The sequence below is a fragment of the Hemitrygon akajei genome, chromosome 4 (genome assembly GCF_048418815.1).
Source record: "Hemitrygon akajei chromosome 4, sHemAka1.3, whole genome shotgun sequence".
NCBI lineage: Eukaryota > Metazoa > Chordata > Chondrichthyes > Myliobatiformes > Dasyatidae > Hemitrygon > Hemitrygon akajei.
This window is the reverse complement of record NC_133127.1, coordinates 182394741-182466829: the sequence shown is the minus strand read 5'-3', so window position 1 is coordinate 182466829 and position 72089 is coordinate 182394741. Positions and strand designations below refer to the sequence as shown.

General features: G+C 42.8%; 1 long non-coding RNA gene across 1 annotated transcript; it reads right to left on the bottom strand.

Moving 5' to 3' along the window:
- Nucleotides 1-33093: 33093 nt before the first annotated feature.
- Nucleotides 33094-66473, bottom strand: LOC140727023 (uncharacterized). Its single transcript, XR_012098776.1, has 6 exons — nucleotides 66376-66473; nucleotides 63966-64170; nucleotides 42944-43041; nucleotides 40666-40766; nucleotides 33864-34052; nucleotides 33094-33658 (listed from the first exon to the last, which is right to left on the bottom strand). It is a non-coding gene; the product is annotated as an uncharacterized lncRNA (long non-coding RNA).
- Between the last annotated feature and the right edge of the window lie 5616 nt (nucleotides 66474-72089).

The window sequence follows — 72089 nt, the reverse complement described above, 5'->3', positions numbered from 1 at the left end:
CATCTTCTTCAAAGAACATTACTAGGTGTTCTGTGGGGACTTTAATGAACCAGTGAATACACAAGTACAGAAATTTCATGGATATTACAGAGGTGTTCATGGCAAGATGTTGATTCTAGGAAATTGGCAGCAGAGTAGAACAATGCACCCAGAAATTTGTGTCAATTTGCATTTCACAGAGAATCTCTTCCCCACCACCGGCTGCCAGATGACCTGTTCATTATTTATGACATCTGCATTCAGGTACAATTATTCTTTCGGTTTCCTCTTGCTTTCCTTCAAGGTTATCGTATTACTTTAGTAAACAGTATTGAAAAATCTTCCACTAATACCGGTCACCTGTGCAGAACTTAGTATAGGCTTATGTAATAATAACTCTTTCATCTTTCTATGTTTAAATTGTTACATCATTCTCTGGAATTAGCTTTTGCTGAACATTTTCATCCCTCTCAATTAAACACAAATTTCACCTTGTGTCTGTTGATTTACCTAATTAATCTATGATGTTTTAATTTGTCTTCCCCACCACTTCTATCCCGTGATCTTCCAGTTAATTTTATCTAGTGAATAAGCTCCAACATTGGCACTTGCCTCCCCACCATCGAGCATCTTCAAATGATGATACCTCAAGAAAGCAGCAACCATCCAGAACATGTGATACTACCATCAGGGAGGAGGTACAGGAGCCTAAAGACCTTCACTCAATGCTTTTGGAACAGATTCTTTTTCTCCACCGTCACTTTTCAAAATGGATCATGAATTCCTAAACACTACCACAATATTTTGCTCTCTTTTTGCACTATTTATTACTATCTTTTATATTTCTTCTTGTAACTTACATTAATATTTATTAATATACTTATATTAATATTTTTTGTATTAAGTTCAAGTTTAATTGTCATTCAACCCGTGAGTACAGCCGAATGAAACTGCATTACTCTGGGGCCAAGTTGCAAAGACACGCAGCACAAGACACGTACAGCACATATACGATAGCAAGCATGTATTAGATATCAGTAAAGTACAGTCACACGATAACAATAGTCCAAGTTCCTGAGTGCTTGACTGTTGCAGCAGTGTGCAGTCGAACACAATACAGTTTGTCCTCTGCCGAGTGAACACTCGGGTCAGCACCAACTCCAGTTTGGATGCCATGCCACACCGCGTCTGTTGGAGAGCGCCAACTCCGACGCCTCTCTCCTGGGCGGCTGTAAACAGGCAACACTCCAACTTGAGCCCCAGTCCTTGCTACAACCATAGCCATGCAGATTCCTCACTGTCCGCCAATAAATCAGTGAATCAGACTTGCAGCATTCCACACCGACAATATCCAACAGGGCCTTGTGATCACAAGAGAAGTGACTCAGACAATTGCTCACGGTTAGGCTGCACGCCAACCACATCCGACTCCTCTGAGACCTCTCCAAGGCATATGATCCACACCAAATCCAGCTCCTTCTGTTTCTCCAACAATAAGCAACTTGCTGATGGGGTAGACCTGCAGTACTTTAAGTTATTAATGTCCAGCAGGGTCTTGTGATCATAAAAAGTATGTTTAACAAAGTTAGTAACATTTTTGGTTGACCCCGTAGAAACTGCTGCGATTGAACACATCACCATCTTACACTGTACTGCTGCCACAAGAAAACAACAGATCTAATGTCATATGTCAATGATAATAAATCTGATTCCAATTCCAAAGCCAGTAGAGATTAATTTAAACAACACACACAAAATGCTGGTGGAACACAGCAGGCCAGGCAGCATCTATAAGGAGAAGCACTGTCGACGTTTCGGGCCGAGACCCTTCATCAGGACTAACTGACAGGACAGATAGTAAGAGATTTGAAAGTAGTGGGGGGAGGGGGAAATGCAAAATGATAGGAGAAGACCGGAGTGGGTGGGATGAAGCTAAGAGCTGGAAAGGTGATTGGCAAAAGTGATACAGAGCTGGAGAAGGGAAAGGATCATGGGACGGGAGGCCTCGGGAGAAAGAAAGGGCGGGGGGGGGGAGCACCAGAGGGAGATGGAGAACAGGCAGAGTGATAGGCAGAGAGAGAGAAAAGAATAAACAACTAAATATGTCAGGGATGGGAAAAGAAGGGGAGGAGGGGCATTAACAGAAGTTAGAGAAGTCAATGTTCATGCCATCAGGTTGGAGACTAACCAGCCGGTATATAAGGTGTTGTTCCTCCAACCTGAGTGTGGCTTCATCTTGATAGTAGAGGAGGCCATAGATAGACATATCAGAATGGGAATGGGACGTGGAATTAAAATGTGTGAGATTAATTTATATGATTAAGATGCTTTCTGCCAAACAGCTAATTTTTTGATATTCATTCGGTGACTGGCAATGTCAGTGTTTAACATCCATTTCTGTTTGCCACTGAATTGAATGATGATTTGGAGATCAACCAGGTTGCCTTAACCTGGCTAATGGTGAAAGATTTTGTTTGCGATCAACCAGATCAACTTCCTGGGATCTGTCCATCCCCTGCCATTACTTGCATATTTTTTATTCCAGGATTTATTGGAATTTATTGGCTGGAATTACTTGTTTCCAACTACCAAAGTTGAATTTCAACTCATAATTCTGTATCATTAATCCAATCCTCTAGACTTTTAGGCTTGCAATGAAACTACTGTCATCTAAAAACTGGGGAGCGGTGGTAGTGTAGTGGTTAGCACAATGCTTTGCAGCACCGACGAACTGGGTTCAATTCCCATCACTGCCTGTAAGAGGTTTGTATGTTCTCCCTGTGACTGTGTGGGTTTCCTCTGGATGCTTCGGTTTCCTCCCACAGTCCAAAGACAGACCAGTTAGTAGGTTAATTGGCCCTTGTAAATAGTCCTAGGTTTAAATTGCCGGGTGGCATGGCTCAAAGGTCCAGAAAGGTCTATTCCTTGCTGTATCTCAATAATAATAATAATAATAATAATAATAATAATAATAATAATAATAATAAAATTTTGACAAATTTCTATCGATGCAGTGGAGAGTATCCTGGCTGGTTTAATCTCATTCTGGCATTGAAATACTTAAGAACAAAATAGCCCATGTAGGACCTCGTCAAAGGCTTTGCTAAAGTCTATGTGGACAGTATCCACTGTGTTGCCTCATCAAATTTCCTGGTAACTTCCTCGAAAACTCGGTATGATTGGTTAGACACAACCTACTGTGCACAAAGTCATGTTGACTATCCCTAATCAGTCCCAGTCTATACAAATACTTAGATATTTATTTCCTTAGAATACCTTCCAATAACCTTTCCACTACTGATATCAGACTAACCGGCCCATAATTTCCCAGCTTATTCTTAGAGTCTTGCTTAAACAAAGGAACAACATTAGCTATCCTTCAATTCTCAGACACTTCATCCGTGGCTGAGGATGTTTTAAATATCTCCGCTGGGGGCCCTGCAATTTCTGCATTAGCTTCTCACAGGGTCCGGGGGAACACCTTATCAGGCCCTGGGGATTTAACTACTCTAATGTGCCTGAAAATAGCAAACATCTCCTCCTTTGTAATCCGTACAGAGGTCTCCATGACACCACTGCTGCATGTCCTCACTTCTGTAGACACTGCGTCCATCTCCCTAAGCAACAAATCCATTTTGGATCTCCCCCATCTCTTTCATCTCCATGCATGGATTACCACTCTGATCTTCCAAAGGACCAATTTTGTCCTTTGCAGTCCTTTTGCTCTTAACATATCTGTAGAAGCCCTAAGCAATCTCCTTCACCTTATCCGATAGAGCAACCTCATGCCTTCTTTTAGCCCTCTTGATTTCCTTCTTAAGTGTTCTTTTGCTAACCACTACGCTACTGCTATGTATCAGTGTAATTTAGTTATTCTTCTGTGTTTTGACTATCTCCAGATTATTTGACGTAAATGATAAAGTCTTGAGAGAGGTATACAAGGTGATAAAAGGCATGGATAACCAGAGACTTTACCTAGGAGTCATAATTTTTGATTGGAGGGAAACATATGGGGGGGTGGTAGATATTCTCACACAGAGAGCGGTAGGTGCATGGAAAGCCCTGACAGGGGTGGTGATAGAAGCAGATATTTTACAGCAAGGGTTCCCAACCTTTTTAATGCCATTGGCCAACACCACTAAGCAAGGGGTCTGTGGACCCAAAGTTGGGACCCCCTGCTCTAGAGGCACTTAGGAAAACATTAGTTAGGCAGATGGATGACAGAAAAATGGAGGGCAATGTAGAACATAGAACATAGAATAGTACAGCACATTACAGGCCCTTCAGCCCACAATGTTGTACTGACCCTCAAACCCTGCCTCACATATAACCCCCCACCTTAAATTCCTCCATATACCTGTCTAGTAGTCTCTTAAACTTCACTAGTGTGTCTGCCTCCACCACTGACTCAGGCAGTGCATTCCACACACCAACCACTGTCTGAGTGAAAAACCTTCCTCTAATATCCCCCTTGAACTTCCTTCCCCTTAACTTAAAGCCGTGTCCTCTTGTACTGAACAGTGGTGCCCTGGGGAAGAGGCGCTGGCTGTCCACTCTGTCTATTCCTCTTAATATCTTGTACACCTCTATCATGTCTCCTCTCATCCTCCTTCTCTCCAAAGAGTAAAGCCCTAGCTCCCTTAATCTCTGAGCATAATCCATACCCTCTAAACCAGGCAGCATCCTGGTAAATCTCCTCTGTACCCTTTCCAATGCTTCCACATCCTTCCTATAGTGAGGCAACCAGAACTAGACACAATACTCCAAGTGTGGCCTAACTAGAGTTTTATAGAGCTGCATCATTACATCGCGTCTCTTAAACTCTATCCCTCAACTTATGAAAGCTAACACCCCATAAGCTTTCTTAACTACCCTATCTACCTGTGAGGCAACTTTCAGGGATCTGTGGACATGTACCCCCCCCCCCCCCCAGATCCCTCTGCTCCTCCACACTACCAAGTATCCTGCCATTTACTTTGTACTCTGCCTTGGAATTTGTCCTTCCAAAGTGTACCACCTCACACTTCTCCGGGTGAAACTCCATCTGCCACTGCTAAGCCCACTTCTGCATCCTATCAATGTCTCTCTGCAATCTTCGACAATCCTCTACACTATCTACAACACCACCAACCTTTGTGTCCTCTTCAAACTTGCCAACCCACCCTTCTACCCCCACATCCAGGTTGTTAATAAAAATCATGAAAAGTAGAGGTCCCAGAACAGATCCTTGTGGGACACCACTAGTCACAACCCTCCAATCTGAATGTACTCCCTCCACCATGACCCTCTGCATTTTGCAGGCAAGCCAATTCTGAATCCACCTGGCCAAACTTCCCTGGATCCCATGCCTTCTGACTTTCTGAATAAGCCTACCATGTGGAACCTTGTCAAATGCCTTACTAAAATCCATGTAGATCACATCCACTGCACTACCCTCATCTATATGCCTGGTCACCTCCTCAAAGAACTCTATCAGGCTTGTTAGGCATGATCTGCCCTTCACAAAGCCATGCTGACTGTCCCTGATCAGACCATGATTCTCTAAATGCCCATAGATCCTATCTCTAAGAATCTTTTCCAACAGCTTTCCCACCACAGACGTAAGGCTCACTGGTCTATAATTACCCAGACTATCCCTACTACCTTTTATGAACAAGGGGACAACATTTGCCTCCCTCCAATCCTCTGGTACCATTCCTGTGGACAATGAGGACATAAAGATCCTAGCCAGAGGCTCAGCAATCTCTTCCCTCACCTCGTGGAGCAGCCTGGGGAATATTCCGTCAGGCCCCGGGGACCTATCCGTCCTAATGTATTTTAACAACTCCAAAACCTCCTCTCCCTTAATATCAACATGCTCCAGAACATCAACCTCACTCATGTTAGTGTAGGAGAGAAGATTTAGATTGATCCCAGAGTAGTTTAAAAGTTTGGCACGATATTGTGGGCCAAAGGGCCTGAACTATGCTGCAGCATTCTACGTCCAATGTTCTGTTTTCTACTTTCCATTCAAAATTCATATTCACCAGAAGTGGGAATGTCGGTACGCGCAGTGCGAGTGCCTGCACTGTTGATGATTCTATACAAGACAGAACACAGGCCAGCGGCACCTAAAGGGGGACAATACTCACACTTCCACGTGTCCTAGATAAATGAGAGCCGTCATCGCAGAGGCAGAGGAGGGGAGGAGCAAGAGAAAAGAACTGAAGCAAACAGCAGAAACTGGCGGTGCCTACACCACTGGGCCGGGGTGTCTCCCAAACAGAGTGGGAAAATCTGTTAGCACAGAGGGTACAACTGGAGATCAATCCGTCAACACTTAAAAACCCCAGTGAGATGACAAAGCAAGTTCCAGGCACTGACTGATGATATTTAGCTTCTAATGTAGTCTTCACTTCCATTGTATTTCTCTATTTTCCTGTAAGTGCCTGCAACAAATTGAATCCCAAGGTAGTATGTGGTGCCGTGCACATATTTTGATAACAAATTTGTTTTTACTTTAGTAGATCCAAGTGTGTTTAAGGGGTAGAAAATTAGTGTAAAAATGACTGAAGAAAAAATTCCATGTATCATAAATCACTGCCTGAGACTACAGCCCTCTGCATCCAATTAGGTACTTGCAGATGTGCCGTAACTGAAGAGTTTGAGGAAGTACAATAAATAATTAAAAATAATGGAAGTGATTTAAAAAAAGAAAAGAAAATCACCAACATTCTTTCTCACTTTACATGAAATCAATAAAATACACTTTGATAATAAGCCGGAGCAGATACAAAATGCTGGAAGAATTCAGCAAGTCAGGCAGCATCTATGGAAATGAATAAACAGCCAACTTTTTAGGGCCAAGACCCTTCACCAATACATTTCCATAGATGCTGTCTGGCCAGCTGAGTTCCTCCAGCATTTTGTACATGTTGCTCTGCATTTCCAGCATCTGCAGAATTACTTGGATTTATGACTTTGATAATAAATCTACTTTGACTTTGATTTTGATAAGGAAACATTACACTTTCTTCATGATCATTCCCCTCACCTGCCTTTGCTGTGCTAGCCTTTGTTGACACTCGGATCTAAAAATGGCCATCATGGTCCTTTATCAAGTACCCTGTGACAAGTGATAATGTATTCTTTTTATGTAGATTTTGTTTCTGGTGTATTCCTTGCTAAATCATGCAGTTTTATTCCTGGTGCTTTCTGCAAGATTGGAGACAATGACTGGAGAGTTAGAATCATTGACTCACAGAACACTACAGTACAGAGGCAGACCCTTCGGTCCATCTAGTCCATTCTTGCCACACTCTGCCATGAGGATCCTGATTTCTACCGTGTAATCCAAAACCAAGCGTGAACTTTGACATGAGTATGGTATCCGATCTGCTGCCCCCCCCCCCCCTTCAATTCCTGGATCATCAAAATCCCAGTGCATCTCAGTAGTGAATTCTTCATATTTATTGCCAATGGTAGTTTTATTGTCCCAGTTAGTGGCAGACCAAGTCAGAGTTTTTCAAGGACATTTTCAACCTCTTACTGCTACAGGCAAACAATTGAAAAGGCAACAATTATACCAGTCCCTGAGAAGAATAATGGGGGCTGCCTTAATGACTGTCACCCAGTAGCACTCACGTCAACAGTGATGAAATGCTTTAAGAGGTTGGTTATGACTAGTCTGAACTCCTGCCTCAGCAAGCACCTGGACCCATTGTACTTTGCCTATCATCACAATAGGCCAATGGCAGATGCAATCTCCATGGCTCTTCACACAGCTTTAGACCACCTAGACAACACAAACACCTATGTCAGGATGCTGTTCATTGACTATAGCTCACCATTTAATACCATCATTCCCACAATCCTAATTGAGAAGTTGCAGAACCTAGGCCTCTGCACCTCCCTCTGTAATTGGATCCTTGACTTCCTAACAGGAAGACCACAGTCTGTGCGGATTGGTGATAACACCTCCTCTTTGCTGATGATCCACACTGGCGCACCTCAAAGGTGTGTGCTTAGCCCACTGCTCTACTCTCTGTATACACATGACTGTGTGGCTAGGCATAGCTCAAACACCATCTACAAATTTGCAGATGCTACAACCATTCTTGGTAGAATGTCAGGTGGTGATTCGAGGGCGTACAGGAGTGAGATATGCCAACTAGTGGACTGGTGCTGTAGCAACAACCTGGCACTCAATGTCAGTAAGATGAAAGAGCTGATTGTGGACTTCAGGAAGGGTGAGACAAAGGAACACATACTAATCCCTATAGAGGGATCAGAAGTAGAGAGAGCAGCTTCAAGTTCCTGGGTATCAAGATCTCTGAGGATCTAACCTGGTACCAGTATAATTATGTAGTCATAAAGAAGACAAGATAACGGTTATACTTTATTAGGAGTTTGAAGAGATTTGGCATGTCAATAAGTATGCTCAAAAACTTCTATAGTTGCACCTTGGAGAGCATTCTGACAACTGCATCACTGTCTGGTATGGAAGGGCTACTGCACAGGACCGAAAGTAGCTGCAGAAGGTTGTAAATCTAGTCAGCTCTATCTTGGGCACTAGCCTACAAAGAATTCAGGACAGCTTTAGGAAGCAGTGTCTCAGAAAGGCAGCATCCACTATTAAAGACCTCCAGCACCCAGGGCATGCCCTGTTCTCACTGTTACCATCAGGTAGGAGGTACAGAAGCCTGAAGGCACACACTCAGTGATTCAGGAACTGCTTCTTCCTCTCTGCCATCCGATTCCTAAATAGACTTTGAAGCTTTGGACACCACCTCACTTTTTTAATATACAGTATTTCTCTTCTTGTACATTTTTTAATAATCTATTCAATATACGTAATTGATTTACTTGTTTATTTATGTTTTATTTTATTTATTATTTTTTCTCTCTGCTAGATTATGTATTGCATTGAACTATTGCTGCTAAGTTAACAAATTTCACGTCACATGTTGGTGATAATAAACCCGATTCTCAGCTCACCCAGTCAGGAGTGAGATGACAAAGGCAATTGTGGCCCATAGAATAGAGAGATGGCTGGAGCTCAACTTACAAGATGCATGGTGACAGGAAGCTACAGCATCAGACTGGGAATCCACTAAAGCATCTGGGCACCAGGATTCAAGGCTCTGAGGGAGAAGGCTGACTGGTGTGGGGGTTGCTGTATTGGAACTGAGAGTTGGCTGAGAGTGGCAACAGATAGCATTGATTTCCTGCTGCTTCGGGATCCTGTGCTCCTATCAACGGATGACTTCCTTTAGGTGAGCGTACTCTGCTGGGTCAATCGTTGGCTCACTCATCCTGTCAGGAAATGTAGAGGGGACTTGAACTGAATGCAGAGCAGTGGAAATAGTTTAACAGTGAGTGAATACTTTAATAATAAATTGCAAAATAATAAGCCATGAGGGGCCACAAAACAAGAGAGAAAAGGTACATAACACGACAAGGCTACAAGTTAGCTGAAGGCTGGGAGCAACTGGTTGAGCTGCCAGGATTGATGAATGTATGAAAGGCAATGGAAAAGAGTTGGGTTTAAATAGGTTGCAGGTGACGAGTGGCAGGAGACTTCTGTTGGCTAGGTGGAAACTGAGACGTGGCTGCCTGTGCAGGCCAGACATTGTCATCTTCCTACTCAATTTCCTGTCTCTCAAACACTTTATGGATGCAAAGTCAAAGTCAAAGTAATTTGAAGTATGTTTTTGTTACCATATATCACCTTGAAATGTATTTTCATGCAGGCATTTACAAGAAAATAAAGGCGTACAATTGAATTTATGAAAAAATGCTCATAAATAAAGACTGACAAATAACCATTGTCCAAAAGAAGACAAATTGTGCAAATAAAAAATAAAAATTGTAGTGTCCTTGAGAGTCTTTCCAAGAGATTCTACAGATGCTGGAAGTCCAGAGTAACACATCCAAAATACTGTAGGAATTCAGCAAGTCAGGAAAGAAATAAAGAGTCAAAATTTCGAGTCAAGACCCTTCATCAGGACTGAAAAGGAATGGGGGAAGAAGTTGAAAGGGTGGGAGAGGGAAGGAGTAGAAGCTAAAAGGTGAAAGGTGAATCCAAGAAAGGGGGAAAGCAGTTGGGTAGGGAAGGGGGATGTGGTAAGATGATGAGAGATGATTTTTAGAAGGACTAGAGAAGAAAAAAATTGATAGGACAGGAGAGTGGACCATAAGAGAAAGGGAAAGAGGAAGGGTACCAGAGGGAGCTGAGCTGCAGGTGAGAAGAGAAGGGGTAAGAGGGGAGCAAAAATGGGAGGAGTGGGTGATAGATGAAGCCAGGTGAGGAGGAAAGTAGGTGGGTGGAGAATGGGGTGGGGTGGAGAAAGGTAAAGAGCAAAAAAAGGTAACAAGTAAAGTAACAGATATAAATTACTTGGCTGTTTTCACACTGCTTTTTATGCAGTTTTATAAAAAAAATTCTGCTGTGGAGAAATTGGTTGTTGTGTACTCTTAATTACCACAATCAACTGGACAGCATTGTTCTGTATATTATCATGTAGTCCCTCCAAATTCTCCACACCCCGTCCCCTTCTCTACAACCCCTCCACACACCGTCCCCTTCTCTATAACCCCTCCACACACCGTCCCCTTCTCTACAACCCTTCCACACCCCGTCCCCTTCTCTACAACCCCTACACACCCCATCCCCTTCCCTACAACCCCTCCACACCCTGTCCCCTTCTCTACAACCCCTACACACCCCATCCCCTTCCCTACAACCCCTCCACACCCTGTCCCCTTCTCTACAACCCCTCCACACCCTGTCCCCTTCCCTACAACCCCTCCACACACCGTCCCCTTCTCTACAACCCCTACACACACCGTCCCCATCTGTGCAACTTAATAACACAGCACATTTACCGTTGTATCTGTCTACACAGATGTTGCCTGATCTGTTGATAATCCCAGTCCGGACAAAGGGTCTTGGTTCAAAACATCAACTCTTGATTCTTTTCCATTGATGCTGCCTGACCTGCTGAGTTCCTACAGTATATTGTATGTATTAGTCTGGATTTCCAGCATCTGCAGAATTTCTTGTGTTGATAATCCCAACTTTTTGTGTTTCCACTTCAGATTTCCAACATCTACCATTTTTTGTTTTTCATTTACAGCAGTGATATTTGTCTGACCATGCTAACGAGTAATTTCTGATTATAAGTGCATATAATTCAAGTCCCTGAAAGGCTCCCTTCTAATGAGAGACAATGTTGTGTATTTAATATTTCAGTAGTATTTGAGCAATATTGTAAAAATATAGTTTGATTAAGCATTCTTGTTCATTTAAATAATTCTTCTCAGGTTATAGGTCTAAATACGTGAATTGCTTATGTCATCACACTACCACGTGATACGTGCACACCTCACTTAAAGTAAACACGAAATGACACTCACATTTCAGACTCCTGTGTCTTCCTTTGAATTAGTTTAATGTTCTGAAGTTATAAAACATAAAAGACAGCATATCCATTTCCAGGCACACTCCAGCAAGGTATTAAACTAATTCTGTCTACTTCTGCTTAGCACGCATTGTCCACTCACTAGATGAACAGAGGCAATGACTATATGACAACGCCTCCAAGTTCCCCTTTAAGCTGCACCCCCATCCTGACCTGGACTGCAATCATTTACTAGATCACAGTACTAGGTTACAGTACTGGAGTTCTTACCATATGGAGCATAGAAAAATAGAGGGCTATGGAGATATACCAGCTGGTTGAGTGGTGTCGCAGCAACAACCTCGCGTACAATGTCAGTAAGACCAAAGTGCTGATTGTGAACTTCAGAAAGGGTAAGGTGAAGGAACGTGAACCAGTCCTGATAGAGGGATCAGAAGTGGAGTGAGCAATTTCAAGTTCCTGAGTGTCAATATCTCTACGGATCTAACCTGGTCCCAACATACTGATGCAGTTATGAAGAAGGCAAGACAACAGCTACATTTCATTAGGAGTTTGAGAAGATTTGGTCTGTCACCCAAAACACTCAAAAACTTCTGCAGATGTATTGTGGAGAGCATTCCAACAGGCTGCATTGCTGTCTGGTATGGTGGGTGGGGGAGGGGTGCTACTGCACAGGATCAACAGAAGGTACAGGAAGTTGTAAAATTAGTCAGCTCCATCTTGGGTTCTAGCCTCCATAGTGTCCAAGACAGCTTCAAGGAGTGGTACTTCAGAAAGGCGGTGTCCATTATTAAGGGCCCACCATCACCCAGGACATGCCCTCTTCTCATCGTTACCATCAGGAAGGAGGTACTGTAGCCTGAAAGCACACACTCAGCGATTCAAGAACAGCTTCTTCCCCTCCGCCATCCGATTCCTAAATAGACATTGAACCCTTGAGCCCTACCTCACTTTTTTATTATTTCTCTTTTTGCACTATATACTTACAGTAATTGATTTTTTTCTCTATATTTATCATGTATTGCATTGCAAGTTTGCAAATTTCATGACCTGTGCTGGTGATATTAAACCTGATTCTGACTCTAATTCTGAACTTCACTTGCCCCATCATTGAAATGTTCCCACAACCAAAGGACTCTCTTTCAAGGACTCTTTATCTCATGTTTTCAATATTTATTGTTTATTTATTTTTGATTATTATTTCTTCTTTTTGTATTTGCAGCTTATTATCTTCTGCACTCGAGTTGAACACCCTAGTTGGGCAGTCTCCCATTGGTTAATTGAATAATTGGTTATTATTCTATAAATTCATTGAGTATGCACACAAGAAAATGAATCTCAGAGGTGTATATGATGACATATATGTACTTTGGTAGTAAAATCTACTTTGAACTTTGAACTTCCATTGGGTAAAAAAGATGGAAAACACGCACCACTAGGCACAAGGACAATTTCTGTCCTGCTGTTATAAGAACCTTAGACAGAGCTCTTGTAAAATAAAGATGAACTCTTTATCTTACAGCTGGAGTGTAAAAAAAAAGCTTTATCACTGTATCTCAGTGCATGTGACAATAATAAACTGATTTCCAGAGGAAAGCCTGCAAGCAGGTCTTCAGTAAGAAATGAGGAATTCAACTGAAAACTTGACTTTGGCCATGTACCCAACTAGAACTGCAGCTACCATCCGCCATCTTGTACTCCGTCCCCTCCCCCGCCTTCTTATTCTGGCTTCTTCTCTTTCCAGTCCTGATGAAGGGTCTCGGCCTGAAACATTAATTGCTCATTCCTCCCCATAGACGCTGACTGACTTACTGAGTTCCTCCAGCATCTCATGTGTGTTGAACAGAAAAGTTAGCCTTCATTACAGGAAGGATGCAATAGGGAAATCTTGTATGGCTGAGTTCACTTCTGGCTACACATTTGGTCTTCTTATTTGAGAAGGGAAATACTTATGTTCAAGGTAGTTCAGAGAAGGTACTCAAGGCTGATTCTGAGAAGACTGTTGACCACATTAAGCTAAGCTCACTGGAATTTACAAGAACATCATGTGATCATTAAATCATCTAATCGGGTGAGGTGGAGAGGGGGCTGATGAAGGTGCCGTGAGGGTGTTTTCCAACCTTGCAGAGGAATCTAAAAATCTGGGCATAGTTTCAGGAAAAGGTGTTGCCTTTTAAGACAGATATTAGGAGTATTTCTGTGTTCAGCTGGTTATAATCAAAGATCTCACCCACCCCAGGTATTGCCTTTTCTCCCCTCTTCCACTGGGCAAAAGACACAAAACCCTGGAAGCTGGTACCACTGGGTTCAAGGACAACTTCTATCCTGCTGTTGTAAGACAATTAGATAGTCCCCACATAAAATAAGTTGGCCTCTTGACCTCAAAGTCATTCCGATTTGTACCTTATTGTTTACATCTAGTGCACTTTCTCTAAGTTGCTATACTTTATTCTGCGTTGCTATTGTTTTACCTCAGTCTATTTCAATGTACTGGGTCATGATTTGCTCTGTACGAACAGCTTTGAACACAAGCTTCTCATGTGACAAAAAAATAAACCAATCTCAATAAACCAATTCCTATTCCATACTTTGAAGTCTTGCGCCAAAGGATTAGTGAGGCTGAATCATTGAAAAAAAAAATCGAAGATAGAGAGCCACAGGTATTTGGAATATAGGGGCGGAAGGCATGATGAGATTCAATGCGGAATATGGAAGTGAGACCAACAGAAGATCGACCATGATCTTACTGAAAGTGGCGCTGGCTCAAATGGCAACTTGGCTTTCTCCAGTTCCCTTTCTTTCATCTATTCATATATTTTGTTACAACAGCAAAAGAAGCCATTTGGTCCATTGAGAGTATCCCAGTTCAAAAGAATCCTCATCACTCTCATAAGCCCCATTTATGGCCCTGCAACCTAGTCTCTTTCCCATGCCCAAGCACACTCCCTGATTCTCCTGGCATCAGTGTACACTAACAGCCATTAACATTATGTCTTTGGGATGTGGAAAGAATCCAGACCATTCAGGGCAAACCCCTGCAGTTACAGGGAGAACCTGGAAGGTCCACATAAGCAATGCCAAAAGTCAGGACAGAACGTGAGTGGTTGGAACCACTTCCGCTGGGATAGCCTAATGCTGCATTCTTGCTTCCTGTCATTGGCTTCTGTTCTCTCCTTGGATCTCCATCGTTTGTTTTTATACCTTAGAAGGAGAAATGCCAAATCGATGATTACTTGGAGTATATATAGGCAGTTGCAGGCAAATGTCACTTGTCCACTGAGAATGATCGAGACTCTGCAACTTCATTTCATTTGTAGCACTGAACAGGAGAAGAATTTCATCCCATTCTCCTCAGACCATGAGACCATAAGATATAGGAGCATAATTAGGCCAGCTGGCCCATTGAGAGTGCTCTTTTATTCGATCATGGCTGACTTATTTACAATCAAATTCTTGCCTTCTTTTACCATAACCTTTGATGCCTCCACTAATCAAGAACACATCAACCTCCACTTTAAATATTCCCAATGATTTGGTCTCCACAACTGCCTGTGGCAATGAATTCCAGATTCACTACCCTATAGCTCAATAAATTCTTCATCATCTCAGTTCTTAAGGGATGTCCCGGTTTTCTGAGGCTGTGCCCTCTGCTCCTACACTCCCTGACTATAGGTAACATCTTCTCAATATTCACTCTACCTACTTCTTTCAATATTTGATAGGTTTCAATGAGATCCCTCTTCATTCTTTTAAACTCCAATGAGTTTATACATTAACCCCTTCATTCTGAGATAATTCTCCTGAACCTCCTTTGTACCCACTTCAGTGTCAGCACATGCTTTCTTAGATATGGGGCCCAAAACTCCAAATATGGTCTGACCAATATTCAAAGTTCAAAGTAAAATTTATTATCAGAGTACATACATTTCACCACATACAACCCTGAGATTCTTTTTCCTGTGGGCATATTTAGCAAATCTATAGAACAGGAACTATAAACAGAATCAATGAACAAACTGTGCAAATATGAATAAATAGCAATAAATAACGAGTGTTATGTACCCCGTAACTGGGTGTCAGACCAGCAAAGACATAAGTATCCATTGGAGTCTGGTGGTACCAAAACTAAAGGTGTTTATTAGTAAACTACACAATACAGTATCAAAAATGCAAATATACATACAAAACAAGTTAGCAGTAATAAACCTAAAAGTGTAGGAACAATAATAAGCAAGCTCTATTGATGTCTAGGGGTAAATGAATTGTCATTGAAAAGTATAAAGTTCAGTCCAGTTCATACATGCTGAGGTAGTTATGGTTGTAGGGGGAGGGGGAGGGGGAGAAAATGAGATGTAACAGCTGCAGCAGGCAAACCTTCTATTGCTTTCTGATTCCGTCGTATCGTTGTGGTCATTCAGTTATGACCCCTCTGTTCTTTAGCTAGACCGTTCTTCTGTGGTGGACTTGTCACTCTGGCATGAGTGGACACACACACACGTCCCCACCAGCCCTGCCGTAACACTGTGAGCTTTACTGACTGATCTCCTGATTCGGTCTCCGAAACCCCCACCTTTCCTGTGGGTTCACAACACTCAGTCAGTGTCCACTGGTGTGTCTGAAGGATGTCTCTCCAGACCTGTCTTTTATCCCCACTCACGGGGTCTCAGCTATCCATCAACTCTGAATGACCGTGTCCATCAAATCAGGCCACTCCTGCTATCTTCTGAGGAATGTTAACGAGCAAAGCACAGTCCTTGTAGTGAAAGGTAAATAATCCAGGAAGAGTCAAAATACAATAGATCAACAGTCTCCCTCTCCCTCTCCCTCTCCCCCTCCCCTCTCCCCCTCCCCTCTCCCCCTCCCCCTCAATAGCAGCATAGCAACAGCAATAGTTTGTAGTTCTCGGTGGGGGGGGGGGAATGGTTAACTCTGCACCCCATTGTCCATCAGGTCTGTTCCTCACTCATAACACGAGTATGAAATAACATGAAATGAAAGAGCATAAAATAACAAGACAAAGAGTTCTTAAAGTGAGACCATCGGTTGTGGGAACACCAGAAATAGAATAAGTGTAGTTATCCCCTTTTTCTTTACAACCTGATGGTTGAGGGGTAGTAACAGTTCTTCAGCCTGGTGGTACAATTCCCAAGGCACTTGTACCTTCTACCTGATGACAGCAGTGAGAAAAGAGCATGGCCTGGGCAGTGAGGATCTTTGATGATGGATGCACACACAAGGAGATCTGCAGATGCTGGAAATTGAAGCAACACACACAAAATGCTGGTGGCACGCAACAGGCCAGGCAGCATCTATAGGAAGAAGCGCAGTTGACATTTCGGGCCGAGACCCTTCGTCAGGACTGATGGATGCTGCTTTTCTATGGCAAAGTTTCACGTAGATGTGCTCGATGGTTAGGAGGGAATTACCCGCGATGTACTGAGTTGAATCCATTATCTTTTATAGGATTTTCCACCCAAAGACTTGGGTGTTCCCATACCAGGCTGTAATGCAGCCAGTCAGCACTCTCCACCACACATCTATAGAAGTTTGCCAAGGTTTTTGATGACATGCTGAATCTCTGCAGACTCCTGATGAAGTATTGGCACCGCTGTGCTTTCTTTGCTGTTATATTTACATGATGGGTCCAGGACAGGTCCTCTGAAACACCCAGGAATTTCTTCATAAGCCCTTCCTCGGATTCAGCTCTGTCTCCCAATGGCGAGATCTCCTGTCCAACTATATCAAACAGTCCATGTAGGAAGGGAATCTAAAGTGTGCAATATCATAGCAGGAAGGGCACCTTAATCAATCCCGTCATGAGCTCTCCATTTTTATTGGATTGATTGCAAAGCACTGTGAAGAATAGCTAATTGGCCTAATCTAATGTATGTGAAAGTGAGCCATCTAGCTAGTTAATTAGGAGAAAATATTCAAAATTTATAGGATAGACTTCTGGGCTTGTATAAATCCCTGTGCAATAGATGAGGGTGGTTTCACTAAATGGATCAAATGATTTGGAGAAAGATAGTGGGAAATTTGCAATGCTTAATTCTAGTAAAATCCTAGTTTAGCTAGGTTTCAGCCAATTATCCTGTGTGAAAACCTTAATTAAATAACGCTGAATTATTCATCTGAAGTCTATATTTCCGAGTTCTTTCTGCTGTCATATGGAAAGGAGGAGATTATGGCAGCTGTTCTGCCTAGGCTCCTCCAGGTCAGATGTATAAGATTTCTTTACTCCATGGTTTAACACAGCCGCACATTGAAGTGGGAGCTCACTTTTAACAGGTCACCAATAATCAGTGCATTTTCATTATGCATATGATCTTGCTGTTAATTTGACATTTAATGACTTTTACGTTGAGAACAACTGACAAAGTCATTTCCTTCATTCATTCTCATGGTGAGGTTTCACTAGAAAAGCTGGAGTCTCCTACTTGTCCGAGGCTGGCTTAGAGCATGTGGGAGACCCCAACGGTGAACTCGCCACTCAAGACTTCCCTACCAGAGAGACAAAGTGGAGTCACAACAATGACCTTGCACTCAATGTCAACAAGTCCAAGGAACTGATTGTGGACCAGGAAGGGGAAGTCAGGAGAAAAACACCAGTCCTCATTGAAGAGTCAGCAGTGGAAAGGGTGAGCTGCTTCAAGTTCATGGTGTCAACATCTCAGGGGAGTTTACCCATGGTTATAGGGAGAATGCAGGAGAATGGGGTTGACAGACTTATGTAGACTTAGTTCCTCCCACGCCTTAATTGCTGCATTGGGTGAACTCTGCCGTGGCTGTTCCCAAGCCCTTGCTGAGAAAGGAGGAGAGTTGAGCATGGGGCTAGCATCTTAGCCTCATAAAACCAACAAATGCTACAGCATTGGGGTTAAGAGGGATAATAAATCAGACACGATTGAATGGTGGAGCACACTCGACAGGTCAGATAGCCCAATTCTGTCCCCATGTCTTATGCTCTATCCTGGACCCAACATATTGATGCAATCATGAAGAAGACACGCTAACGGCTATACTTCATTAGGAATTTGAGGAGGTTTGGTATGTCACCAAAACTCTAGAACATTTTCACTTATGTACCATGGAGAGCATTCTGACTGGTTGTATGACTGCCTGGTAAGGATGCTCTATTGCACAGGATCTTCTCGAGGCACTGCCATCTGGAAATGTCCTTCCTACCATCGAGGACATCTTCAGAAGGCAGTGCCTCAAGAAGCCAGCATCCATCATTAAATACCTTCACAATCTAGGATGTGCCCTCTTCTCATTACTACTATCAGGGAGGAGACACAGGATCCTGAAGATGCATACTCAAAATTTTAGAATGAGACTCTTGCCCTCGGTCATCAGGTTTCTGAACGGTCTTTGAACACTACTTCACTATTCTTCTTTCAAGCTATTTATTTCTTATTGTAACTTATGGTGATCGTCATCTGTTCACTGTATTGATGCCACAATACAAAGTTCAATGATCAAAGCACCTTTATTATCAAAGTATGCATAAATTATACAACCTCGAGATTCATCTCCTTACAGGCAGCCACAAAACAGGAACCTTGAATGAACCCATTAGAAAAAAGACTAACAAAACACCCAGTGTACAGAGAGAGAAAAAAACCCACAAATCTTGCAAACAATAAAAGCAAGCAACAGCATTCAAAATGGAAGTGAGTCCAAAGACAAAGCCCAGAGCATCCAGAGCAGGCCCACACCCTCAGCCTCAGTGCTACGGAGAGCAGAGTAAACATCGTGGAGCAGCGAGTGGAATTTCACAACATATCAGTGATAGTAAATCTGATCTGGCAACCCTATCTTGTCTCAGGATGGCACTTCATACAAGTAATTCTTCTATGGGACATAAAAGATGTCTAATAATGGTTTACATAGAACACAGAAATCTACAACTCATTACAGGCCCTTCAGCCCACAATGTTATACCGACCATGTAACCTACTCTAGAAACTGCCTAGAAGGGGTAAAAGGTACCTTTTGTATGGGTAGGAGAGTCCTTTGTGAGTCAGAACAATCCTTCCACCATTTTCTCTGGGTTCTCATGTGATCCCAGTGCATAGACTTAAAGTTCTCAGTTTCACCTGGATTCTCCTTCCTCTCTGTGAACAGTTATAGGTCAGAGGTTCCTGTAAGTTGGTGGAAATTTTCAAGGCTTTGTGAATATCCTTGAACCTTTTCTCTGTCTACTGGATAAACCCTTACTGTGAAAGAGAGTGGAAAAGACTGTAGATAATTATATAAAAATTGAAAAGCATAGGAAAGTTAAACTATGAGAAAAATACTAGAAAATTAACAATTTTGCACCTTAATCTTAAAAGTCTGCAGGGTAAAAGCCAAAAATATTGTTTCTAATTATTTTACTTCAGTTAAATCTGTTGAATTATTTCTTAGAACTTGATGCATTTTTAATTCACTTTTGTTATAGATTTTGTCTTTTTAATCATTAATTGATTTTATAAGCCTCAGAATATGAGATGTTAAAAAAGTCAAATTATTAACACAAGAGTTTCTGTAGATGCTGGAAATCCAGAATAATACACACAAACTGTTAAAGGAACTCAGCCGGTCAGACAGTATAGATAGAGAGGAATAAATAGTTATTCTTTGGACCAAAATGAAGGGTCTCGACCTAAAATATACACTGTTTATCTTCTCTATAGATGCTGCCTGACCTGCTGAGTTCCTCCAGCATCTTCAAAGTTGCAAAGTACATTTAATTACAGTGTATGTATCCAGAACACACCCTGAAATCTATCCTCTGTGTGTTGCTCAAATTATTACCAGTTATCACAGCTGGTAACGCCCGACACCATATCACTCCCAGAAGGTAGCTGCAAGACCCATCAGCAACATTCAGGGTTAGGTGGCAGGCTCCCTCATTGATCAGCTGTGGTCTAGTTATCACGCAGATGTTGCCCAAGACAGACGATTCAAATCCATCCCAGGCACGCGAGAGCATGTGGGGAACCTCAAGTGATGTATATGGGCAGCAGTCCAGGACCAGCATGATCAGGACCAAGGCTCATCACCCTCATCAGTTTGTCTGGAGAAGGCAGTGGTGTGCTTTCAAGATGGTCGAAATCATCGTCCAACATGTTGAAGGAATTCAGCAGTTCAGGCAGCATCTGTGGGGACTGTGGGGGTTTAACTATAGGCTGCGTGTGCTGTGTGTGACAGTATGTACTGTGGTTTGCAACTTGACGTTGGAGGAACAATGTTTCGATTAGCTGTATACACATGTACAGCTGAATGACAATTAACCTTGAACTTATTATACTTATACTGTATTTTATGCATTGTACAATACTGCTGCTGCAAAACAACAAATTTCTTAACATTTGTCAGTGATAATATACCTAATTCTGATTCTCTCTGTAATGATTATACCTCATAAACCTCCTTTTCTCTTTCTACTGAAAGAGAACCTATCCCTTTCGTTTTAAAGTCATGACCTCTAGTGTTTGATATCTGCACCCAAGGTATTCAGCATTATGTCTCAGTGTTATTTTTAGGTTCTCAGTATTATTTTTATTTGTACATTGGTCGTTTGTTAGTCTTTGTCTATGTAGTTCTTAAATAAAATTCTATTGTATTTCTTTTTTCCCTGTAAATTCCTGAAAAAAATTAATCTCAAGGTAGTATACGATAAGATACATGCACTTTGATAATAAATTTACTTTCAAGTTTTTGAACTTTGAGGAAAAAGTCTCTGACTGTCTCCCGATTCCATTAACGAAGTTAAAAATCTACCTCATTTAAAAATCAGCTATGATGAACACACTCCAATATTCTCATTTTCCCACTAGTTTGTGCAGTTCTTTGCATCAGCAAACACCATGTAATATCTTGTTGAAACACACTGAAAATCCAAAGCTCTGGACAGAGTGGATGTGGAGAGAATGTTTCCAGAGATGGGGAAGAGTCTAGGGCTACAGTGCACAGCCTCAGATTAGAAGGACATCCTTTCAGAATAGAGAGGAGGAGGAATGTTCTTAGCCAGAGAGTGGTGGACCTGTGGAATTCAATGCTAGAGATGCCCTATCTGAATATTTAAAGTGGGGGTTGATAGGTTCTTGATTAGTAAGGGCATCAAAGGTTACAGGGAGAAATCAGGAGAGTGGGGTTGAGAGGGATAATACATCAATCATAGAATGGGCTAATTCTGCTCCTATGACTTATTTCTGGTCAACCCATTATAAGAAAGATGTGGATGGCGGCTTTGAAGAGGGTGCAGCTGAGATTTACCAGAATGTTACCTGGAATAGAAAACATAGAACAGTAAAACAGAAAAACAGGCTGTTCAGCCCACAATGTTATGCTGAACCAATTAAATTAGTAATCAAATGACGAACTAAACTAATGCTTTCTCCCTACACAATGTCCATATCTTTCCATATTTCTCAAATACATGTGTCTATCTAAACACCTCTTAAAAGTCTCTAATGTTTCTCCCTCTACTATCACCCCAGACAGTGCAAACCAGGCACCCATCACTCTATGTGTAAAAAACTTGCCCGTCACATCTCCTTTGAAATTACACCCTCTTAGCTTAAGTGTGTGCCTGCTAGTACTAGACATTTCAACCCTTGGAAAAAAGATACTGTTTGTTTAGTCAGACCCCACTTGGAGTACTGTGCTCAGTTCTGGTCACCTCACTACAGGAAGGATGTGGAAGCCATAGAAAGGGTGCAGAGAAGATTTACAAGGATGTTGCCTGGATTGGGGAGCATGCCTTATGAGAATAGGTTGAGTGAACTCAGCCTTTTCCCCTTGGAGCGACGGAGGGTGAGAGGTGACCTGATAGGGGTGTATAAGATGATGAGAGGCATTGATCGTGTGGATAGGTACATGGAGCTCAGAAAAATAGAGGGCTATGGGTAAGCTTAGTAATTTCTAAGGTAGGGACATGTTCGGCTCAACTTTGTGGGCCAAAGGGCTTGTATGGTGATGTAGGTTTTCTATGTTTCTATGTTACTCTATCTATGCCTCTCAATCTTATACACCTGTCAGATCTCCCCTCAACCTCCATTGCTGCAGAGAAAACAACCCAAGTTCGTCCAACCTCTCGTTATAGCACATACTCTCTAATCCAGGCAACATCCTGGTTACCCTTTCCAAAGCCTTGACATCCTTCCTATAATGATGTAACCAGAATTGTGTGTGGCCTAACTGGAATTCATAAAACTTATCAAGTAATTGCAATATATAATCAAAGACAGCCATAAGTTAAAACCGCAAACAAATCAAGCACAATTGAGATTAAATATTCAGTGACTGATTCAAAATTTACATAAACTCTAAACATGGCAAATTTCACACAGAATGGATTATTTCAGGGAAAAGTCTGTCTTAATTTCAGAGTTGGATTTCTCATCACTAACATATGTTGTGAAATTTGACACTGTGGCAACAGTAGAGTGCAATACACAAAAAGAAACTATACATTACAATAAGAAATAAATTAAAAATTAAATTAAATAAATAGTTCAAAAAGAGAGCAAAAATAGTGAGGTAGTAATCATGGAAGAAGCTATTCCAAAAACATTGTGTGGGAGTCTTCAGGCTCCTATACCATAGAACCATAGAACATTACAGCACAGAAACAGGCCTTTTGGCCCTTCTTGGCTGTGCTGAACCATTTTTCTGACTAGTCCCACTGACCTGCACCTGGACCATATCCCTCCATACACCTCTCATCCATGTACCTGTCCAAGCTTTTCTTAAATGTTAAAAGTGAGCCCGCATTTCCCACTTCATATGGCAGCTCATTCCACACTCCCACCACTCTGTGTGAAGAAGCCTCCCCCCAATGTTCCCTTTAAACTTTTCCCCCTTCACCCTTAACCCATGTCCTCTGGCTTTTTTCTCCCCTCACCTCAGTGGAAAAAGCCTGCTTGCATTCACTCTATCTATACCCATCATGATTTTATACACCTCTATCAAATCTCCCCTCATTCTTCTATGCTCCAGGGAATAAGGTCCTAACCTATTCAACCTTTCTTTGTAACTCAGTTTCTCAAGTCCCAGCAACATCCTTGTAAACCTTCTCTGCACTCTTTCAACCTTATTAATATCCTTCCTGTAATTTGGTAACCAAAACTGCACACAATACTCCAAATTCGGCCTCACCAATGCCTTATACAACCTCACTATAACATTCCAACTCTTATACTCAATACTTTATACCTCCTCTTTGATGGTAGTAATAAGAAGAGAGCATGTCCTGGGTGATGGGGGTCCTTAATGATGAATGGTGCCTTTTGAGGCATCGTCTTTTGAAGACATCCTCGATGCTATAAAGGCCATGATGGAGCTGACTGAGTTTGTAACACTCTGCAGCTTTTCTCAATCCTGTGCGGTGGCCCTCTCTATAACCAGACAGTGATGAAACCAATTAGAATGCTCTCCATGGAACATCGGGAGAAACTTGCTAGTCTTTGGTTATATACCAAATCTCCTCAAACTCAAGTTCAAGTATATTCATTCAACTGTACACATGTATACAGCTGAACAAAACATCATTCCTCAGCAGCCAAGGTGAAAAATACAGTGCATACAGTCACACATACAGCCACTGACATACATTCTTTGTAACCGCATCAATATGTTTGGCCCAGGATATTAACATGTTAATCACCTTAGCATTCTAACTGATAACCTGCATCTTTAACTTTACCTGATTTTAATGCTGACCCAGGAGGAGGTTATTCAGCCCATCAGCTATTTGCCAGCTCTTAAAGGGGCAATCCCACCAGTCCCATTCCCCTTCTCATTATTTCAACATACCCTGTACATTCTCTCACCCAAGCCTGTCAACTCTCATACTTTTGCCATTAGGAGTGATTTCCAGCAGTCAATTGACAATTTGTCATGCCACAACTGTACAAATGATTAGCATGACCTCACTCAGAATATGACATGAAGTTCTGGTCATCAAGCTGAAAGAACAATGTCTCCAATCTGGAAAGGATGCAGAAAAGATTCACGAGGAAGTTACTGGGACTTTGGGCATGCTAGGGCTATAAGAAGAGACTGGACAGGCTGGGACATTTCTCCCTGCAGTGCAGGAGGCTGAGGGCTGAACTTGAAGTGATATATAACATCTTGAGGGGCATAGATAAGATGGAGGGCAAAATATTTTTACTAATTTAGAAGTAAAGGATGTAAAAAGAGATTTAAGAGGGACCCAAGAGCAACTTTTTCCACACAGACAATAATGGGTACATAGAACAAGCTGCCAGAGGAGGCTGTAGAGTCTGGTATGATTGCAATGTTTAAAGACAAGCACATGGATAGGAAAGGTTTAGAGGGACAAGGGTCATAGGCAGGCAAAAGGTTTGAGCTCTTGGTTGGCCTGGACGAATTAGACCAAAGGAGCTGTTTCTCTGCTGCTTGACCATGACCACATTTTTATGACTGTCTCTCTTTGGGATGTGGTAGTACTATCTCTCGAGTCAAGTATGATATTCTCCTAAGCAGTTATTCTCTTAATGGAGAAAGTTCAAAGTAAATTTATTATCAAAGTATATATATATATATATGTCTCCATATACAACCCTGTGATTCATTTTCTTGCAGGGTGTACTCAGTAAATCCAATAACCACAATAGAATCAATGAAAGATTGCACCCAATGGAGCGGACAACCAGTATTCAAAAGGCAGCAAAATGTGCAAATACAAAAGAAAAGAAAGGTAATAATAAATAAATAAGCAATAAATATCGACAATATAAGATGACGAGTACTTGAAAGTGAATCCACAATTTCTGGGAACAGTTCAATGATGGGACAACTGAAATTATCCCCTCTGGTTCAAGGACCTGATGGTTGAGAAGTTTTTTTTAATATAACAGAGGGTTGTGAGTGCCTGGAATGACTTGCCAGGGATGGTGGTGGAGGCTAAAACATTAGGGGTATTTAAGAGCCTCTTGGACAGGCACATGGATGAAAGAAAAATGGAGAGTTATGGGGTAGTGTGGGTTTAGTACTTTTTTTTAAGGATTATATGGGTCAGCACAACATGGAAGGCTGAAGGGCCTGTACTATGCTGTAGTGTTCTAAGTAGTAACTGTTCCTGAACCTGGAGATGTGAGTACCTTCTTCCTGCTGGCAATAGCGAGACGAGAACATGGCCTGGATAGTGGGTGTCCCTGATGATGGATGCTGCTTTCTTGCAATAATGCTCCATGTAGCTGTACTTAATGGTGGAGAGGGATTTACCTGTGCTGGACTGGGCCATCTCCACTACTTTTTGTGGATTTTCTGTTCAAGGGCATTGGTGTTTCCATACCCAACTGTGTTGCCAGTCAGTATACTCTAGCCCTAGTCTTGATGTTCCTGAACTTCCTTCCTGAAGGTAGTGGGTCAAACAGATTGAGGTTGTGCGATTGGAGGTACAAATGCTTCAGGCCCTGCGTATATAATGCTCCCAGTAAATCTCATAAATAGGGAGGTCCCCAGATTCAGATTCAGATTCAGACGACCCTTTCGGCAGTTTTTACTATCTCTGTAGGATCTAGTAGTCCTATACCTTGCAGCTTTCCCTACCACACAATCATGCAGCCAGACAGGACACTCTCGATAGTGCTCCTGTAAGAAAGTTGTTAGAATGGGCATGGGATTTCAGGTTAGATCGTCCTCTAGGTGAACACCAAGGAACTTTATGATCTTCCCTCTCTCCACGGCAGAGCCATTGATGTACAATGGCAAGTGGTCCACCTGCACCTTCCTGAAGACCACAACCATCTCTCTTGTCTTGTCCGCCTAGAGACTTAGTCTGTTGTTCTCACACCATTTGACAAACCTTTCTCTCTCCTCACTGCTGACTCATTATTGCTACCATTGAGGCCAACCACTTGATCATCAGTGAACCTGATGATGATACATAAATGATTTATCATATTATCCTACAACATAGAAGGAAGTCATTCAATTGATCAACTCTGCATTGACTCTCCACCAATCACAGTCAACCTTGGATGTTCCTCGAACTTTCACTCAGTGGACACTTAAGTACACCTGTACACCTGCTCGTTAACACTAATATTTAATCAGCCAATCACGTGGCAGCAACTTAATGCATAAAAGCATACAGACATGCTCAAGCAGTTCAGTTGTTGTTCAGACCAAACACCAGAATTGGTAAGTTTCGGATCTCTGAAACTGCTGATCTCCTGGGATTTTCACGCCCTTCAGTCTCCAGAGTTTACACAGAATAGTGCGAAATGCAAAGAAAAATCATCCTGTGAGTGATGGTTCTGTGGGCAAAAGTGGCTTGTTAATGAGAAAGATCAGAGCAGAATGGCCACACAGGTTCAAACTGACAGGAAGGCAACAGTAACTCAACCAGCCCTGTGTTACAACAGTGGTGCACAGAAGAGCATCTCTGAATGCACAACACAGCAAACCTCGAGGTGGATGGGCAATAGCAGCAGAAGACCACAAACATACATTTTTTTTTTCTCAACTATAATTCAACTGCACTCTAATTCACATGCCAACCATTTACACTGGGTGTTATTTATAGTACCCATTAACCTATCAGCTTTCATGCCTCTGGGATATGGGAGGACACTGGAACACTTGGGAGAAACACAAATGGTTAACGTGAGAATGTGCAAATACCATACATACAGTACTGTGCAAAAATGGAAATGGGAAGTAGAATGAAATGGGTGGCCACCAGGAGATCCAACACAGATCGGGAGACCGCTTCACCGAGCACCTACACCCCACCCACCAGAAAAATTGGGATCTCCCAGTGGCCACCCACTTCAATTCTACCTCCCATTCCAACATGTCAGTCTATGGCCTTCTCGAATGCCATGATGAAGCCACACTCAAGTTGGAGGAGCGATACCTCATCTTCCATCTGGGTAGCTTCCAACCTGATGGCATGAACATTAATTTCTCAAACTTCCAGTAATTGACCACCTCCCTTCTCCATTCTCATTTCCCTCTCTCACTATCTCCTTACCTGCCCATCACCTCCTTCTGGTGCTCCTCCCCCTTCCCTTTCTTCCATGGCCTTCTGTCCTTTCCTACCAGATTCCCCTTCTCCAGCCCTTTGTGTCTTTCATCAATCGACTTCCCAGCTCTTTACCTCATCCCTCCCCAACTTCAGGCTTCACCTATCACCTACTACCTTGTACTTCTTCTTCTACCCCTCCCCCCCCCCCCACATTCTTACTCTGTCTTCTCATCTCTTTTTTCCCTAGTCCTGAATAAGGGTCTTGGCCCAAAAAGTCAGCGGTGTGCTCTTTTCCATAGATGCTGGCTAGCCTGCTGAGTTCTTCCAGTATTTTGTGTTTGTTAAGTTGTTTACTGAGCCTGTCTGCCTGTGTTTGGCCCATGTCCCTCTAAACATTTCCTATCTATATAACTGTTCAAATACCTTTTCAATGCCATAGTTGCACCTGCTTCTGTGTCCTTTGGCAGCTCGTTCAATATCCCCACCACCCTTTGTGTGAAAATGTTGCCCTACAATCCCTTTTTAAATCTTTCCTCTCTCACTTACACGAATGCCCTCTGGTTTTGGACTCCCAAAAGTAATGAGGCTTCACAGGGAGAACAAATGCTTCACTGAATCATTCAATTCTTAAACCAACCTACATAAACCTAACACTAAGTCAGAATAGCAACACTATGACCATTCAGCCCATTGAGTCTGCTCCACAATTCCATCATGGTTGATTTACTATCCCTCTCAATCCTATTCTCCTGCCTTCTCCCTGTAACCTTTAACACCTTGACTAATCAGCAACTATCAACCTCTACTTTAAATATTCTCAATGATTTGGCCTCCACAGCCATCCGTGGCAATGAATTCCACCAATTAACTGCCCTCTGAATAAAGGACTTTCCCCTCATCTCTGTTCTAAAGAGATGTCCTTCTATTCTGAGGCCATGCCCTCTGGTCCTAGACTCCTCCACTGTAGAAAATGTTCTCTCCATGTCCACTCTTTCTAGACCTTTCAAAGTTTCAGAGTACATTTATTATCATAGTATGTATACAGTATTCAACCCTGAAATTTCTCTTCTCCACAAACAGCCTCAATATTCACTAAGTTTAAATTTGCATTATGGCCTTGCATTACAATGTACTTTGTTCCTTCTTGTTCTAATTGTGCTCTTTCTTGTATAACTTTCTATAATATGTTCAATTTATGTTTTTCTGATGAATACTGCTGAAAATATGTTTCTCATCGCACCTGTGCATACATGCAATTGCGTATCAGACAATAAACTGGAATGTAGATTTGAGTGGTAAGGGGAGTTAGAGGAGATCTGAAGAGGACTCTCTTCACCCAGAGAATGGGGGCACCTGGAAGACATGGCCAGAGAGAGTAGTGAAGCAACAAAGTCACTCCAAAAGACTTTTCTTGTGGGTGTTGCTTAAGGTATTCAGCATCTGCAGAATTCAAGCTGTCATAGAATCAGAGAAACATAGAAATCTACAGCACATTACAGGCCCTTCGGCCCACAATGTTGTGCCGACCATGTAACCTACTCTAGACACTACCTAGAATTACCCTACCACATAGCCCTCTATTTTTCTAAGCTCCATGTACTTATCTAAGAGTCTCTTAAAAGACCCTACTGTACCCGCCTCCACCACTGTCGCCGACAGTTCTTTCCACACATCCACCACTTTCTGTGTAAAAATCTTTCCTCTGACATCCCTCTTGTACCTACATCCAAGCACCTGTCCTGTCTCCCTTTCTCTTCACCATCTACACCTCGGACTTCAACTACTGCACAGAGTCTTGCCACCTTCAGAAGTTTTCTGATGACTCTGCCATAGTTGGATGCATCAGCAAGGGAGATGAGGCTGAGTACAGGGCTACGGTGGGAAACTTTGTCACATGGTGTGAGCAGAATCATCTGCAGCTTAATGTGAAAAAGACTAAGGAGCTGGTGGTGGACCTGAGGAGGGCTAAGGCACCAGTGACCCCTGTTTCCATCCAAGGGGTCAGTGTGGACATGGCGGAGGATTACAAATACCTTGGGATACAAATTGACAATAAACTGGACTGGTCAAAGAACACTGAGGCTGTCTACAAGAAGGGTCAGAGCCGTCTCTATTTCCTGAGGAGACTGAGGTCCTTTAACATCTGCTGGATGATGCTGAGAATGTTCTACGAGTCTGTGGTGGCCAGTGCTATCATGTTTGCTGTTGTGTGCTGGGGCAGCAGGCTGAGGGTAGCAGACACCAACAGAATCAACAAACTCATTCGTAAGGCCAGTGATGTTGTGGGTTGGAACTGGACTCTCTGACAGTGGTGTCTGAAAAGAGGATGCTGTCCAAGTTGCATGTCATCTTGGACAACGTCTCCCATCCACTCCATAACGTACTGGTTAGGCACAGGAGTACATTCAGCCAGAGACTCATTCCACCGAGATGTAACACTGAGCATCATAGGAAGTCATTCCTGCCTGTGGCCATCAAACTTTACAACTCCTCCCTCGGAGTGTCAGACACCCTGAGCCAATAGGCTGGTCCTGGACTTATTTCCACTTGGAATAATTTACTTATTATTATTTAATTATTTATGGTTTTATATTGCTATATTTCTACACTATTCTTGGTTGTTGCGACTGTAACGAAACCCAATTTTCCTCGGGATCAATAAAGTATGTCTGTCTGTCTGTCTTAAGACTATGCTCCCTTGTGTTAGCAATTTCAGCTCTGGGAAAAAGCCTCTGGCTATCCACACAATTAATGCCTTTCATCATCTTGTACAACTCAGGTCACCTTACATCATCTGTCGCTCCAAGGAGAAAAGGCAAAGTACACTTGATCTATTCTCATAAGTGCTCATAAGCAATCAGAAACTGATTGGAAAGCTGAGCCTACTAAGTCTGAACATCTCCCTCTGCAACTGGATCCTAGACTTCCTGACTGGGAGACCTCAGTCAGTCCGGATCAGGAGCAGCATCTCCAACACCATCACACTGAGCACGGGGGCCCCCCAGGGCTGTGTGCTCAGTCCACTGCTGTTCACTCTGCTGACCCATGACTGTGCTGCAACACAGCTCGAACCATATCATCAAGTTCGCCGATGACACGACCGTGGTGGGTCTTATCAGCAAGAATGATGAGTCCGCTTACAGAAAGGAGATGCAGTGGCTAACGGACTGGTGCAGAGCCAACAATCTGTCTCTGAATGTGAACAAAAGAGATGGTTGTTGACTTCAGGAGGGCACGGAGTGACCACTCCCCGCTGAACATCGACAGCTCCTCGGTAGAGATCATTAAGAGCACCCAATTTCTTGGTGTTCACCTGGCAGAGAATCTCACCTGGTCCCTCAACACCAGCTCCATAGCAGAGAAAGCCCAGCAACGTCTCTACTTTCTGCGAAGGCTGAAGAAAGTCCATCTCCCACACCCCCCACCCCATCCTCATCACATTCTACAGGGGTTGTATTGAGAGCATCCTGAGCAGCTGCATCACTGCCTGGTTCGGAAATTGCACCATCTCGGATCGCAAGACCCTGCAGTGGATAGTGAGGGCAGCTGAGAAGATCATCGGGGTCTCTCTTCCCGCCATTACGGATGTTTACATTACACGCTGCATCCGCAAAGCAAACAGCATTATGAAGGACCCCACGCACCCCTCAAACAAACTCTTCTCCCTCTTGCCGTCTGGGAAAAGGCACCGAAGCATTCGAGCTCTCACGACCAGACTATGTAACAGTTTTTCCCCTCAAGCTATCAGACTCCTCAATAGACAGAGCCTGGACTGACACCTTATTGCCCTATTGTCTTGTTTATTATTTATTGTAATGCCTGCACTGTTTTGTGCACTTTATGCAGTCCTGGGTAGGTCTGTAGTCTAGTGTAGTTTTTTTACAGTGTTGTTTTTTTTTACGTAGTTCAGTCTAGTTTTTGTACTGTGTCATGTAACACCATGGTCCTGATAAAACGTCTCATTTTTACTATGCACTGTACCAGCAGTTATGGTCAAAATGACAACAAACGTGACTTGACTTGATAAGGCATGCACTGCAATCCAGGCAAGATCCTTGTAAACCTCCTTTGCACACTCTCTATAGTGTCCACATCCTTCCTGTAGTGAGGTGACCAGAACTGAACACAGTACTCCAAGTGGGGTCTAAATAATGTCTTATATAGTTTTAACATTACCTCATGGCTCTTGAACTTAATCCCATGATTGATGAACGCCATCACACCATACGTCTTCTTAACAACACTGTCAATCTGCGCAACAACTTGGAGTGTCCTATGGACATGAACCGCAAGATCTCGCTGATGCTCCACACTGCCAAGAGCCTTACCATTAATATTATATTCTGTCTTCAAATTTGATCTACTGAAATGAATCACTTCACTGGGTTGAACTCCATTTGCCATGTCTCAGCCCAGTTCTGCATCCTGTTGATATCCTGCTGTAACCCCTGACAACTCTCCAGACTATCCACAACACCCCCAAATTTTGAGTCATCAGCAAACTTATTAACCCACCCCTCCACTTTCTCATCCAGATCATTTATAAAAATCACAAAGAGGAGGGGTCCCAGAACAGATCCCTGAGGCACACCACTGGTCACTGCAGACAAGTACTTACTTAAATTGTTTGGGCACAGAAGGCAAAAAGTACTATAGCAGTTAGCATAATGCCCTTATAGTACCACAACATGAGTTCAATTCCCACCACTGTCTATAAGGAGCTTGTACAGTCTCCCCATATGAGTTTTATCCCCCATTCCAAAGACATATGAATTAGTGGGTTAATTGGTGACATGGATGTAACTTGGCAGAGCGAGCTCGTTGGGCCAGAAGGAACTGCTACTGTGCTATATCTCTAAATAAATAAAGTAAAAGCTATAGGCCAAAGCTGGAAGGCAGGATTAACACAAGTGGGACCCTACTGGTTGGCATAAGCATAGAGGGCTGATTGGTCTATTTCTGTGCTGTCTGACTCAATTACTCTAACGTCCTGAAGGTATTTTTACAGCGATAATAGATCTGTACCCTCAAGGTCATACACTTGGCAGTTCCTGGGTCAATACTGTAATTTAGTAGTGAGACAGAAGAGGAGATTCTCTTCTCAGGGGTGAAGTAATGACGTCACGGAACGTGTTCTATAGCTTTCAGATATGGTGTTTACAAAACATCCTGCAACAATTTGCCAAGTTTTCCGTAGTAGCACTTTGAAAGTCAAGAGCAGCTGTCGCATTAGGACATCATCTGCTCGGAGTCTGCATCGAAGCCGCAAATATCCAAACTCAAACAGAAGTCAACAGACCCTTATTGGTCTTGTGTCAAAACCCCTGAACTCTCTTTTTATTAATTGGGGCTGCTCAGTAGTGTAGCGGTTAGCTTAATGCTCTTACAGCATCTGCGGCCTGAGTACAATTCCCGCCTCTGTCAGTGAGGAGTTTGTATGATTTACGTGGGTTTCCTCCGGGTGCTCCGGATTCCAGACACATACAAGTTAATAGGTTACCACACCTGACGGCCCGAAACGTTGACTGCTCGTTTCCATGGATGCTGCCCGCTTCCTCCAGCTTGGTGTACAGGTTAATTGGTCCCATTGGTGTAATTTGGAGAGCATGGGCTCCTGATCCAGAAAGGCCTGTTACTATGCTGTATCTCAAAATAAACTGAATAAACATTAAAATACTTACTCATTTGTCAAAGTACAAAGTATATTTATTATGAAAGTATATATATTATACAACTTTTAGATTCACGCTCCAAAGCAGAAACCCAAAAGAAGCCATAAAAAAGACCAACAAACACTGTCAATTATTGCCCATCCCTCTATTTTTCTATTAAAAAATTACATTCTTACACAGAAATTTCTTCTCACAGAAGGTAATGAATATCTGAATTCCTCTATCCCAGAGAGATGTGGAGGATAGATTATTAGAAGTGGAGGTAGACTGGGGAATGAGAGCCATGAGTTCTGGGTAAATCAGTCCTCATCACAATGAAGAGCATGGCGTGCTTGAATAGCTGAAAGGCCTACTCCTTCTCCTAATTCCCTGTCCACTTGTGGGCCTCAAGAAAGTGGTGTTGAAACATATATTGAACTGCTGCAGTGCTTCTGGAGAAGATGCTCTCACTGTGCCATTGGTTGCTGACTTCAGATTTAAGACCCAGCTCTGAAAAAAAGAACAGTGACACGTTCCCAAAACAGAGCAACTGAAGAAAGATGTATCCATGTGACTGGTATTTTTGTCCTGGAGGTCACAAACCTGGGAGATGCCATTAGGTTCACCTTGACAAGTAACTGCAGAGAACAATAGGAGCATCCAAACAAAAAAGTTACTTAAGCTACAGTGTTGTGCAAAAGTCTTAAGCACACGTTAAAAAAAAATTCTGTAAGGTGAAGATGCTTTCAAAGATAATGAGAAGTTTCTAAATATTAAAGAATTACTATAAAGAGTGGTATACAGAAAAAAAATCAATCAAAATTTGGTGTCACCACCTTTTACCTTTAAAGCTGCATCATTTCTCTTTGGTACACAGTCATGCAATTTTGTAAGAAAATCAGCCGGTAGGTTGTTCCAAGCATCTTGGAGAACTTGCCAGAGTTCTTCCGCAGACCTCGGCTGTCTCGTTTGCTTCTGTCTCTCCAGGTAATCCCAGATGTTGAGGTCAGGGCTCTGTGGTGGCCATGTCATCTGAAACCAGATAAAAAATCTAGGGTGCCTAAGATTTCTGCACAGTACCGTAGTACATGTATGTACAATGATAAACTTAATTGCAGCAGCATCATAGGCACGTAGCAACAGATAAGCAGAATTCACAAGAAAAACATGAATTATACAAAATCATAGAAGAATGAACACAATTAGAACAAAAAAGCTCCATTGTACTGGAAAGTGACCGAAGTGATGTTGCTATACTCCAATGATTAGGGTTGTGCTGGTTGGTTCAGGAACCGAATGGTTGCAGGGCAGTAGCTGATCTTGAACCTGGTGATGTGGGACTTCAGGCTTCTGTACCTCCTGCCCAATGGTAGCCGTGAGAAGATTGCAAGGCCCAAATGATGTCCAAGATTTCGTTGATGATAGAGGTTCACCTTCTTGAGCAGCACCTCCTGTAGATACCACCGAGGATGAGAAGGGATATGCCCCTCTACCAAATGCATCATGGACACATTGCTTTTCTTTTCATATGATCTTGATGCAGTTAGGTATGAAATGATCTGTCTGGATTAAGCTTTTCCCTGCATTGTGGTACTTGTGACAATAATTGGGTACGACAGAAGCGTAGTGGTTTGTTGTTCAGTCATTGAGTCGAGTCCAACTCTTTGTGACCACATGGATTGCATAGGGTCCATAGGGTTTCACAGCAAGATACGGAAGTAGATTGCCAGGCCTTTCTTCGGCACAGATACCACTGCTGCCCTGGTTGGGACCCAGCTGGGTTTGAACTCAGGATCATCTGCCTGGAAGTCACTGATGCCACTACACCACCAGCGCAATGTTATTACAGCTCAGGGACATTCAGGAATTCAGAGTTCAATTTCGGCATCATCTGCAATGGAGCACGTATGTTCTTCCTGTGAGTACGTGAGTTTCCTCCAGGTGCTCCAGTTTCCTCCCACAATCCAGAGACGTATGGGTTCGTAGGTTAATTGGTGATTGTAAATTGTTCTGTGTTTAGGCTGGTGTTAAATAGATGGGTTACTGGGCAATGTGGCTCGCTGAGCAGGAAGAGCCTGTTCTACACTATCTCTGAATAAATTAATTAATCAATCAATCAGACAGACATACTTTATTGATCCCGAGGGAAAATGGGTTTTGTTACAGTTGCACCAACCAAGAATAGTGTAGAGATAAGAAATATAAACACATAAATAATTAAATAATAATAATAAGTAAATTATGCCAAGTGGAAATAAGTCCACGACCAGCCTATTGGCTCAGGGTGTCTGACACTCCGAGGGAGGAGTTGTAAAGTTTGATGGCCACAGGCAGGAATGACTTCCTACGATGCTCAGTGTTGCATCTCGGTGGAATGAGTCTCTGGCTGAATGTACTCCTGTGCCTAACCAGCACATTCTGGAGTGGATGGGAGATCCACTCCATAATGTGGAGTAATTCCGGTGTAGTTGATAATTGATCAATTATCAATTACACTGGAAGAGCAGTCCAAAGCCAAAAAAAGCTGAGATGCTGCCCCTCAGAATAGGCATAGGGACTTTATTAAAGAAAGGCATCCTTTAATTACAGAGAACTTGAATAAGGGGACAGACTGAAGACCAGAATGGAATAATGAAATCAGAAATCTCAAATCAATGTCTTTTTTAACAATACTCAGTGAGAAATTACCACGCAGAGAAAGTGCTTTCTGTACAGTTTCTTTCCTCTTTAACCTATTTCATGTTCCCCTTCTTTACCCATCCCCTGCCAAGGTCTGGATATTTTATTCAAAGTCCCAGTGGCAATGCTTAATTAACAATTGTGGTGAATTAATATCACTAATGATAAAATCATTAACTTAAGGGTCCTTCAACATCAAATGTACAGGGCAATTAAAGACTTCTCTGCCATGCTGGGTCTAGAAACCCTCCCAAACTATTTACTCTCCAGTGATATTATCAGCTCTCATTGCTTAAATACCATTTTTGATAAATCGGTGGATATATTATTAATATTTAGAAACATAGAAAATAGGTGCAGGAGTAGGCAATTCGGCCCTTCGAGCCTGCACCACCATTCAGTATGATCATGGCTGATCATCCAACTCAAACCCTGTACCTGCTTTCTCTCCATTCCCCCCAATCCCTTTAGTCACAAGGGGCATATCTAACTTCCTCTTAAATATAGCCAATGAACTGGCCTCAACTGTTTCCTGTGGCAGAGAGTTCCACAGATTCACCACTCTGTGTGAAGAAGTTTTTCCTCATCTCATCCTAAAAGGCTTCACCTTTATCCTTAAACTGTTACCCCTCATTCTGGACTTCCCCAACATCGGAAACAATCTTCCTGTATCTAGCCTGTCCAATCCCTTTAGAATTTTATACATTTCAATAAGATCCCCCCTCAATTTTCTAAATTCCAGTGAGTATAAGCCTAGTCGATCCAGTCTTTCTTCATATGAAAGTCCTGCCATCCCAGGAATCAATCTGGTGAACCTTCTCTGTACTCCTTCTATGGCAAGAATGTCTTTCCTCAGATTAGAGGACCAAAACTGCACACAATACTCTAGGTGTGGTCTCACCAAGGCCTTGTACAACTGCAGTAGAACCTCCCTACTCCTGTACTTGAATCTTCTTGCTGTGAATGCCAACATACCATTTGCCTTTTTCACCGCCTGCTGTACCTGCATGCCCACCTTCAATAACTGGTGTACAATGACACCCAGGTCTCGTTGCACCTCCCCTTTTCCTAATCGGCCACCATCAGATAATAATCTGTTTTCCTGTTCTTGCAACCAAAGTGGATAACCTCACATTTATCCACATTAAATTGCATCTGCCATGAATTTACCCACTCACCTAACCTTTCCAAGTCACCCTGCATCCTCTTAGCATCCTCCTCACAGCTAACATCGCCGCCCAGCTTCCTGTCATCCGCAAACTTGGAGATGCTGCATTTAATCCCCTCATCTAAATAATTAATATATATTGTAAACAACTGGGGTCCCAGCACTGAGCCTTGCGGTACCCCACTAGTCACTGCCTGCCATTCTGAAAAGGTCCCGTTTACTCCCACTCTTTGCTTCCTATCTGCCAACCAATTCTCTATCCACATCAATACCATACCCTAAATACTGTGTGCTTTAAGTTTGCACACTAATCTCCTGTGTGGGACCTTGTCAAAAGCCTTTTGAAAATCTAAATATACCACATCCACTGGCTCTCCCCTATCCACTCTACTAGTTACATCTTCAAAAAATTCTATAAGATTCATCAGACATGATTTTCCTTTCACAAATCCATGCTGACTTTGTCCGATGATTTCACCTCTTTCCAAATGTGCTGTTATCACATCTTTGATAACTGACTCTAGCATTTTCCCCACCACCGATGTCTGGCTAACCGATCTATTATTCCCCAGTTTCTCTCTCCCTCCTTTTTTAAAAAGTGGGGTTACATTAGCCACCCTCCAATCCTCAGGAACTAATCCAGAATCTAAGGAGTTTTGAAAAATTATCACTAATGCATCCACTATTTCTTGGGGTACTTCCTTAAGCACTCTGGGATGCAGACCATCTGGCCCTGGGGATTTATCGGCCTTTACTCCCTTCAATTTACCTAACACCACGTCCTACTAACGTGTTTCTCTCAGTTCCTCCATCTCACTAGACACTCGGTCCCTTACTATTTCCAGAAGATTATTTATGTCCTCCTTAGTGAAGACAGAACCAAAATAGCTATTCAATTGGTCTGCCATGTCTTTGTTCCCTATGATCAATTCACCTGTTTCTGACTGTAAAGGACCTACATTTGTCTTGACCAATCTTTTTCTTTTCACCTATCTATAAAAGCTTTTACAGTCAGTTTTTATGTTCCCTGCCAGCTTTCTCTCATAATCTTTTTTCCCCTTCCTAATTAAGCCCTTTGTCCTCCTCTGCTGGTCTCTGAATTTCTCCCAGTCCTCAGGTGTGCCGCTATTTTTTTTGCTAATTTATATGTTTTTTCTTTGGACTTGATACTATCCCTAATTTCCCTTGTCAGCCATGGGTGCACCACCTTCCCTGGTTTATTCTTTTGCCAAACTGGGATGAACAATTGTTGTAGTTCATCCATGCAATCTTTAAATGCTTGCCATTGCATATCCACCGTCAACCCTTTAAGTATCATTTGCCAGTCTATCTTAGCTAATTCATGGCTCATACCTTCAAAGTTACCCTTCTTTAAGTTCAGAACCTTTGTTTCTGAATTAACTATGTCACTCTCCATCTTAATGAAGAATTCCACCATATTATGGTCACTCTTACCCAATGGGCCTCGCACGACAAGATTGCTAACTAACCCTTCCTCATTGCTCAATACCCAATCTAGAATGGCCTGCTCTCTAGTTGGTTCTTTGACATGTTGGTTCAGAAAACCATCCCACATACATTCCAAGAAATCCTCTTCCTCAGCACCCTTACCAATTTGGTTCACCCAATCTATATGGAGATTGAAGTCACCCATTATAACTACTGTTCCTTTTTTGCACACATTTCTAATTTCCTGTTTAATGCCATCCCCAACCTCACTACTACTGGTAGGTGGCCTGTACACAACTCCCACCAGCGTTTTCTGCCCCTTAGTGTTATGCAGTTCTACCCATATCGATTCCACATCCTCCAGGCTAACGTCCTTCCTTTCTATTGCGTTAATCTCCTCTCTAACCAGCAATGCTACCCCACCTCCTTTTCTTTCCTGTCTATCCCTCCTGAATATTGAATATCCCTGGATGTTGAGCTCCCATCCTTGGTCACCCTGGAGCCATGTCTCTGTGATCCCAACTATATCATATTCATTAATAACTATATGCACATTCAATTCATCCATCTTGTCACGAATGCTCCTCGCATTGACACACAAAGCCTTCAGACTTGTTTTTACAATACTCTTAGCCCTTACACAATTATGTTGAAAAGTGGCCCTTTTTGCTTTTTGCCCTGGATTTGCCTGCCTGCCACTTTTACTTTTCACCTTAATACTTTTTGCTTCTGCCCTCATTTTACACCCCTCTGTCTCTCTGCACTTGTTCCCATCCCCCTGCCACATTAGTTTAAAGCCTCCTGAACAGCAGTAGCAAACGCTCCCCCTAGGACATTGGTTCCAGTCCAGCCCAGGTGCAGACCATCCTGTTTATACCGGTCCCACCTCCCCCAGAAATGTTTCCAGTGCCCCAGAAATTTGAATCCCTCCCCCTTGCACCATTTTTCAAGCCACGTATTTATCTGAAATATCCTCCTATTTCTACTCTGACTAGCACGTGGCACTGGTAGTAATCCAGAGATTATTACCTTTGTGGTCCTACTTTTTAGTTTATCTCCTAACTCCCTAAATTCACCTTGTAGGACCTCATCCCATGTTTTACCTATATCGTTGGTACCTATGTCCACCATGACCACTGGCTGTTCACCCTCCCATTCCAGAATGTCCTGCAGCCGCTCAGAGACATCCTTGACCCTTGCACCAGGGAGGCAACATACCATCCTGGAGTCTCGTTTGCGGCCGCAGGAACGCCTATCTATTCCCCTTACAATCGAATCCCCTATCACTATAGCTCTCCCACTCCTTTTCCTTCCCTCCTGTGCTGCAGAGCCACCCATGGTGCAATGAACTCGGCTGCTGCTGCCTTCCCCTGATGAGACATCTCCCCCAACAGTATCCAAAACAGTATATCTGTTTAGGAGGGAGATGACCTCAGGGGACTCCTGCACTACCTGCCTACTGCTACGCTGTCTAGTGGCCACCCCTTCCCTTTCTGCCTGTGTAACCTTTACCTGCAGTGTGGCCATCTCACTGAACGTGCTATTCATGACTTTCTCAGCATTGCGGATGCTCCAGTATGAATCCAATCACAGCTCCAGACGCTCAATGCGGTCTGCCAGAAGCTGCAGCTGGACACACTTCCTGCACACATAGTCGTCAGGGACACTGGAAGTATCCCTGATTTCCCACATGCTGCAGGATGAACAAACCACAGGGCCGATCTCAGCTGCCATGACCTACCCAATACTTGCCTCAACTTTTGAAACTTTCTCCTTTGAAAGGAACTTACCTGGCCTTACCTCACTTGTAGTGAAGCTTGTCCTCAGCCTCTGCTCGTCAAAGCCTCAAATCTCCACTCCTTCACTGGCCCACCAACTCACTGGTCACTTTCCACAGGCTGCTCCATTTGAGCTACCCCTCTATTTATTTGTTTGAGTTTTTCAAACTGCTTGGTGACCTGACCTCGATTGCCCAATCAGCTGCTTTCTGCTGAGTCTGAGCTATTCAAATCTTGATTGTCTAATCAATGGCTTTCTGCTGAGCTATTCAAATCTTGATTGACTTGATTGCACAGTCCAACTGCCAAAACTGCCAGAATCTCTCGAGTCAAAGCCTCAATTCTCCACTCCTTCACTGGCCCACTCACTCACTGGCCGCTTTCCACAGGCTGCTCTGCTTGAGGTAACCCTCTATTTATTTGTTTGGATTTATATTTATTGGATACATAATTTCACTTCATCATATAGGGACTTCGTCAGATCATATACACATATACATATACAGACAAAATAACACACACGTTACAGGAAGGAAGTTGAGGTTTTGGAGCGAAATCAGAAGACACTCACCAGAATGTTGCCTGGATTAGAGAATGCTTGTTATAAGGAGAGGTTGGAGAAATTTGAATTGTCTTCTCCAGAATGCCAGAGGCTGAGAGGCGACCTAAAAGCTGTAAATAAAATTCTAAGAGGCATAGATAGTCATAATTTGTTTTTTTCCAGGTAGAAATGTCAAATACTAGAGGGCATAGTTTTATGGTGAGTGAGGAAAAGTTTAAAGGTGACTTATAAGGCAAGTTTGTTGCAGAGAGTGATAGATGCCTGGAGCATGCTGTCAGAGGAACTGATGGAATCTGGTACAATAGCAATTTTTAAGAGGCATTTAGTCCAACATGTGGACTGGCAGGAAATTGGGGGATGTAGACCATGTGCAGGCAGATGTGTAGTTTAAATAGACATAATGGGTTAGCACAGATATATTGGGCTGAAGGGCCTGTTCCTGAGATGGACTGTTCTATGTTCTTAGGTAAGTCACTGCCCCACTTGGAAGGTATGCTTGGATTCCTGGATTACAGGAAGAGAGATGTTGCATCTTCTGTGGTGTCTTGGGAAGGTACCATGAGAAGGGGAGTGGTTACTGGTGGAGGTGGAAGACAGGACCACTGCATCATAGATTGAATAAAATAAAAAAATAACACCAGATTCGAGAAATCTGAAATAAAACAGGAAATGGTTTAACGCTGTGAAGAATGGAACAGGGTTAAACTTCCGGTGTCGGGTCAAAGAATATTTGTCAGAACTGGTAAAAGCCCAGTTTGTCCAATCTGATCATCAAGAACCTATACCAATCTCAGACTTTGATTGTGTGATGTCAACATGAGCAAACAAAAGCCTAAAAATTTTTTTTTTAACGTAGGAAGTGGCAAGTGTCTGGAATGCACTGCATGATGGGTAGTGATAGAAGCTGATAGAAGACCCTTAGACAGGCACATGGATGAAAGAAAAATCGAGGGTTAGGTATGTACAGTACGAGGGAAGGGTTAGAGAGATTGTGGAGCAGATTAAAAGGCTGGCACAATTTCTCAGGCTGAAGTGCTGTGTCATTTGTGACAAAATTCAGAGGCAATGTCATTCAAGATAAGTTCATTTTCACCACAAGCCACACAACTTTAGAATTCAGGCCATCACACCATGCTCTGACTTAAAAGAGACAATTCTGGAATCAAATCTGTGCAACACCAAGAGATTACAGCTTACCGGACCCACACCCACAGCAAGAATTCTTACCTGACAGCATTATTTTTCTCATTTGATGTTAATTTTATATTTATAGTTCCATTCAGATTTAATGGTGATTACTTTTTAGATGAATTATTTAGTTGTTTCTGCCAAGCCCCTAAGTTCTGGAATTCCACCCCCCCCCCCCACTCCACCACCAAACCTTTTCATCTCTACATCACTTTCCTCCTTTTAAACATCCTTTAAATTCCGTACCTTTGACTGAGCTTTTGCTCTCTGCCCTAATTTCTCCTTATGTGGCTTGCTGTCAAACTAAGCTGGAGAACACTCTGGAGCAACTGCTTGGAACATTTTGCCTCACTAAAGTCATTACTGGAATGAAAGTTTGCATAGCTTCACCGAGTGTTAGGAGTTTGCAACAGCATGTTGCTGATATTGCTGAGGTTATTAAATATGTTCAATATTTCCTCGTCTAACAAAAGCTATTAGTCGGCCTTCTCGTGAACTGAATAAGCACTGACTGACAGTCTGACTAACTATTGTCTGTAAAATCAGATTTACGTCACTCCTGTTTAAATTAAAGAGCAGTCGTGTTGGAAGTAGTGTACACTCAGAAAGAAGTAGCTATCATTACAGTATTACAGAGGAGTGTTTGATGGCTCCAGGCCTGTACTCACTGTAGTTTAGAAAAATGAGTGGGGATCTCATTCAAACCTATAAAATATTGAAAGGCCTAGATAGACTGGACGTGCAGAGGATGTTTCCATTAGTGGGAGTGTCTTGTACCAGAGGGCACAGCCTCAGAATCAGGACAGCTCTTTCGAATGGAGAGGGAGAGGGATTTCTTTAGACAGCTGTGGAGGCAAAGTCAATGGGTATATTGAAAGCAGAGGTTGATTGGTACTTAATTATTGAGGGTGTTAAAGGTTATGAGGAGAAGGAAAGAAAATGGGCCTGAGATGGAATTATAAGTCAGTCACTATCGAATAACGGAGCAGACGAGATGGGCCGGATGGCCTAATTCTGCTCTTATGCCTTATGATGATTAGACACTAAATAATTCTTTGACTAAAACATGTTAATTTTAACATTACAGAACTGAACTTACCATGGGCACTTCCTGATAGCTGAAATGTATTTGATGAGCTTCCTGTACTGGATATGCTTCTGGTCACTTGTCTTCCTTGGGACACCAGTTCTGGAGTGCTAAAGAAGCAATGCAATTAAATTAGAGTTAGAGTGTACTGGAATTTCCAGATCTATTTCCTTTTTTAAGCACTTGATAACGAAGTCCCCTGGCTGCCAGTCTCAGACTTATATTAATCAAATTAAAATATATAAATTAACACTTCTGTTTCGAACCTAGTAGGAATGTATTAAGACATAAATCTTTACATCATTATAACAACAGATAGAAATTGTTCGCCTCGCAGATTGAATTTGCCAAGTATTTCCTCAATCTTTAAGTATTTCTCAAAGTAAACTGTAATAATAATAATAATAATAATACGTAAAGCATTGCATGATATATTGCTGGGAAATCACAACACCGTCAAAGTGCTCACTCATAGCCTTCATAGAATTGGACCCTGGGGAGTAATCCAATAAAGTGCTATAAAGAGCTGTTGCCCATAGCAACCAAGTGAAGTCATAAAGTGTGTTTATTCTTAAAAGATTTCATCACTCTTAAACTTTACCAACATTTGCAGAATTCCTGCTGGCCACATCAGTCTCATTCAGAAGTCATGGGTTCAAATGCTTCTCAAGCACAAAAATCAAAGCTGATATTTTTAGGGCGTGCAGCCAGTCCAAACTGCTGGCTTTCAGGTGGGACAGTAAAACCAGATTCAGAATTAGGCTTATTACCACTGATGTATAGAACATTACAGCACAGAAACAGGCCTTTTGTATGTAGTGATTTTTTTTTGTTTTGTGGTCGCAGTGCAGTGTGAGTCATCGAATTATTATAGGTTACAAGGATAAATAAATAGTCCAATTGATGAATAATAAGGTGATGCTCAGAAATCTGATGGCAGATGGGAGGAAGCCGCTCTTAAAACATTGAGTATAAGTCTTCAGGCTTCTGTGCCTCCTCCCCGATGGTAGTAAGGCACAGAGGGCATGTCCTGGATAGTGAGGGTCCGAGTGATGGATGCCGCTTTCTTGAAGTTCTTGAATTGCTTGCCACTTGAAGTTGTCATCAATGGTGGGAGTGTTCTGCAAGTGATGAGGCAGGCGGAACACAGAAACAGGCCTTTCGGCCTACCTAGTCCGTACTAAATTATTACTCAACCTTTGAGCAGCACAGGGACCATCACCTTCCATACTCCCCCCATCCATGTACTCATCCAAATTTCTCTTAAGTGCTGAAATCAAACACACATCCACCACTTCCAGTGGCAGTTCATTCCACACTCTCACCGTCATCTGAGTGAAGAAGTTCCTCCACATTAAACATTCCACACTCCACCCCTAACGCATGACCTCTAGTTCTAGCGCAAAAAAAACCCCAAATCTCAAGGTTGTAGACGGTGACATATTTGTACTTTGATAATAAATTTACCTTGAACATTGGAAGTTTGACCATTTTAGCTTCAATGTAGTGTGGATATTCATTCTGATATTGTCTCTTTGCAATAAAAGGAACAAGGAAGAGGAATGCTGGCGATGAGCCAAGTCTGCAGGTGCTACACAAACCCAGTAGCTTTGGCAGAGGTTTTGTAAAGAGGAAGGATGAGCTCATTTGATGTTAAGCCCATTAGTTTATTGCCGTGTGAAGTAGTTAACAAGAGACAATTAGTCAATGTCTCAGGAGCCACAGAAATGGGGTCATGAGGGAAATCTGTCACATCCTTTATCTAATCCCTGTGTATGCTGTTTAACAGAGCTATCCAAGAGGTCCCACTTCTCTGCATCGGTTTCGTTTTGGTCACCAAAGGGGGTAGAAGTGCTTCCAAGGGACAGTGAGATCTCTCAAAAGAGACACTCCCTGTCTACTTCTCCTTCTGTGGCGTAGTCAATTAACAGGCAATCCTCACTCCGGTGGCCGGAGTTGGGGACGTCGTAAGCGGTGCGCGTGGAAGCGGAAGCGAGGCGAGCGGGCAGGAGTCCGTGCCAGGAAAAAAGCAAGCCCTAGCCGGCCGGCTCTCCCATCCATTCTGCTCTCCAATGGACATTAAATTGGACTACATCTGTGGCAACGAAATACTCGGCAAGAGTACAGAAACAGACTGATAATTATTTATGTAACAGATTTTCCCCCAAGCCATTGGACTACCAACCTACTGACCTCTGCTGTGCCTATTGTCTTATTTATTATTTATCGTAATACCTGCACTGTTCTGTGTTACTTTATGCAGTCCTGGATAGGTCTGTAGTCTAGTATAGTTTTTGTGTTGGTTTACGTAGTTCAGTGTAGTTTTTTTTATTGTTTCACGTAGCACCATGGTCCTGAAAAATGTTGTCTCATTTTTACTGTGTACTGTACCAGCAGTTATGGTCAAAATGACAATAAGAAGTGACTTGACTTGACTTGACCAGTAGAATCATAGAGTCATAGAGCACTACAGCACAAAAACAGGCCCTTCAGCCCATCTATTTTTATCCACTACTTCCTCTGGCAGCTCATTCCACACTTGCACCACCCTCTGAGTGAAGAAGTTTCCCCTCAGGTTAGTCTTAAATATTGCACCTTTCACCATTAATCTATGACCTGTAGTTCTGGTTTCACCCAACTTCAGTGGAAAAGCCTGTTTGCATTTACCCTATCTATACCCCTCATAATGTTGTATTCTACTCATTCTCCTATGCTCCAGAGGATAAAATCCTGAGGTATTCAATATTTCTGTATAACCCAAGTCCTCAAATCCCAGAAAAGTCCTTGAAAGTAAACAAATAATAAATAAATGGTGCAAAACAGGAATAGTGAAGTATTGTTCATGGTTTCAAAAACCATATCATGGAGGGGGAGAAGCTATTCCTAAAACACTGAGGCTCCTGAACCTCCTTCCAAATGGTAGAAATGAGCAGAGTTTGAATTGCAGCCAATCGGTGAAAGGGAGCACATGAAAAAGAGGTGACTTCACTCAGGTCCAGGATTGAAGATTAAAAAAGCAGCACTTTGCAACAGTTTTCGGAGTCTGAGCTGCACCCCAACAGCGACAGGACTCATTAGTGAGAGTGAATAAAAATAGGAGCCTGGGTATCTGGCACCGTGGCTCAGAAGGGAAGAGAGGTGAAGAGGACTACTGTAGTGATAGGAGATTCCATAGTTAGAGGAGTAGAGACAATTTCCGTGAACATGACACCCAGTAGGTATGTTGCTTCCAAAGTGCAAGGGTCAGGGATGTCTCAGATCAGGTCCATGGCATTCTAAAAGGGAAGGGTGAGCAGCCAGAACTCTTGGTGCATATTGACACCAATGACATAGGTAGGAAAGGTGAGGAGGTCCTGAAGAGAGATTTTAAGGAGCTAGGTAGAAAGCTGAAAAGCAGGAGCGCCAGGGTAGTAACCTCTGGATTGCTGCCTGTGCCACATGCCAGTGAGGGTAAGAGTAGGATTATTTGGCAGATGCATGCGTGGCTGAGAAACCAGTGCAGGGTGCAGGGGTTCAGATTTCTGGATTATTGGGATCTCTTTCGGGGAAGGTACAACCTGTACAGAAGGAATGGGCTACACCTAAACCTGGGGAGGACCGATATCCTTGTGCGAGAGCTAATTTGGCCGGGCGATTGGAACCAGAGTGATAGGGTTCAGGTTGAGGCAGCTGGTTTACAAACAGAGGCCGTGTGTAGTGAGAATGCTCGCAATAAGAGGCTGATGATAGGCCAAAATTGCAGTGACTGGGATGACGTGCATTGTAAACGTAGGATAAAATTGAAAAGGATGATGAATGCAGCACTGAAGGTGTTATATTCGAATGCATGCAGTGTATGGAATAAGGTGTATGAACTTGTAGCACAGTTAGATATTCACATGTATGATGTTGTGGGCATCACTGAATTGTGGCTGAAAGAAGATCACAGCTGGAAGTTTAACATCCATGGATACACAAAGCATCAAAAGTACAGGCGGGTAGGCAGGGGGGTGGGGAGGCTCTAATGGTAACAAATGAAATCAAATCATTGGAAATAGGATTGGAAAGTGTAGAATAATTGTGGATAGAGCTAAGAAACTGCAAAGGTAAAAAGACCCTGATGGGAGTTATATACAGACCTCCGAACAGTAGTAAAGATGTGGGCTACAAATTACAACGAAAGATAGAAAATGGATGTCAAAAGGGAAACGTTACAATAGTCACAGGGTACTTCAATATTCGGGTAGATTGGGAAAATCAAGTTGGTGTTGGTGTGGGAGTTTGTAGAATGCCTGCAAAATGGCTTTTTAGAGCAGCTCCTGGTTGAGCCGACTAGGGTATCAGCTATCAGGTGTTGTGCAATGAACTGGAACTGATTAGAGAGCTTAAGGCAAAGGGACCCTTAAGGCTGATTTATACTTGTGTGTTGCATCTACACCATAGGTATCATGTACCCTACGCCGTACCTACGCTGTACCCTATGCCGTAGGTGATGCGCACCTCTCCAGAAAAGTTACGTGTCACGGCGACGCAGACAGCAACAACTGTGATTGGTCCGCTTGGTAGCATCACATTTCCTCCTACACATTTCTGGTTGCTTCTTCTCCGCCATGTCAGTAGGCTGTGCGTACACCGATACGAAATAGATGAACCAAATCGTTAAATCTACCTGCCGACATGCGAAAATGTTTGAAATACATTTCCTCGTCCATGTCTCTTATGCAGAAACTCAACACAGTGGCATAGAAACCCCATCGCCAACTAGCATTTTGGCGCACACCAACGCATGCTCGCTACAGAAGTGAAAATCAGGGCTACGGTGTAGGCTGCGGCGTAGCCCGTACGCACAAGTATAAATCAGCCTTTAGGAAGCAGTGATCATAATATGATTGAATTCATCCTGCAGTTGAGAGGGAGAAGCTAAAGTCAGCTGGATCAGTACAGTATTATAATAAAGGTAATTAAAGAGGCTTGAGAGAGAGAGTTGGCCAAAGTTGATTGGAAAGATTCACTAGCAGGGATGACATCAGAGCAACAATAGCTGGAGGTTCTGGGAACAATTCAGAAGACACAGGATAGGTATATCCCAGAGAGGAAGAATTATTCTAAAGGCCGGCTGACAAGAGAAATAAAAGCCAGAGGGTATATAGTAAAGCAAATACTTGTGGAAAGTTAGGGGATTGGGAAACTTTTAAAAACCAAGACAGAGCAACTAAAAAAGTCATAAATAGGAAAAAGATGCAATGTAAAGTTAACCTAGCCAATAATGCTAAGGAGGATACCAGGTTTCTTCAGATGAAGAGTAAAAGAGATGTGAGAGTAGATATCGGACCTGCTGGAAAATGATGCTGGAGTGGTAGTAATGGGGACAAGGCTGGATGAATTGAATAAATATCTTGCATTAGTCATCACTGTGGAAGACACTAGCAGTATGCCAGAAGTTCAAGAGTGTCAGGAGGCAGAAGCGAGTTGCCATTACTAGGGAAAAGGTGCTTGGGAAACTGAAAGGTCTGAAGGTAGATAAATCACCAGGACCAGATGGTCTACACCCCAGGTTTCTGTAACAGGTGGATAGAGAGATTGTGAAGGCATTAGTAATAATCTATCAAGAATCGATAGATTTTGCCACGGTTCTGGAGAATTGGAAAATTGCAAATGTCACTCCACTCATCAAGAAGGAAGAGAGACAGAAGTAAGCATTTTATAGGCCAATTAGTCTGACAGTGGCTGGGAAGATGTTGGAGTCGATTGTTAGGGATGTGGTTTCAAGTAATTGGAGGCACATGATAAGATAGGCTAAAGTCAGCATGGTTTCATTGAAGAAATAGCAAGCAGGATAGACAAAGGAGAATTGGCAGATGCAGGCATATTGGATTTTCAGAAGGCCTTTGACAAGGTGCTGCACGTGAGGCTGCTTAACAAATTAAGAGCCCATTGTATTATAAGAAAGATACTAGCATGGATGGAGCACTGGCTAATTGGCAGGAGGCAGAGTGAGAATAAAGGGAGCCTTTTCTGGTTGGCTGCCGACAGATGGTGGTGTTTCACAAGGGTCAGTGCTGGAACCGATTCTTTTTACGTTGTATATCAATGATTTGGACTATGGAATTGATGACTTTGTTGCAAAGTTCGCAGATTATTTGAAGATAGGTGGCGGGGCAGGTAGTGTTGAGGAAGCAAAGAGACTACAGAAGGACTTAGAAATATTAGGAGAATGGTCAAAGTAGTGGTAGATGGAATACAGTGTTGGGAAGTGTATGGTCATGCATTTTGGTAGAAGAAATAAAAATATGGTCTATTTTCTAAATAGTGAGAAAATATAAAAATCTGAGGTGCAAAGGGACTAGGATGTCCACATGGAGGAGATCTAAAGGTTAATTTGCAGGTTGAGTTGGTGGTGAGAAAGGCAAATGCAATGTTAAATTTCTTTTTGAGAGGATTAGAATATAAAAGCAAAGCTGTGATGCTGAGGCTTTGTTGGCACTGGTGAGGCCTCACTTGGAGGATTGTGAGCAGTTTTGTGTCTGATATCTAAGAAAGGATGTGCTGATATTAGAGGGTTCAAAGGAGGTTCATGAAAATGATTACAGAATTGAAAAGCCTGTCATATGAGGAACGTTTGATGGCTCTGGCATGTACTCACTGGAATTCAGAAGAATAAGGGCGAGTCTCATTGAATCCTATCAAATTTTGAAAGGGCTCAATAGAGAGGATGTGAAGAGTATATTTCCTACGGTGGGGGAGTCTAGAACCAGAGGACATGGCCTCAGAATAGAAGGAGATCCATTTAGAACAATGATGAGGAGGAATTTCTTTAGCCAAAGAGTGATAAATCTGTGGAATTCATTGCCGCAGGTAGCTGTGGAGCCCAAGCCGTTGGGTACATTTAAGGCAGAGGGTGATATAGTCTTGATTAGTCAGGGCATGAAGGGTTAAGGGGAAAAGGCATGAGATTGGGGCTGTGAGGGAAATGGATAAGCCATAATGAAACGACAAAGACTCAATGGGCCAAATGGCCTAATTCTGCTCCTATATTCATGGTCTTATGGCATTATGTTCCAGATGATGTGGGTCCATAATGATGGATGCCAACTTCTTTAGTCACTGATTCTGAAGATGTTCTCAATGTTGGGGAGGTATGTGCCCTTGGTGGACCTGGTTGAGTCTACAAGCCTCAGCAGCCTCTTGCAAACAAATGCATTTTGTAGTCTCCACACGAGACATTGAAGTATGTAACTAGTCAGAATGCTCTCCACGATACTTCTGCGTCTGCTGGATAACGTGTTTCCATTTCCAAACAACATTAGTGAACCATTTCTATTTTTAACAACAATCCAGTAACTTCTTTGTCACAGTTACCGATACTGGTCTGATACAAAATTCATTTATTAAATTAATTTAACTTCCCAGAAGAAACAGTGAAATTTAAACCCATGTCCACAGGTTATTAGTGTTTGTCAAACCAGTCCAATTCTTAAACTATTTCCCATCATAACCTTTGAAGCTCTTTGACTTCAGATTTAATACAACAAGACTGGACCTCAATGTGGTTTAGAAAAATGAAAGGGGATGTCATTGAAACAGATTGAATATTGAAAGGCTTAGACAGAATAGTGAAGGGGCTTCCTATAGTGGGGGAGTCTAGGATCAGAGGGCACAGCCTCAGAATATAAGGATGTCCCTTTAGAACAGAGATGGAGGCCAAGTAATTGTGTATACTTAAAGCAGAGCTTGATGGATTCCTGATCAATAAGGGTGTCAAAAGTGACAGGAAGAAGCCAGGAGAATGGGGTTGAGGGGATAATAAATCTGCCATGATGAAATGGTGGAGCAGACTTGATGAGTCAAGTGGACTAATTCTGCTCCTATAGTATATCTTATGGTCTTATGGACTAAGACCAGTTTTCAGTCACCATTAGCAGCTCATCGTCCCAACTAATATCCTCATATCCTCCTCCACCCCTGCCACTGATGAAAATGAACAACTTTGACTTTTCTGCCTCATGGAGGCATAAAGTCTGAGTTTTACAACATGGAAACAGGCTCTTCAGCCCAAATGATACATTGAAACCAAAATTCCTTCCTCATCTATTCCTATTCACATGCATTTGGCCCTTTTCCATCCGTGTACCCTTAACGTATTCACCTCAAACTCTTCATCTGAACCTCATTCCATAAATTGACCACTCTGGGTGAAGAATTTGCACCTCTAGTTAGTAATAAATGTCTCTCCTCTTACCTTATACCATGGACCCCTCAGTTAATGATAGTTCATGGCATAAAAACGGTTGGAACCCCCTGCCTTAAACCTATGAACTCTCATTCTTGTTACCTCAGCCCTCAGAAAAAGACTACGCACATTCACTCTATCTATGCTGCTGATAATTTTTTACACTCTATAACTGGGTTCCCAACTGGTATTATGTCATGGACCCCTACCATTAACTGAGGGCTTCATGGAACCTCTTCTCTCTAAGATCAACCCTCATTCTCCAATACCTCAATGAAAAGGATGCTCAACTCACCATAACCCTGTCTCTCAAGTCCCAGCTACAACCCTGTGACCAGCCTCTGCACTCTTTCCAACTTAGTGGGTTGTTTCTTAAAGTGGGGCGACCAAATCTAAACTCAATATTCCGAACGCCATCTCGCCAACCTCTTTTGCTACTGCAACCTAACTGTAGTGAGCTCTTCAGGTTTGTGCGGGGAGCGGTTGGCTCCGGGATTTTTAGAGCATCTGAATTGGTTAGTTGTTGTTTAATGAGAGCTAATAATCATTTGGAGTTCCTTGTGTTTTTTTCTTAAGTGACTGGCACTTTGTAATGCAGTCTCAGATTCAGAATCAGGTTTATTATCACCAGCATGTGACATGAAATTTGTTCCTGGCCCCAGTCTCCCAGTGGCTTCTTTTTAAGTTTATTTTGATAGGCACAGGGATTCCATGTTACTTGTATTATTTAAGTGGATGCCTGATTAGCACTAATCGCAGGGTCCCAATTTTGAGACTGTTATGTCTCGCTGTGTCATTCAGCTGAGCCACTGATGTTCCATTGGATTTATTGATTGATTTATTTATTGAGATACAGGGTGAAATACATCATTCCTGCACTTTGAGCCACACTGCCCAGTGATCTCCCAAATTAATCTGCATGGAGGTAGTGACCAGTGGTGTTCTACAGGGATCTGTTCTGAAACCCCTGCTCGTGATATTTATAAATGACCTGGATGATGTAGAAGAGTGGGTTAGTAAGTTTACTGATGACACAAAGGTTGAGGGTGTTGTGGATAGTGTGGAGGGCTGTCAGAGGATACAGCGGGACATCGATAGGATGCAGAACTGGGCTGAGAAGTGGCAGATGGACTTCAACCCAGATAAGTGTGAAGTCCACTTCACGGTTCCTCTTGGCAGTGTGGAGGATCTGAGAGATCTTGGGATCCGTGTTGACAGGACACTCAAAGCTGCTACATAGGATGACAGTGTTGTTAGGAACGTGTGTCGTATATTGGAATTCATCAACCATGGGACTGAGTTCAAGAGCCATGAGGCTATGGTACAGCTATATAAGACCTTAGTTAAACCCCACTTGCAGTACTGTGTTCAATTCTGGTCACCTCACTACAGGAAGGATGTGGAAACTATAGAGAGAGTGCAGAAGAGATTTACAAGGACGTTGCCCAGATTGGAGGGTGTACCTTATGAGGACAGGTTGAGTGGACTTGGCCTATTTTCCTTGAAGCAATGGAGGATGAGAGGTGACCTGATAGAGGTGTATAAGATGATGAGGGGCATTGATTGTGTGGATCGCCAGAGGCTTTTTTCCCAGGGCTGAAATGGCTAACACGAGGGGGCACAGTTGTTAAGGTGCTTGGAAATAGGCACCAAGGGGATGTCAGGGGTAGGTTTTTCGCACAGAGAGTGGTGAGCGGCAGTGGTGGAAGCGGCTACAATAAAATCTTTTAAGAGCCTCTTAGGTAGGTACATGGAGCTTAGAACAATAGAGGGCTATGTGCTAGGGAAGTTCTGGGCAGTTTCTAGAGTAGGTTACATGGTCAGCACAACACTGTGGGCCAAAGGGCCTGTAATGTGCTGTAGATTTCTATATTCTGTGTATGAGCCTTACCATGGGACAACTTACAATGACCTATTAACCTACCAGCCAGGACATCTTTGGACTCTGGAAGGAAACTGAAGTACTGGAGGAAACGCACATGGTCAGGGGAGAACATACGAACTCCTTACTGGCAGCTGCGGGAATTGAGCAGGGGTCACCCGTACTGTAAAGCATTGTGTTCATGAATGAACTCTAGTCGCCTTCTCTATATTGGAGTCTGTCTTTCCTCCGCACTCAGTTTCCAACATTGCCGGCATGCATCATGACACATAACATCCCAAATTCTCTACTCTGTGTCCTTTACTGATGAAGGCCAGCATGCCAAAAGCCCTCTTCACCACAAACAAGAGAAAATCTGTAGAAGCTAGAAAACCAAGCAACACACACAAAATGCTGGAGGAAGTCAGCAGGCCAGGCAGCATCGATAGGAAAGAGTAAACAGTCGACACTTAGGGCCGAGACCCTACATCAGAGTAAGAAGGTGAAGGGAAGGGAGGAAGAAATACAAGGTAGTCGGTGATAGGTGAAACCTGGAGAGGGGGAGGAATGAAGCAAAGAACTGGGAAGTTGATTGGTGAAAGAGGTAAAGGGCTGGAGAAGGGGGAATCTGATAGGGGACAGAAGGCCATGGAAGAAAGGGAAGGGGGTGGAGCACAAGAGAGAGGTGATGGGCAGGTAAGGAGATAAGGTGAAAAAGGAAAATGGGAACAGACAATGGTTAAGGAGAGGTGAGCACCATTACCAGAAGTTCAAGAAATCAATGTTATGCCATCAGGTTGGAGACTACCCAGACGGAATATAAAATGTTGCTCCTCTAACCTAAGTGTGGCCTCATCGCGACAGTAGAGGTCAAGGACTGACATGTCAGAAAAGGAATGGGAACCAGAATTAAAATGGGTGGCCACTGGGAGATCCCGCTTTTTCTGGTGGACGGAGCATGGGTGCTCAGTGAAGCCGTCTCCCAATCTACGTTGGGCCACACCAATATACGGGAAGCTACAGATGCAGTAGATGACTCCAACAGACTCACGGGTGAAGTGTCGCCTCACCTGGAAGGACTGTTTGAGGCTCTGAATGGTGGTGAGGGAGGAGGTGTAGGGGTAGATGTAGCACTTGTTCCGTTTGCCAGGAGGGAGATCAGTGGGAAGGGACAAATGGACAAGGGAGTTTCATCAGGGAGCGATCCCTGCGGAAAGTAGAAAGTGGAGGGGAGGGAAAGATGTTCCTAGTGGTGGAATCCGGTTGGAGATGGTGGAAGTTACGGAGAATTATGTGCTGGATGCAGAGGCTGGTGGAGTGGCAGGTGAGGACAAGAGGAACCCTATCCCAGGTGGGGTGGCAGGAGGGTGGGGTGAGGGCAGACGCGCGCCAAAAGGAAGAGATGCGGGTGAGGGTGGTGTTAATGGTGGAGGACCGGAAGCCCCTTTCTTTGAAGAAGGAGGACATCTCCTTAGCCTTCTTCACCACCCTTTCACCAGCCCGTCTACCTACAAAGCCACTTCCAACAAAACATTATAGTTGCGTGGAGTCCTACAATGGAGTTCACCTTCTCAGCCAGCTTTCCAGTCCTAATAAAGCTGTGTTTATTTTCTGCTTTTTGCAGAAGTGTTGTATGTTTCTACTATCTTCCCTAAAGTTGCACCTACAAACCTCGTTCCAAATGAGAGAAAGAGAGCGAGAGATAAATATATCAAGGCCTAAGTGTGTGATTGCTACTCACGGGACTGAGAAGGTCTGTGTGAAACATTGTTTTGCTCAATGATTATTATTCAAAAATGCAGCCTTTATGGACTAATAATGAACTGCATCGAGCGGCTTAGGTGTGATTATGTCAACAATGTAGAATTAATTTGTATAAAGAGTGCCAGATTGAATAGGGGATTAGAAGCAAGAAAACAATTTAATGGTGGCAAACAGCTTGAGGCGACAATAGTTCTCTGCTGAGCAGAAGGAAGATTTACATACGTAGGCTGAGCAAGAAAAAAAAGGCCAAATTGTTTACAGATTTAGGTTGGAGATAATTGGCGCCAACAAATTGCATGTAATTGTTTAAAAATGTGATGTAAGACAGAAACAAGACCAAAAAAAAACACAGAATCGCAGGATAATCACAAATATATGTCTGCCTCTTGATTTCCATAAATCCAACGGGCCCCGATGCTGTACTAGGAGTATATATGGAACAGGGATTTTTTTTTTGTCTCAGCTATTTTTTTCCCTTATAAATCCCTATTGTAACGTGGATTAAGAGGATTAAAAAAACATTAAATGACCAACCTCCAGCTCCCCAAAGCAGATTTTTCTCCCCCTCCCATCGCTCCAACTGGAGGCTCGAAATGAGCCCAGATGTCGGGATTCGCTTACCATGACAAAAGCAAGGGCGAGAATCAGCAAACTGCCTTTGCACAACATGCTGCAATTCTCAAAAGTCTCTCTTGTCACCCATTTTCATTGCAACAAATCATATTAAACCTGGGCAGGTTGCTGTGAGGAAACCTGAGGTTAGGCCTCTCTCCCTCCTTCTGAACAGATGAAACGCAAAGTATCAAATTAATTATTTAAATCTTCCAAATCTTCCGCCTGCATCCTCAGAGGTTCTGTTCAGATCCAGCAGGTCTGTGATCTGCAGTAGTTTTGTTAATTGGAGCTGAAACAAGACTTTGATCTCACTGAAATGAGCGGGAGGGGAGAAAAACGGTGAAAAGGAAAACGAAAGCATCATTAACCTGAATCCCGTCTTCCGTGTCCACAGTAACGGGATTTGTGCATTAACCGGGCTTTGATTGTCCTTATGTAAAAGGGATGATCAAAAATATAGTATATTCAGCAACAGTTCAAACCAGGAGCATCAATTGGCCATGCTTCAAACATTTGAGTATTTATGTGGTAACATTACTTTATGTGTTGTGTGTATGAGTTATAAATATTGTGTTGTTCACCTTGGTTGGGAGGAACATTGTTTCATTTGACGGGTTACGTATATACATACAGTTGAATGACAATAAACTTGAACTTAAACTTGATTGATTGTAGGACCTATATGAACTAGATATCACAAACATAAGAGATCCAGCAGGTTCTGGAAATCCAGAGCAACACAGACAAAATGCTGGAGGAACTCAGCAGGTCAGGGAGCATCTACGGAAAGGAATAAACAGTTGACCTTTCAGGCTGAGACCCTTCTTTTCAAGACAAAAGGAAAGGGGAAGATGCTAGAATAAAAAGCTGGTGCAGGAGGGAGTGGGAAGGAGGACTAGCTGGAAGGTGATAGGTGAAGCCAGGTGGGTAGGAAAGGTAAAGGTCTGGAGAGGAAGGAATCTGATTGGAGAGGAGAGTGGATCATAGGAGACAGGGAAGGAGGAGGGGACCAGGGGGAGGTCATAGGCAGGTGAGGAGAGATAAATGCTAGAGTGGGGAATAGAAGAAGATGGAAGGACAAGGGGAAAAGAAAAAAATATCAAAAGGAGAAATCAATATTCATGCCAATGAATCAATATTCAGGTCGGAGGCTACCCTGACGGGACCACCCTGAAAGTGGCCTCATCATGACACAAGAGAAGGCCATGGACCAACATGTCAGAACGGGAAGGGAATCAGAGTTAAAATGTTTGGCCTCCGGGAAATAATACTTTTGGTGGATGGAGCAGAGGTGCTCAACAAAGTGGTCTCACAATTTGCATCAGATCTCACCAATGTAGAGAAGGCCATATCAGAAACAGCAGATACAATAGACTGCCCCGACAATTTCACAGGTAAAGTGTTGCCTCACTTGGAAGGACTGTTTTGGGCCCTGAATGGAGATGAGGGGGAGGTGAATGGGCAGGTGTAGCATTTCTGTTGCTTACCGGGAGGGAAATTAGTAAGGAATGATGAAGGGACAAGGGAATCATGGAGGCAGCAATCCCTGTGGAAAGCAGAGGAAGGTAAGATGTGTTTGCCGGTAGGATCCTGTTGAAGATAGTGGAAGTTGCAGAGAAGGATGTGTTGGATGCGAAGGATCATGGGGTGGTAGGTGAGGACAAGAGGAACTCTATTCCTGCAAGGGAGCGGGAAAATAGGGCAAGCATGGATGTCCAGGAAATGGAGAAGAAGCGGATGAGGGCAGTGGGGGAATGAGAACCCCATTCTTTGGAGAAGGAGGACATCGCTGATGTTCTGGAAAGGAAAGCCTCATCCTAGGAACAAATAAGGTGGAGGCAAAGAAACTGAGAAAAGGGAAGAGCATTTTTTACAGGACACAGTGTGAGAAGAGGTATAGTCAAGATAGCCAAGGGAATCGGTAGGTTTATAAAAGAAGTCAGTCGACAGTTCATCTCTTTAAGTGGAGACATTCAAGAAAGAGGTGAGAGTTGTCAGAAATAGACCAAGTGAATTAAAGGACAGGATAGAGGTTGAAGGCCAAGTTAATGAAATTGACGAGCTCAGCATGGGTGCAGGAAGCAGCACCAATGCAGCTGTCAATGTGGCACAGGAAAAGTTGGGAACCATTACCAGGGAAGGCTTGGAACATGGACTCTTCTACTTAGCCAATGAAAAGGCAGGCCTAGATCGAGCCCTTGTGGGTACCCATGGCTACCCCTTGAGTTTGGAGAAAGTGGCAGGAACTGAAGGAGAAATTGTTGAGAGTGAGGGCCAGTTCTGCCAGACAAAGAAGGGTGGTGGTGGTGGAAGTCCATCGCACTACGACAGCACCCCCCCTTTAATCTGCAGGAACTACTGTAGATATCACTTGCAAAGATAACGATGGCCAGGTTTGATGGAGTACCACCAGTCTGAGTTGGCCATTGCCTGTTCTGCCCACTCTTTCTCATTCAGTATTGGTACTAAGCTAAGCAACATCATTAAGCTTATATAAGCTGGCCATTTATTGTCTGAGAACATAGAAATCTACAACACATTACAGGCTCTTAGGGTCACAATGTTGTGCCGACTATGTAACCTATTCTAGAAACTGCCTAGAATTTCCTGCAGAATTCTTGCAGAATCTATCAGAGCTAAATAAAATTCCAAAGACATCGTTCTTTGTTACCTACACCATAACAAGAAACTCCAATCGCATCAGATCAAGGAACTCACTGCTTTCCACAGGGATCGCTCCCTCACGATTCCCTTGTCCATTCATCCCTTCCACTTATCCCTGAAAGCAGCCTACGTGCTACACCTGCCCATACACCTCCATTCAGGGTCCCATACGGTCTTTCCCGTTGAGGCAACACTTTATCTGCAAATCTGCTATTGTGTCTATTGTGTCCATAGAAAAACATAGAAACATAGAAAATAGGTGCAGGAGTAGGCCATTCGGCCCTTCGAGCCTGCACCACCATTCAGTATGATCTTGGCTGATCATCCAACTCAGAACCCTGTACCTGCTTTCTCTCCATACCCCCAATCCCTTTAGCCACAAGGACCATATCTAACTTCCTCTTAAATATAGACAATGAACCGGCCTCAACTGTTTCCTGTGAATTCCACAGGAATTCCACAGAGAATTCCACAGATTCACCACTCTCTGTGTGAAGAAGTTTTTCTTCATCTCGGTCCTAAAAGGCTTCCCCTTTATCCTTAAACTGTGACCCTTCGTTCTGGACTTCCCCAACATTGGAAACAATCTTCCTGTATCTAGCCTGTCCAATCCCTTTAGAATTTTATATGTTTCAATAAGATCCCCCCTCAATCTTCTAAAGTCCAGCGCTCCCAATGCGGCCTCCTCTACAGTAGTGAGACCCATCGTAAATTGGGGGACTGCTTCATCCAGCACCTCTGCTCCATTCGCCCCAAGCAGGACTTCCCTGTGGCCAGACATTTTAAATTCCGATTCCCATTCCCAATCAGACTTGTCGGTCCATGGGCTCCTCTTGTGACAAGATGATGCCACCCACCCTCAGGGTAGAAGAGCAACACCTCATATTCAGTCTAGGTGGCCTCCAACCTGCATATTAATTTTTCTTTCCAGTGAACAGATTCCATCCCCCACCTCTTGTATCCTCCACCCCTCCACTCTTCTCAACTGCCTATTACTTCCCCCCCGATTCCCTCCCCCTTCTCTTTCTCCAATGGTCCACTCTCCTCTCTTGTCAGATCCCTTCCTCTCCACCCTTTTCCCTTTCCCACCCACCTGGCTTCACCTACCACCTTCTAGCCAGCCTCTTTTCCCTCCCTCCCACCTTTTTATTCCGGCATCTTCCCCCTTCCTCTCAGCCCTGAAGAAGGGTCTCAGCCCGAAACATTGATTGTCTATTCATTTCAATAGATGCTGCCCGACCTGCTGAATTCCTCCAGCATTTTCTGTGGGTTGATTTGGATTCCCAGCATCTGCCGACTTTCTCTTGTCAAGAATCAAGGATCAATTTAATTTGCCATGTTCATTTACATGCATTAGCAACTTGCTGCATGTGGTGTTGGTGTGACGTGCAACAAAAACAACTTTCAACAATTATAAAGAATAAATAACTACATAAAAGTAGAGGTTAAAGTACAGATATGGAATAAATACATAAATACCCACATATATTTACAATATAAATAACATTATAAAAATGTGTTTGCAGAGCAGTACAGTGGCAGAGGTAGTAGATGGGAGGGGTGGGTTGTGGGGACGAAATCGAATGGTTGTTCGTTGGCACTTTGGAATAAATTTTGGGACTTTACTCTTCAAGCAATAATTCCGTTTCCTCCTTTCTCTGTCAAGCTTGACAAAAAATGATATTTGGATCTTGACTCTTGCTGAAAGGCTTTTTCTTCACATAAAAATATGCACAGCTAGGTAAGAGCCTTACACGGAGAGAAAGGATTGTGCAAATTAGCAGAGAAAACCCTTTTCTCACTTTTGCTCCCTTGGCATAATACTTCCTTTGTAAATTGGTTGTGGTTGGTGAATGTGCCAGTCACCGAGCCTAGGATGCATTTCCATGAGGGATCCTCATAATTACCTCTTCATCATAACTGACAGCTTTGGCCAAGAAGTCTTAAGTTCTTTGGGCATTTGCAATTGAATGGAAAGCCTTCATATTGTATATTAATTTAATCTTTCATGTTGAAGTCAGCCAGATGGGCCCATTCTTGCTGCTTCTGTCTGGAGGAGCTATTCCCCAACACGCAAACAAAAACAAACATCTCTTTCAAGGGACTTTTTTTATGTTTTGAAAAAAAAAGGAATTTTGAATCTGGTTGGGGTGTAGGGAATGGGAAATAAGGCTGTATTTTGGCTGTGTATGTCGTAGCTTGCTGGTAGCATTGCTGGAAGACACACAAGTTCTGTTTAGAATGATTTTTGGGTCCAAACATCCAAAAAGAATATTCTCAGAGTGCTCCGCTTGCAACAGACCTCATCAAGTCAATTAGAGCCCAGCTAAATGAATGTTTTTTTCTTCTCTCTTTTCAGAGTCTATTTGATATCTATTATCTATTCAAATTTCTCTAGCTTTCTCACGTGTGCTAAATGTACCAAATTATCGCTCATGTTGGTCTCACGGACATAATTTCCCGACGGAAATTATTTCCTGAAGCTTTAGAGAGGGGGCAAGGAAAATGTACCAGGATGCTGGCTGGATTCGAGAGCATATTTTGTGAGGAAAGGCTGAGCGAGCTAGGCCCTTTCTCTTTGGAGTGAAGGAGGATGCGATGTGACTTGATAGTGGTGTATAAGATGATAAGAGGCATTAAGTGATTACACAGCCAGAGACTTTTTCCCAGGGTGGAAATGGTTAATACTGGGTGTATAATTTTAATATGATTGAAGGGAAATATAGTGGGGATGTCAGAGTTACGTTCTTTACAGAATGGAACTCAGTGGGTCAGGCAACATCTATGCAAGGAAAGGAATGGATGCAGTATTTTAGCTTGAAGCATTGACGTTTCCTTTTCTCCCACTGATGCTGTTTGATCTATTATGTTCTCCACCCCAATAAAAAGAGCAACCAATAGCTATGTACCCCCCACTCCCCAAGCTTCATGGCAGTTCTGGTAATGGAAATTCATCCTAATGGAATTCACAAATCATAACCAAAAATCTGACATACAGAAAATACGTGTGGAAAAATAACTAAAGACAAAGTACATCTGACAAGTTTTGTCAATTTTTGCCAATTTTTGTCAAAGGTTCACACTATGAAAAATATTTCTTGCTCCAGGTTCTAACATTTGCAGTCTCTTGTGTCTACACTATAGATGTTTATTGCAACTTAGCCTGTGCTGATAAACATCTAGGCAACTAACTATATTGCTCTCTAACCTTGATAAACAAGTTCATTCCCTTGATTATCAAGAATCTATCAATCTCTGCCTTAAAAATATTCAGAAGTACTGCTTCCAATGCTCTGAGGAAGAGAGTTCCAAAGTCTCGTAAATCTCTGACAGAAAAAATTTAAAAGAGAACATATAACATTACAGCGTAGTACAGAACCTTCAGCCTATGATGTTGTGTCAACATTTCGACCTACTCTTAGAACAAACTAACTCTTCCCTCCTACATTGCCCTCCATTTTTCTATCATCCATATGTTTACCTAAGAGTTTCTTAAATGCCCCTAGTGTATAGTCAACATGGCTTTGTGAAGGGAAGATCGTGCCTCACGAGCCTGATTGAGTTTTTTGAAGAGGAAACAAAAGAAATTGATTAGTGTAGGGCAGTGGATGTGGTCTACATGGACTTTAGCAAAGCATTTGACGAGGTCCCTCATGAGAGACTCATCCAAAAAGTCATGAGGCATGGGATAAGTGGAACCTTGGCTGTTTGGATTAAAAAATTGGCTTAAAGGAAGAAAGCAGAGGGTAGTTGTGGAAGGAAAGTATTCTGCCTGGAGGTCGGTGACTAGTGGAGTGTCGCAGGGATCTGTCCTGGGACCCCTGCTATTTGTGATTTTTATAAATGACCTGGACGTAGAGGCAAAAGGATGAGTGAGTAAGTTTGCAGATGACACGAAGATTGGAGGAGTTGTGGATGGAGCTGTAGGTTGTCGAAGGTTACAAGAGGGCCAAGAAGTGGGCCGTACCTTCCAAATATCTGGACCTGATTTGCACTATCTTACCTTCCCTTTTCTATTTTCTAATTATGATTTGTAATTTAAATTTTTATTATATTTATTTCGATTTGTACTTCAGGGAGCGCAAAGCGCAGAAACAAATATCACTGTGATGATTGTACGCTCTAGTATCAATTGTTTGGTGACAATAAAATAAAGTAAAGAGGATATAGACAAGCTGCAGAGTTGGGCAGGAAAATGGCAGATGGAGTTGATTCGGGACAAGTGTGAGGTGATGCATTTTGGAAGGACAAACCAGAAGACTGAGTACAGGATTAATGGTCAGTTACTTAAGAGTGTGGATGAACAAAGGGACCTTGGGGTTCAAATCCATACATCCCTCAAGGTCGCTGCACAGGTTCATAGGGTAGTTAAGAAGGCCTATGGGATGTTAGGCTTCATTAGCAGGGGGATTGAGTTCAAGAGTAGAGAGGTCATGTTGCAACTCTGCAAATCTCTGGTGAGACCGCACTTAGAGTATTGTGTTCAATTCTGGTCACCTCATTATAGGAAGGATGTGGAAGATATGGAGAGGGTGCAGAGGAGATTTACCAGGATGTTGCCTGGTTTGGAGAACAAGTGATATGAAGCAAGGTTAGCAGAGCTGGGAATTTTCTCTTTGGAGCGTAGAAGAATGAGAGGGGACTTGATAGAGGTCTACAAGATTATGAGAGGCATAGATAGGGCGGATAGTCAGTACCTGTTTCCCAGGGCACCAATAGCAAACACCAGAGGGCATATGTACAAAATTAAGGGAGGGAAGTTTAAGGGAGACATCAGAAGTAAGTTTTTTACACAGAGGGTTGTGAGTGCCTGGAATGACTTGCCAGGGATGGTGGTGGAGGCTAAAACATTAGGGGTATTTAAAAGCCTCTTGGACAGGCACACGGATGAAAGAAAAATGGAGGGTTATGGGGTAGTGTGGGTTTAGTAATTTTTTTAAGGACTATATGGGTCGGCACAACATGGAGGACTGAAGGGCCTGTACTGTGCTGTAGTGTTCTATGGTTCTATGGTATCTGCCTCTATCACTGTGCCTGGCAGGGCACTTCACCTTCTCTCTGTCTTAAATAGGTGATCAATGGTGGCCTCTAGTTATAGGTTCTCCCAATCTCAGTCAGCATAGGTGAGCTGGGCCGAAGGGTCTGTTTCCATGCTGTATAATCCTAAGACTATGACTCTATCCTGTCCACATTGGCCATGCCTAAAACTATAGCTTCTTACCTGTAGCTATCCAGCTTCTCAACAAAGCTCATTCAGATCTAATACCCTAACAGTCCCTGCATAACATCTGTTAAATGGTCTTTCCTACTCTCCTTGTTCTGTTGATAATTATTGAGTCTGTTCATATGTTCAAGTTTATTTAAGTTTAATTATTGACTTTTGTGCATGTTTTGCTGATTGTTGATTGTTCGTGGCTGTTTGCATTATTGTAAATTGCCAGTTGTTGCTGTGTAGTCTGTTATGGTATTGTCCTGTGTTTTGTGCTTGGCACCGAATTACAATCAATTCTGGTTCATTTCACATACTGGCAATAAAGTGACTGATTCTGATTCTGAACAGGAACTTAGGAGACACACAGAGACTCATTATCATCATCATTTTTGTGCCGTGTCGTATGATGTAGGCGATCATGATTGTCCTTGGTGAATTTTTCTACAGAAGTAGTTTGCATTGCGTTCTCCTGGGCAGTGTCTTTACGAGACAGGTGGATCCAGCCATTATCAAATTATCAATAAGTTGTCTGCTTGGCATCAGTGGCTGCATAACCAGGATTTGTGATAATACAGAGACTATGGATGCTGCAAAGATCCTGATGCAGGGTTTGGAAATGTTGTCAATTGCTTTCCTCACACAGATACCACTCGATCCCCTCCAGCAGACTGTTTGCTTCCCTCAGGATCTTACGTTTCGATTAGCTTACCTTGTAACGACCTTCAGATGAGCTGACCAGGTACGGAGTAAATTCAGGATTTGCTAGTAGAACTCAACAATGAAGATTTATTCAGAGAATAATACAGGGAATTATCAAACTAAGAGCTTGGTTACTTGGGACCTGAGCACACAGATTGATAGTTCACACTGAACTCGAATCCAGGATTCAGCGATGAGCGTTGGCCCAAAATAACCTTAAACAGAACAGAAAACACAGGAAATCTGGGTTGGTCGAAATCAAAAACTAATCACTTAAGAACAAGAAGCATAAGGAAACCGTATTCACTTCATGACAAGACACAAAAAATACTGTGACAGCGTAATGAGAAAAGTAGTCATTAAACAATTTTAATAAACTCAAATAAATGACAATCAGGTGCGCCGAGACCTGCCACTACCTGGCGCCCCCCGCTGGTCCAAATGGTTCATGACACACCTTTTTTGATAGAAAATGATATATTTCTCCATACGTTTCTAGGTAGAGAGAGAGGTGGATGCGTGGAACGTTGTGTCAGGAGTGATGGTAGAGAGAAATACATTTGAGACATTTAAGAAACTCTTAAATGGGCACATGGATATATTTATTTTATTTAGAGATACAGTCCCTTTCAGCTCAAAGAGCCGTACCACCCAGCAACCCACTTATTTAGCAGTAATTTATTGGACAATTTACAATGACCAATTGATCTACTGCCCAGTACATCTTTGGATTGTGGGAGGAAACCAGAGCACCCAGAGGAAACCCACACGGCCACAGGGAGAATGTACAAATTCCTTACAGAAGCCGCCAGAAATGAACTCCAAGCTCTGGAACAAGCCGAGCTGTAAAAGCTTCGCGCTAACCGCTACGCTACCATGGCACCCTGGATGATAGAACAATGAAGGACTATGTAAGAGAGAAGGGTTAAATTAATCTTAGAGTAGGTTAAAAGGTTGGCACAACACCTGTACTGTGCTGTAGTTTTCTGTGCTCTCTGTTATATGTTTCGATGTACATGTGACAAATAGAGCCAATCTTTTTCTTCTTCACACAATCCATTGGATTCAAGACTAGCTTGTCCAACCTTTCCTCATAAGATGACCTGCTCATTCTGGTACAAATAGAAACATAGAAAATCTACAGCGCAACACAGGCCCTTCAGTTCACAATGCTGTGCTGAACTTGTACTTACTTTAGAAATTGCCTAGGGTTATCCATAGCCCTCTATTTTTCTAAGCTCCATGTACCTATCCAAGAGTCTCTTAAAAGGCCCTATTGTATCCACCTGCACCACTGTTGTTAGCAGACCATTCCATGCACCTACAACTCTCTGTGTAAAAAACTTACCCTGACATCTCCTCTGTACCTACTTCCAGGCACCTTAAAACTGTGCCCTCTCATGTTAGCCATTTCTGCCCTGGGAGAAAGCCTCTGACTATCCACATGATCAATGTCTCTCATCTTCTTATACATCTCTATCGAGTCACCACTCATCCTCCATCGCTCCAAGGAGAAAAGGCCGAGTTCACTCAACCTATTCTCATAAGGCATGCTCCCCAATCTAGGCAACATCCTTGTAAATCTCCTCTGAACCCTTTCTATAGTTTCCTCATCCTTCCTGTAGTGAGATGACCAGAGCTGAGCACAGTACTCCAAGTGGGGTCTGACCAGGGTCTTATATAGCTGTAACATTGCATCTCGGCTCTTGAACTCAATCCCATGGTTGACGAAGGCCAATGAACCTTCTTAACCACAGAGTCAACCTCCGTAGCAGCTTTGAGTGTCCTATGGACTCAGATCCCAAGATCCCTCTGATCCTCCACACTGCCAAGAGTCTTACCATTGGCCATCATATTTGACCTACCAAAATAAGCTACCTCACACTTACCTGGGTTGAACTCCACCTAGTAAACCTTCTCTAAATTGCTTCTGACACTCACTTTCATAAATAAAGAGATTTAGAGTGTACACACTACTCCAAATGCTGCCGAAATATTGCCCTATAATCACTGAAACAGAACCTCCTTACTTTTTAACTTAATTCATCTAGCAATATAAAATGACATTATATGAGCTTTGCTAATGGCTGATACTGCCCGTCTGCAAATGTTACACTGGTCCCTCTAATCTGTTGGTATCTCAAAACTCTGCAAATCCACACCAAGTAAGCAACATGGCAACCACATCAACGGCAACTTTTTGCATGCTGCAGAAAATTGTTCTAAAATTCTTCTTAAATATAATTCTTTTGAATTATCTTTGCTGCAACCTGCAGCACATAACTTTGTCTTCTGCACTCTGGCTGATCTTTCACTGATGTTAGAGTTACTTTTCTATACCTTTGCTGAGAATGCCCACAGGAAAGTTAATCCCAGGGTTGTATATGGTGACATATATGTACTTAGATAATAAAATTTACCTTGAGCTTTGAATATATTTTCTTTCTCTTTCTCTGGCCAGGATAGAAAAATTCACATTTTCTTACATTGCATTTGTCATGTCTTCTCCCACTCATTTACTATCCAAATAGCTTATGATCCTTTAAATAGCACTGGCGAGTGGGTCATCCCGTTGTGAATGACATACTCAGCTGTGCAGGGATGAGAGAGTGCATCAGCCGGGGAGCAAGGCTATACATGTGTCAAATCTGCGTACTGCACATATCTAGCCAACTTCAAACAGCTTTAAGCAGCACGGAGAAAACTGAGCTGGAATCTGGAGCGACAGACAATCTGCTGCAGGAACTCCTTGGCTCAGACACCATCTCTGAAGTGAAGCAGGAAAATAATGCGTTGGGTCAAGACCCTTCAAAGGGACTGGAGAATAGAGGGGAAATAGGCAGTTTAGAGCTGATGTGGAGCGGAGCAAGAGCTGGCAAGTGATAGGTGGATCCAGGTGAGGAGAGGCGGTAGGCAGATGGAGAGGGGAAAGGTGGAAGACTGGGTTCTGGCCCTTGCTGATCGAGAAGTACCTTATTGAAACCTATTGAAAGAACTAGTATATAGGGTTGTGTGGCATGGTGGAGATATACCTCTGCAAACCTGCAGGTCACCCTTGGGCAAGGTGTGGCACCTGCGTAACGCCCCCATTCAGGGTCACTTGAAGCCACGAGAGCAGGTGGTGGTTGGTCGTATGAGCAGCAGGTTTATATCACAAGTCCTGGTTATGCAACCACTGACACCAGGCAGACAATCTCTGAAGAGTGTTAATAATGGCTGGGGTTGCACGTCTTGCAAAGACACTGCCCAGAAGAAGGCAATGGCAAACCCTTTCTGTAGAAAAGTTTGCCAAGAGCAATCATCGTCATGGAAAGACCATGACTGCATACATCATACAACATGGCCTAAAAACTCTAAACAAATATACTGAAATAGACGCCATCTACAAATGCCCAAGAGTCAAAGAATCACGAGCCAATGGAATTCAAAGGTCAACTGAAGGGGTAGCCAATCAGGACTGAGGCAAGCGAATGGGGGCCTATATAAATGTGAGCGCTCCCAGAGAGAAAAACCAACAACTGCACACTGAGGATGTCACCTCGACAGGTGATGAAACGCCTGCAAGGTAATCACCAAGCTCGGTGAACACGGCAACATCAAGCAGCATACAACAAATGAATGAACTAGGTAGACTGGGCGTAGACAGGATGTTTCCTATAGTGAGAGATTCTAAGGCCGAAGGGCTGAGCCTCAGAATAAAAGCTTATCCCATTAGAACAGAGATGAGAAGGAATTTCTTTAGCCAGCGGGTGACGATTCTATGAAATTCAATGCCATTGATGGATAGGAAGGCCAAGCCATTGGGTATATTTCAAATGGAGATTGATAGGTTCTTGATTAATAAGGATATCTTGGGTTGCAATGAGAAAGCAGGAGGATGGGGCAGAGAAGGAAACTAAATTAGCCATTATGGAATGGAGGAATAAACTCAATGGGCTGAATAGCCTAATTCTGCTCCTACGTCTTATTAGTGGTTTCAGCAGAGGCCTAGAGGACAGATATTATTGGAACATTGACAAGTGATTTAGAAAATTAATCTATACCAGAATTCCGATCCTTCAACAAACCTCAGAGATATATTGTATATGAACACAAAAGGTGGTGAAAGTGTGGAATGAGCTGCCAGTGGGTGCAAATTCAGTTTTAGCACTTCAGAGAAATTTGGATGAGTTTGTGGATGGGAGGGGTATGGAGGGCTATGATCTGGGTTCAGGTCGGTGGGATTAGGCAGAATAATAGTTCAGCATGGCCTAGATGGACCAAAGGGCCTGTTTCTGTGCTGTAGTGCTCTATGACCATGAGAATCTTGGATTGAGTGGGCTAACAAGCAACACCACCCAGCACAAGAAATTTACAATGACCTATTAATCTATTACCCACAATGCCTTTGGACTGTAGGAGGAAACCAGAGCACGTAGAGGAAACCCACACAGTCACGGGAGGATGTGCAAAGTCTTCACAGACGGGAAATGAACCCAGGACACTAGTGCTGTAATTGATTTTCACTAACCGTACCGTCCCATCTGAGATTTACAAATCAGTGGCCACTTTATTAGGTACAGCTGTACACCTGCTCACCTGCTCAATAATGAAAATATTTAATCAGCCAATCATGTGGCAGCAACTCAGTATATAAAAGCATGCAGACATGGTCAAGAGTTCAGTTGTTGTTCAGACCAAACATCAGAATCGGGTAGAAATGTGATGGAAGTGACTTTGACCATGGAATTATTGTTGGTGCCAGACAAGGTGGTTTGAGTATCTCAGAAACTGCTGATCTCCTGCGGATTTTCACGCACAACTGTCTCTAGAGTTTACAGAGGATGGTGCAAAAATCAAAATAACATCCAATGACTGGGGGTTCTGTGGATGAAAATGCCTTTTTGATGTGCGAGGTCAGAGAGAATGGCCAGATAGGTTCAAGCTGACGGGAGGGCAACAGTAACGCAAGTAACCACGCGTTCCAACAGTGGTGTACAGTTAAGCATCTCTAAATGCACAAGACGTTGGGCTGCAGGAGCAGATGACATGAATGTATGTGCACTCAGTTGCCACTTCAGTAGGTACAGGAGGAAGCTAATAAAGTGACCACTGAGTAAAGAGGTGCAACATTACCTCAGGGCTCTTGAACTCAGTCCCCCTACTATTGAAGGCCAACACACCGTACACCATCCTAACAACCCTACTGATCAAGTAAGTAAACTATTGAGCACATCTTGTTGCGGGAAAGCAGCTTCCATCATCAAGAAACCCCACCATCCAAGCCATTCTCTCTCCTTGCTGCTGCCATCAAGGAGGAGGTACAGGAGCCTCAGGTACCGCACCACCAGGCTGAGAAACACTTAGTCCCTTCAACCATTAAGCTCTTAAACCAGAGGGGATGGCTCTACTCAACTTCACTCACCCCAGCTCTGAACTAATTCTACAAGTTATGCACTCACGTTCAAGGTCTCTGCAGATCACTTTCTTGATATTTATACCATATTTATTTATTATTATTTTCTCTCCTTTTGCATTTGCGCAGTTTATTGTCTTTGTTGTATGCGGGTTTCTATTATGTGTCTTTGTACTTAGCATGAATGCCTGTAAGGAAATGAATCTCAGTGCAGTATATGGTGAGATATACAGTATGTACTTTAATAATAAATTTATTTTGAACTTTAAATAAAGGGAAATGCTTTCCATTAGCAGGAGGCTTTACAACCCCCTTCTATTCTTCTTCTATGTTGCGGCATAAGACGCACTTCGAGCTTTCCTTTCTGACAAGACAAAAAAAAGAGCGAAGTGTCTGCAGCAGCTGGTTTCCAGCTGTTTCCAGCAGCAACAAATGGACTTCAGCTCCTGACAGGGTTACATCATCCTCTGAGTTGAATCTGTCCCAAGTTTGGCTGGGCAGGTGGCACTTGTCCATCAGCTGTTGGAAGGGTTAAAGGTCATGAACATAAGATAGGTCTGCCATTGTCCTATTAAAAACAGTGTCAAAGCTTCAGCCTCCTCTCCCAGCGCAAGCATTATGTGTCAGAGGTACGAGAGTCAGACAGCCAGCACCTGGTAGAATGGATGTGATTAACGCTTCGGATGCCTGAGAGAGGGACATTCATCGGCACGAGCAGTTGGCCAGAAGAACAGTGACACCACTGAAGGCAGAAATCTTGGAAACAAGAGAAAATCTGCAGGTGCAGGGAATCCGAGCAACACACAGAGAATGCTAGAGGAACTCAACGGGCCAGGCAGCATCTATGGAAAAAAAAGCACAGTCGACTTTTCGGGCCGAAACCCTTCAGCAGGATTGGAGAAAAAATGCTGAGGAGTAGATTTAAAAGGTGGGTGGAGGGAGGGGGAAACACGAGGTGATAGGTGAAACCTGGAGGGGGAAAGACGAAGTAAAAGAGCTGCGAAGTTGATCGGTGGAAGAGACAGAAGGCCATGGAAGAAAGGGGGGAGGAGCACCAGAGGGAGGCGATGGATAGGCAAAGAGATAAGGTGAGGGAGAGAAAAGGGGATGGGGAATGGATAATGGGGGGGGGGGGGCATCACCAGAAGTTTGAGAAATCAATGTTCATGCCATCAGTTTGGAGATCCTGGAGAAGTCCTTTGAGGATCAGTCTAAAAATTGTTTGGGAGTTGCTAAGGGCAGCCTAGGCCTAGGCTGAACAAGCAGCTGGGGCCTCAGTCATAAAGGATTGGGGTCATAGAGTCATGCAGCGCTGACACAGGCCCTTTGACCCATCACATTGATGCTGAACCGTTTGCCCATCTACACTAAACCAATTTGCCTCAGTCGGGGACATCTTCAAAAAGTGACTGCATCATAAAGGACCATCAGTATCTGAGACATGCCCTCTTCTCATTATAACCAGTGGGTTCAGGGGCCTTTTTGGAAACAGTTTCTTCCATTCTGCAATCTGATTTCTGAACTGTCCATGAACACAACCTCACTTTGTCTTTTGCACTACTTATTTATTTTATTGTAACTTATAGCCATTTTTGTCTTGAACTGTACTGCTACCACAAAACAAGAAATTTTACAACATACTGTATGTCAGAGATAATAATCCTGATTCTGATTCTGATTCTATTCTTTGCCTGTTCAATTTTTTGACTTAATGCCTCTTAAGCATAGTAAGTGTATCTAACTCCACCATCTCCTCTGTCCCTGACTTCCAGATAACAACCACCCAGTGTAAAACATTAAGCGTCTCAAATCCTTGTCTCTTTCTTCTCACCTTGTCCTCTTGTTTTTGATACAAGAAGGTTGCATTAGGTAACAATAAATTAACCCCACACCCAGTGAAGGTCTGTTTCTACTAGACTGCTCCCTGCTGTCCACTGGACTATCATGCAAGTGTTATTTGGTGTGCATTGAGGTATCAGACACCTAGAGAACACAGAAATCAGACTGGGGTATTGTGGGCCACACAGAGATGTATTGACTGAAATGCATAAGCTGCTTCAAGTAACACATAAGACCATGCAGTTCATGGGCCATAATCTGGCCCTTTCATCCAAACAGCTCACTCTCACCCTGATGGAAGTTTCACACTGGTCCTACAGACAAACAATTAATAAGAAAAATCTATTCCGATTGTGTCATCACAATATGAAGACAATTTTCCCCTGTGCAATGTCATCAACATAATGGAGCTCTGATGACCCCCATAACATTTTTTTTTGCAAATTTAGTATTAACTTGATTTTATTATCTCATTCAAGGAATAAAAGTATTTCCTAAATTGATACAAAAACAATAAGCATTGATTTTCCTTATTACATTAATATGTTAATTTAATATTTCTCATGAAATTTGGTGCTGATCAATATCTTTGCTTTTTTTTAATAAATGCTCTAATTTTAATATTTGCTCTGTTGTACTAAATGCAAATGAATCCTGCAGTTTGTTTAAAAAGATCCAGAAATTCAGAGGTCAAAATGGCCAGTTTGCAAATTTTATTATTGCACCCCATTTGCACGTTATAATATAAAATGCAATAGTTTTTAAATTGCTTAGAAGTACCCACTCAGCACAGAAGTAGTTTGATATCCATACTAAAGTATTGCCTCCTAATCCAAGTGTTTGTGTATGAGGCATTGATTGGCACAGATGAGAAATTTTAAGCCCTGATGTATACTAAGC